The 72089-nt window shown below is 39.7% G+C and overlaps 2 protein-coding genes and 1 pseudogene across 2 annotated transcripts; all 3 read right to left on the bottom strand.

Annotated features, from left to right (window-relative positions):
- Positions 1–14636: 14636 nt before the first annotated feature.
- On the bottom strand, positions 14637–53616 carry Gprasp2 (G protein-coupled receptor associated sorting protein 2). The gene is made up of 2 exons (XM_052171326.1): positions 53549–53616; positions 14637–17788 (listed from the first exon to the last, which is right to left on the bottom strand). Exon 2 carries the CDS (start codon positions 17482–17484, stop codon positions 14980–14982), a length of 2505 nt encoding a protein of 834 aa, XP_052027286.1. The 5' UTR covers positions 17485–17788; positions 53549–53616; the 3' UTR covers positions 14637–14979.
- Gprasp1 (G protein-coupled receptor associated sorting protein 1) lies at positions 48609–53630 on the bottom strand. The gene is made up of 2 exons (XM_052171325.1): positions 53549–53630; positions 48609–53283 (listed from the first exon to the last, which is right to left on the bottom strand). Exon 2 carries the CDS (start codon positions 52980–52982, stop codon positions 48966–48968), a length of 4017 nt encoding a protein of 1338 aa, XP_052027285.1. The 5' UTR covers positions 52983–53283; positions 53549–53630; the 3' UTR covers positions 48609–48965.
- A 13659-nt stretch (positions 53631–67289) lies between these two features.
- LOC127674594 (ras-related protein Rab-18-like) lies at positions 67290–70890 on the bottom strand (annotated as a pseudogene).
- Positions 70891–72089: the final 1199 nt, after the last annotated feature.

Here is a 72089-nt window from a genome sequence, read left to right as displayed (position 1 = left end):
TCCCTTTCTTTGACTAACTGCTAAGTCAGCATAATTTAATGACATTCTACTTATCCTTATGCCTACATGGAAGTGTAGCTTTCATCCCTCACCAAAGAAGCATTATTTTAATAGCAGCTAAAATTAGTAAAGAAATCTACAGCTGATCAAAAGGCAGAAAACAACTGACCTCAGGGTACTTAATCTCAATTTATAATCTACAATATAACCTCTAACCCAAGGCTCAGGTAACATCTCAGAAGAAGGAGTGGAAATTTTTTAAATGTCAGAGGAACAGATAGCAAAAGGACAGATCTTGCTTTGTAATACAATTTGCTACCCTGTGTCTTTTGATAGAGAGAATATGAACAACTAATAGTCAGGTTATTATTGAAAGGTGTATAGTGATTTCTGTCTCTTTGTTGTATTTTGTAGCTTTGAGTATTTTCATATGTACGTCTATGTTTTGGTTTTGTGCATGTGAATGCAGTGTCCCCAAAATCCAGAGAGTGTATAGGATCCCCTGGATCTGGAATTAAAGGTAGTTGTGAGCTGCCTGATATAGGTAATGGAAACTAAACTCTAGTCCTTTGCAAGAGTACTACATGGTCTTAACTGCTGAGCTATCTCTCCAGCTCAGTCCTCTTTTGTTTAACCACTATCCTAATCTTTCCTAGCTTCTCTGAAATATTCATTTGAGTATCCTCTATAGGGGTGGCATGATGGTCATAAAATCTATTAGCCTTCATTTTTACATTTTTCTTTCTCCTTCTATTACAGTAGATAGTTTTGCTAGGCATGTAAGGCTGACTCAGCAATCTGATCTTTCAGAAATTGAAATATATCTTTCCAAGCCCTTCTGACTTTAAAGGTTTCCCTTGAAGTCAGCCCTTATTCTCATGGCCCTGATTTTATATGTGACTTCGGCCTTCTCTCTTACCACTTTCAAAACATTTGATTTATTCTGAACATTTAGTTTTGTAGCATGGGGATTCTCTTTCTCGTTCTGTCTATTTGGTGTTCTGTGCATCTTTTGTATCTACATGTGCAGCTTTCTCCTTGATTTAGGGAATTATCTTCTATGATTTTATTGAAAATATTTCTTGTTCCTTTGACTTGAAATTTTTCTCCTTCTTCTATGCCTATAATTAATAAATTTTGCCTTTTCATGGTATCCTAAAAATCTTGTGGGTTCCATTCATTTAACACTTTGACTTTGACTGTTCCAGTCCCTGAAGTTCTGTCCTTCATATGAGCCATTCTATTGGGTACTTCTCTAGTGAACTTTCATATTTTATTCATTACTTGATAACTTCATACATGAATACAGTGTATTTAGATCATCCCCACTGCCTCCAAGACCATCACACTGGACCTACTATATTTTTCATTTCCATCATCAGTGCAGTTTAGTTTTACCTTCAGCATTTCTATCTCTTTATTGAGTTTTATATCCAAATCTGAATTAATTGTCTCATCTCAGCTATCTATGTGTTTATGTTCTCTTGGAATATATTTAATTTCCTGGTTGAGTTGTTTTAACATATTTGTCATTGCCTTTTAAAACTGTGTATGTGGAATTTTACTTAGATTATTTTCACTGCAGACATTATTGTAGGATAAGTTATTTTTGGAGAAGAAAAGTTGTCTTAGGGTTTTGCACTGGGACCTGTCCATCTAAGATTAGAGCATTGGCTAAGAGTTTTGTTGTTAGTGGTTAAATTCAGGTCACCATATACTTTAGTAGAAGTGTTTGTGGCGTTCAGAAGTGACTAGGTTGTAGCAGGGTTAAAGTGATGCTTTTCCCCTTTAGACTGTTATTTAGGGAACCAAGTTATATCTCCAAATTCCCACTGTGACTTGAGTACTGTTTGCAACTATAGTCACTGTCCAGTAGTAAATGCACCACGAACATTGAGAATCAGTTAACTACAAAGGAGTCATTTATTAAGTATTGCTTGGGAAAGCAAAGGGGCATCAATAGTACACCAACGGTGTGTAGTAATATGTATGTGGTACACATATGTAATGTATATATTACACCAATAGTCTGTAGTAGTATGTTAGCTATTGTGGGTATGTGTGGAGAAAATTCAAGCAAAAAAAGAAAGAAATCATAGTGGAATTGATGATTTTTATTAGATTGCTTGGTAAGATATAAAGGAAAGGGACATAGTTAGGAAAATGATAGAAAAAAAAGGAAAACACATAGGAGGAATGTATGGGAGTTTTGTTTAAAGGTACACTGAAAAGAAAAAAAGCAAAGATTTCTATTCATGTAATGTAAAGCCATCTAATCTCTTAGAGGACTGAGTCCCAGAGACTGTAAACAAGGATAGCTTGTATTCTTTGAGGAATATAATGATAATAAGATTATCTGGAAGCATGGATGGTAAGGGATCAGCCATACATTGCTATATTGACCTTGGGTATTATCTAAATAAAGAAGCACTGGGTGGAGACTGGTTTAGGAGTCAGATTCTTGGCAGAACCTATGACCTCATAGAATTACCTGGGGTGGAGGGATATTCATGACTCAGAGTGAGGCTACCAAATGTCAAATGACAGTGGGGAGTTGGGACCTGAATATTGGCATGGCTCTTAGTATCAAATGGTGTACCACTGCTGGGCTGAGGCAGAGGGAGTGTTCCCTAAACTCAAATGGCAAACTGGAGACAAAGTCAAAGTACGCGCTTTCTCCCTACATCAAATGGCCACCAGGAGTCTAGAAGTGGTGACCAAGTGATGATAAGACCATTTTTATAAATGATGTGAAAGTGAAAGGGAGACTGCGAAAGGGAAGAAAACTAGCAGGAGGGCAAAATAGGTAGAGGGGAGAAAATGTGGAAAATGACTATTCTACTAAGTCATTTACAGAGTCAATGCAATCCCAGTAATAATCTCCACCCCATTCCTTCCAGAAATAGAAAAACTGTCCTAAAATTTATATTGAGCCACAAAAGACCCTAGGTAGCCAAAACAATCCTGAACAAAGAGCAGTGGAACAAATGGAAGGATTACCATTCTAGACTTCAAGATATATTATAGAGCTACAGTAATAAACACAATATGATACAGACACAAAAATGGACTTTTAGGGCAATAGAACAAAAGAGAAGACCCAGACATGAGTACTATGACTATCTGATATTTGACAAAGAGGCGATAAACTATACTGGAGAAAAGATATCATCAACAAATAGTGCTGGGAAAACTGGATGGCCACATGCAGAACAATAAAATCAAACCCAAATCTATCACCCTGCATAAAAATTACCTCCAAGTCAATCAGAGCCATCAATCTGAAACCTGAAACACTAAAACTGCTAGCAGAAAATGCAGGCAGTACCTTACAAGATGTAAGCTAGGGATACATTAGGAAAAGATTTTCTGAATAGGGCTCCATTTGCCCAGGAATTAAAGCCAGCAATTGACAAGTGGGAAACTCATAAAACTCATGGGCACCACCCATGCCCCTGAGCACGTTGGACAATGCACCCTTGAAAAAAGCCTTGCTTCCTTATCTAAAGCCATTTTCTGCCAGCAGTCAAGACTGACAGTGTACTTGATATCAGTTCCTTTGCGTCCTGACTGCATCATCATGTGAAGGCAAACCGTGTCAAAAGGATAGGAAGTCAGGCCAGCAACAGCAGTGACAGACTGTGCAATCATCCAGCTGATGAAGATTTGAGTATTCTTGGGATCTGGGAGCATTCCCTTTGCAGTGTCATAGATACCAAAGTAGGCAGCTCCGTAGATGGTAATGCCCTGTACTGACACATTAAAGCCTCGGTACAGGCCTGATGAGATCACGAAATACACATAATTATGTCCTAGGTGTTCTCCCCGAGAATAGGCATGTTGTATAATATACCATATCCTGAACATTCTGGACAGATTCTCTGGGCTTGTCTGTTTTATCAATGGCAACTATCAGTTGAAAAGTGGGAAGCAATAATATTCATCTGACCAGTTTTCTCTTAAAGCCATTTCCATTTCCATAATGACAATAATGATGGGACTCAACTATATTTTTTATTTCAGTCACTCCTGATAATAAAAAATTGAAGAAATAAAATTATCCAAAACCAAAAAAAAAAAAAAAAAAACCTCATAAAACTAAAAAGCCTTGGTACAGCTAAGGAAACAATCAACAGCATGAAGAAGATACCCACAGAATGGGAAATAATTTTTTCCAGGTATACATCTGGCCAAAATTAATATCCAAAATATACAAAAAACTCAAGAAGTCAAGGGATTAAATGACCCAATTAAAAAAATGGACTAGGGATACAAACAGAGAGGTCTTAATGGAATAAATTTAAAAATGGCTAGGAAATGCCTCAAAAATTCTTCACCATCTTAAGAAATTGGGGAAATTCAAGGTAAAAACAACTTTGATATTTCACTTTACTGCATTATCAGAATGGGTAAGATAAACAAAACAAATGGCAACGGATGCTGGCAAGTTTTCAATAAAAGAGGAATACACGTTTACTGCTGGTAAGAATGTGTGTGCAGACGCTCTGGAAATCAGTATAGAGAATTCTCAAAAAAAAAAAAACACAACTAAAAATAAATCTTACATTTGACCCATCTGTATCATTCTTTGGCATGTGTCTAAAGGACTCAAAACCCTACTCCACAGCCATGCTCACTGCCACCATATTTACCATAGCCTAAATGTGTTTCAGTAGATTAATGGATAAAGAAGATGTTCAAACAATGGAACACTATGCAGCTATAGAGAAAAATGAAATTTGTAGATAGATAGACCTTAACTCAGGTCCAGAAAGGCAAATATTAACATATTCTCTAGCATCTGCAATTCCCAGCTCCACATCTCCACCTATGACAATATAACATGGAGAAACCAAATAGGGTAGCTTTCACCCTTTATCAATGCTTTATAGCAAATGGAGACTGCCATAAAAACCACAACTGGACACAATGCAGATATCAACCAATCCTGGGGACCCCCACACCAATGTATAATACTTATATCACCACTCCTTCATCTATGGTTCAGGAAACATCATAGAAGAGAGGGATGAACACATTTTCAAGCCAGAAGACCAGTAAGTCTCTCACAGTAATGAACGCATGAACAAGATCTGAAGAATGGTAATATCAGCTAAGACAAAAGAGAGAAAATCTCTTGGGGTCACATCCTGGGACAGGGGACTATATGCATCTGATGGCTGTTAAGAGAGGGTAAGTTAGCATCTCCCAGGGAGAAGCCCACTAAATGTTTTTCCAATAAAATTAGTCAGCCCTGAAATCATATACAAACAATGAACAAAAACAGACCCAAAAAGGTTTATATATTCGTGCTTGAATGCACATGGATGCATATACACAATAACAAGGACAATAGTAATTATAATCAGTGAAGAAGAGACTATCGATTTGAGAGTGTGGGTATATGGAAAGAGTTGGAGGGAGGGAATTTATGAGGGGTTGAAGGGAACAAAGAGAAGGGCAAATCAATTTAATTATATTTCAATTAAAATAAATGAAAATAACAAAAGAACTTGTTATCTGAAGCTAAAATGTGCATGTGTGGGCACCCTGCCTCCACCACACAAATAAAGCTGAAGACAACTCTCTACCTGAGAAAAAGTAGACTATAAACCTACAGTTACCAAAGTTACATTATGATGACATCAAAACAGATGCATGGAGTGAATTGAAAAGAAAACCTTGAATGAAATCTATGTATCTGAAGTCAACTGAATTTTTATAGAGTTGCTATGAACATACAATACAAAAAGAACACAGCAGGTCGGTGGTGGAGCACACCAGTAATCCCAGCACTCTGGGAGGCTGAGGCGGGCAGATTTCTGAGTTCAAGGCCAGCCTGGTCTATAGAGTGAGTTCCAGGACAGCCAGGGCTACACAGAGAAACCCTGTCTCGGAAAAAAAAACAAATCCAACAAACAAACAAAACAAAACAAAACAAAACAAAAGAACACACTGGCTGTCAAGATGGGTCAGCAGGCAAAGGCACTTTTTGCCAAGACTGATGATTCCCAGGACCCATAAGGTGACAAGAACTGACTCCTGAAAGTTGTCCTCTGACCTCCACATGCACCTCCCTCAAAGATACACATACACACACACACACACAAATGAAACTAAAAATGCATTTAATTTTTTTTAAATGATAGTCTTTTCAATTTGGGTGCTGGAAAAATCAGATATTGGCATGCAGAAAAATTAATATAGAACCTCATTTCTTGCCATATATAAAACAAAATAGATTAAAAGCCCAATCAGTCACTAACCAAGACAATGGGCCCCAAGCATGCCTACAGGCAATCTAATGGAGGTCTTTTTTTCAATTGAGGTTCCTTTCCAGAGCCAGATATGTCTAGGTTTCTATAAAGTTGATAATAATCAACTAGCCCACTATGAGTCTAGTCAGAATGGCTATTATCAAAATGTCAAAAGATAGTAAGTGTTGCTGTTTATATGAAAAGGGTATCTTTGTATACTGTTAGTTGGAAGGTAAATTAAAGAAAACAATATAGAGATTCTTCAAAAAAATTTAAAAGAAAATATCATGGGACCCAACAAGCCTACTATTGGTATACATTTAAGTCTATAAGTTAATTATTTATTTAGCAGTATGTTTTACAACAGCCTACACAATAATTCAAAGTAACAGTCCATCAATGGATAAATGCATAAGGAGACTATCAAATATATACAGAAAGGAATATTATTCAGTGATAAAAAAATACAATTCCAATACAATACCTTAAAAGAACCTGGTGTCCACTATGTTAAGAGAAATAAGTGAGGCACAGAAATACTATATGATTTCATTCAACCAACCAGAGCTCCCAGGGTCTAAACCACCAAGCAAAGAGTACACATGGAGGGACCCATAGCTCCAGCCGCTTATGTAGCAGAGGATGACCTTGTTGGACATCAGTGAGAAGAGAGGCCCTTGGTTCTGTGAAGGCTCGATGCCCCAGTGTAGGGGAATGCCTGGACAGGGAAGTGGGAGTGGGTGGATGGGTGGGGGAGCACCCTCATAGAAGCAGGGGAAAGGTCATGGGATAGGGGGTACCCAGAGGGGAAACCAGGAAAGAGCTTAATATTTGAAATGTAAATACATAAAATATCCAATAAAAAAGAAATATAAACACCAAGATAGCCATAAACTTTTTGATCTATAGTGGTGTCCTCCTGCCTTCAGGATATTCTAGGACAACAAGTTTTGTAGAAATAACCTACCACTAATGTCTGATTTGACTTATGGACTCCTCCACGAAATGGAACCCATAGTTGACACTTCTTGTGTGTTCAAGAACCAGAGATTAAATAGCCTAGGGACACAGGGCAAACTAAATAATATCAGTTTAAAACAAGAAAAAAATATAGTGATTAAATGACTTTTCATTATATTCTGCTCTACACATAGATCAGCCATCATCAGAGAATATGCAGATTGAGAAATCTTGGAACACACAGCTCTAAATTGATGTCTTCATCAAATCCCACCCTCAGGGCTCAGGGTATCTCACACAGAAGAGGAGGCAGGATGAGGAGCCAGTAGGGATAGAAAACACCAGGAGAACAAAGCTCTCTAAATCAACTAAGTAAGGCTCATATCAGTTTTCAGAGACTGAGGCAGCATGCACAGGGCATGCATGGGTCTACATAGGTCCTCTGCTTATATATTATGGCTTCCAGTTTAGTGTTTTATGGGATTCCTGACTTGTGCCTTCTCTTGAACTCTTTTCTTTCTGTTGGTTTGTTCTGTCCAACTTCACTATGATAGTACCTGTTTTATCTTACTATATTTTATTTACTTATACATATACATATACATATACATATACATGTGTGTGTGTGTGTGTGTGTGTGTGTGTGTGTGTGTGTGTGGTTTTTTTCAAGACAGGGTTTCTCTGTGTAGCCCTGGCTGTCCTGGAACTCACTCTGTAGACCAGGCTGTCCTCGAACTCAGAAATCCACCTGCCTCTGCCTCCCAAGTGCTGGGATTAAAGGCATGCGCCACCACTGCCTGGCTTGTTATATATTTTAAAAAATGAATAAATTAATGAGTGAATGAATGAATGAGTGAATGAATGAAATTCTAGCCACTGAAGTAAAATGTAACAACTGAACTGTCCTTATACTTGCTGGGAGAGGGAAAATCAGTTTTCTCCAATGGAATGACATTGATATACCAACCACTCCAAGGCAGGCCACATATTCAGGAGTAGTTGACCAACACATTAGGGACTCTACAGTTTGTGTGTGTGTGTGTGTGTGTGTGTGTGTGTGTGCGTGTGTTTATTTAATTACAGTTTTGTGGGTTTGGGGGTAGGTCAGGCAATATTTAAACTGGTCCTGATATTACATGGAATAGCTTATAATATATATCTCAAATGGGTGAAACAAGAAGACTCTGAATGACAAAATATCTTTTCTAATCATATCTTTCCCAAATACCTATGGAGTGACCAAGTCATGATTACTACTTTTCCTTGTTAATACATCTGTTATGCGGCTGTAACTGAAATTTCCATAGGACTGAATGGGTTAAATATTTGCTCAGAGGTAGCTTTGGGACCTAGACACAACCTGTCGGCTAAAATTTTAAGTTCCACAAATATTAATAGAACACTGACAGCAAGATTTCCAGACTGCTAATTTTACAACTTACCTAAATTACAAGTGAATGGCACAAATTCACATCCTGCATTGCTATGCATACTACACAAGTAGGCTTCTCTTCCATTGTAACTTAATCTAAGATGCATAGGCTCAGATGCTGGCTTTACATATATTAATCTTGAAGTTTCTTCTAAAATGGCAGACACTGGCATGATTGATCTTACATCAATTTCTCAAAATGAATTACTTAGAGTTAGAATCAGAGCCCACCTCCACACAGGCACCAAGATGATCACCATCACTAAAGGAGATGCCAGTTGTAATTCTCATGGTCCTCTATACTTCTGACTGTCAAATTATAAATGTAGGGGATCCAAAATTGGGTTTCACAATTTACTTGAATAGGACAAGGTGCAGAAGGGTCATAACCACATATGGGGTATATGCCTACTCTATATGGAGTCAGGGTATCTCTCCCTTTCCTACATAACAGTATCATTATAAACCAGGGACCTCAACTTAGCCTAGAAAATAAGAATTTTAAAATTATGTCTAGTGTGCATATGTTGGGGTTGTGATATGCATATATACATGTATACATTTGCAAGTATGCTTGGCAAGAGGCCAACATGAGAAGTAATCTTCTATTGCTCTCTAACTTATTTTTGAAGCCAAGGTATTTCAGTAAACCTGCAACTCACCAATAGGGTAAGTTGTTTGGCCAGAAAGCCTTGGGGTTTCCTCTGTCTTGGACTCCAGGTTTTGGCCTTTCAGCCCTGAGTTAACAAGTGTGTGCCACCATGCCCTGATTTTTGTGTAAGTGCTAGGAATTCCACCTCAGATTCCGATACATAAGATCAGAATATAAGCAATCTCCCTAACACTCTTAAATTAAATATATTGGAAGGGATTCATTATATGAGCATTATTGACTATCACTGTGGTGGAAGTCAATACTGAGTCCCACATTCTTCCTTGGACCTTGAGTTAACCAAAAATTCCAAACTTCTTTTTTTTTTCTAATAATAAACTGGAACTTATTTCCTTTATTTTTTTTTAATTTTTTTATCGAATAAAAAAAATCCAAACTTCTAATCACAGGATCTTTCCTTCTAGCTGACTTTCCACATGCTACAGCATCACAAAGACATCTTAATACTCTGATACATCAAGAATTTTAAGGCTTCTTAAGCTTTGTATCAAGAACCAGGGATGGAGATCAGATGTGGCTTTACTATGCCACACCATGCTTAAAGACTTTTATAAAAAAAAGAACACACTGTCATAGACAAAAGAAAATAGGTCATAAGAGTAAGGCCTTAATACTGAACCAATAACTAATATTACAAGAGTTCTAATATTACAAGAAGGTAGAGAAGAACAACAAATTTTTGAAGATATGGAAATATTAATTCTGATTTTGTCATGACACCTTGTATACATATATTGAAGTACCACAGTGTGCTCTGTAATGTGGACAACTACTATCTATCAAAAATAAAAAAGAATTAGAGAGGAGGAAGGATCTTTGTGTTTCAGCATTTAGCCTTAGTTCCTTGCTCTGTCACACATGAAGTTCTAAGAATAAGTTTCGTGTAGTTTCTCCAGTGTCTGAGCTTGCATGCTGATGAGATGATGTGACTAAGCTTCCTAGGTAGCATGAAGATAAAGCTGCTCAGCAGAAACAAACCAACAAACAAACACGATGTGCTTAGAGAGCTGAAACTTTGAACCACATCCCCCAACTTCTAGGAACTATGATTAGGAACTGTGATTAGTGATTGAGTTAATCACTAGTGGTCCATTAATCAAGTTTACATAACTGAGCTGCTACAACAATGTTAATGAATAGAAATTGAAAAGTTTTCCAACTGGCAACTAGTGAGAGCGTTCATGTACTAATGGGAGGCCACAGTCACTCCTCAGGAACAGCAGATCCTGTATATTGTACCCTTCTAGACACTGCCCCAAGTACCACCTCTACTACTTTGTCACTCAGACTTTGTATCTTTTATTATAAACTAGAAACAATAAAGTATTTCCATAGTTTCTTCAACTATTTGTAACAAATTCCTGAACATGAAAATGGTTGTGGAAGCTTGTGATTAGTAGCCAAGTCAGAGAGAAGTGTTAGTAATTCAAACATTCACTACTTGTGATTGTCATCTGACAATGGAGACAGTCTTGTGACACTGAGCCCTTAAGTTGTGGAACCTTTACAAGCTTTGGGTATTGTTGTATTGAAATTAAATTGTAGGCCAGGTAAATGGTGTTTTCAGAGAACTGAAAAAAAGAACCCTTGATTAAAAAACAAAGCACACACATGTATAGTCATATGAATTGTTTCCATTTAACTAATACTCAGAGGAATGTGTACCAATGGCTGCTATCTAGGACGGAAACAAAGGATAAATCCTAAGAAATCGACAGTAAACAAACTACAAGGAAGATAGAAAATGGTGTGCAGAATAAAACTTATGAGGTTCTATATGAATTAATTTCTATAGGACCCCAAAAGACAAGTATCTGCAGGGCAGCAGAAAAGGGGAGTCTCACAAGGGTGAGCAGCTGTCTGGGAAAGGGGTCCAGGAATCATTTGGAGATTAAGAAGACAGGAGAATCCCAAATGAAAAAATCTATGCAAAAAGAAAAACATCCTAATTTTCGCCCTTTCAGTCTATGTCTCCTATTGTTGTCCCTAAATTTGTCTGGGTGACATTAAATTCTATCAGTGGCCAAATGGAACCCTGGAAGAAAAAGGCAGATGTCAAGTCCACTCTTTTCTTCTCCACAATGTTGAGCTGGTCTGGGACATTTCCAGTGGCTGGCTGGCTGCTGCCAATAAGGAAACCAAACAGAAAGTAGAGAGCAAGAGGCTATATCATGGGAAGCAGAGTGGCAGTGACCACTGTTTTCCCTCTGGGTTCCTAAAGCCAATTCTACCTGTAAGGTCATCTCTTCATCACCCGCACACCCCACAGGCACATAGACACACGGACCAGGGTGGGTGGATGGGTGGGTGGGGGAGAGAGGGAGAGGGAGAGGGAGAGGGAGAGGGAGAGGGAGAGGGAGAGGGAGAGGGAAAGGGAGAGGGAGAGGGAGAGGGAGAGGGAGATGCATTTCAAGCACTATCACCTAGTGTGAACCACCACTATCCAAAGCATGCCATTTCTCAATTCCTACATACTTCAATAGCAACTGCTGTTTATCCACAAGAATCTATCCTATAGGATGACTAGCACCAGCTTCTTGAGCTTGTGACATGGCAAACACACTTTGACCTGGGTGAAGGATTATTTCTTTCACTAATCAATGTTGTACTTTTGGGCACATTTTTTTCTTTTTAAATTGTTTTATTGGATATTTTCTTTATTTCCTGGATACATTTTTAAAAGTGGCTTTCAAGCTAACAAAGCTTGGACACTACTAGCTCAATTACCTTAGCCTCTTGCCTTTTGTTATACCTATCCCAACTGTCAGGTCTTTCCTTTCCTTCTCCATGACAGTGAATATGCTTCTCTGCCTGTCCAAGCACAAGCCTCATCATGCAACTCCCCACCAGACCAGCATTACTACCAGAACATCCAGAGAAGCTCTGAAACAAGGGGGACAGAATATTCTGCCTCTGGGCTGAACTCTATACCAGAAGAACCTGAATGTCCTTGCCCTGAAGACAGAAAGCCAGAAGGCTAGATGGATTAGTAGCCTGGAACCTGGGGCATGTTCTCTAAGAGTACTCAGCCTATTTTTAAAAGAGGAAGGAAGGAAGGAAAGAAAAGAAGAGAAGGGAAGGGAAGGGGAGGGGAGGGGAGGGGAGGGGAGGGGAGGGGAGGGAGAGGAGAGGAGAGGAGAGGAGAGGAGAGGAGAGGAGAGGAGAGGAGAGGAGAGGAGAGGAGAGGAGAGGAGAGGAGAGGAGAGGAGAGGAGAGAAGAGAAGAGAAGAGAAGAGAAGAGAAGAGAAGAGAAGAGAAGAGGTTCCCTGAGGAGTTGGGTCATAAATTGATTCTTTAGCACTAATTTGTATAATGGTCAAACATATAAAAGCACACACAGAAAACCTTGAAATAGATCAACAAAACAAACACTTAATTTCTAGTTCCTACCATGAGAACTGTCCCTGTGTTGGGTTTGTGGTTTTTAAAGGGAGACTAAGTTGCCACTTTGCCCTATTTCTATAATCCATATACTAAAATAAGGTGGGAAAGTTTTGTGCTGCTCATTACATTCTACAATGTTTGGGCAAAATCAGCACAGACTACTGGATCCTATTTTAGTCTACCATAAGATTCCACACTCTATTGATTGAGCTACTTTTCAAGTTGCTTAGGCTGATATTAACTTGTAGATATTTCTCTCACTAGATATTGGAGATTTGTCCAGTAGTATGGACAACATTAAATGTTTCAAGGTGCTGCACATAAAATGGCAATCAGTTTTTATATAATTCTGTAATATTATTCTATCACTTAATTCATTATATATATATATATGAAGTTTGGTATGTCTTATTTATATCTTTATCTTGAATGTATAGGATATGCACATATCTCTGACTGCTTCTTGATCTAAGCAAGTGTGTATTGTGTTGGTAAAATTCTTTCAACATGCTCATATTTAACTAATATGAGTCACAATTTTATCTGTTTGAAGAAATATAATATTCTCAGATCAAGGAAATAAGATTTCCCCTGTCTAAAATAATTAAAAAGTATATATTTCCCACAACTTGTAATCTATCTCTCAACCAACTTCATTCCCGCCTTGTGAAATACTCCCTTATGAAGGTCTGCTGTAGTTTGTGGCTTTTGTTGTGGCAAAATACACAGAACATAAAACTTACCATTGTAATCAATTTAAACTGTACAATTCAGTGACATAAGTAAATTCTCAAGGTTGTTGCAACCACCACCACTGTCTAGCTGCAGAACTTTGTTGCCACCTAAAAAGGAAATGTTATGATTGTTTGAGTGTAATTGCATGAGAAATTTCATTTTTTGTACCATCAACAGCCTAATACAAAGTTAGCAATCTTGATTCTGAAGTCTCATTAATTTATAACTTTTCTAAATCACTTTACCTCTAAACTTTTTAACACTTTATGTTAATCATATATACATATCCCCACATGCCTACCTACAACTAGAGTCACTGAATGGAAATCATATTACCTTTTGTATATTTTGCTAAATTTTGTGTTTCTTTAATATCTGTCTGTAAGAATTTAGTATTGTATGTTTTAATCTAGATAAGCATTGTACAGAACTGCTTCAGCCACAGTGAGTTGCACACATTTTATTTATACACAAATTTTAAAGTTACGTCCTAATTTTTCAAATATGATGCCAAATTCTTTCATGTTTACATACATACATATACATATATATGTATATATGTATACATATATATGAAACGTTAAGAAGGGTTAGAGCCACTGTGCCCTAATTAAATGGGCTCACAGTTCCTCATGTTGTAGTGACCTCCAAGCACAAAATTATTTTTTATTGCTACTCCATAAAGGTTCTTTTGCTACTATTATGAATTGTAATGTAAATATTTTGGGGATATAGAGGTTTGCCAAAGGGGTTGTGACACACAGGTTGAGAACTACAGAATTCGAGTCTCTTTCATTTACCCTTTAGGTAGTATTTAAGCAAAATCTACACCTGAATTGCTAACTGCAGTTCAGGTTACCCAGTTACTCCAAACTCACCTTGTACTGATTTTGTAGTTCTATCACTTTCTAAGGTCCTCTCACTCACTTTGCTCATGTCATTCATGCTACTGGAACATATTTTCCTATTCCACAACTTTCATCACATCCCCATGTTTCATTTCCAGGGATGTATTCAGCTCAGTGATTACTTTATCTAGGTCATTTTTTGAGTACCAAAGCCCACATAATCTCCCTTCCTAAAATAGGATTTTCTGGTAAGCATGTGTTTGTTCTACTACTAATCATATATTTTGAATGTGCATAAAGTACCTGCACCTGAGTTTTAAAGTGAAGAAGGGTCATTTATGCCAATTTTAACATCGAACTTTATTGAAAACACAGACTCAAGCAGAGAACCACAGGTTTAACGACAAATAGCAGGATAGCTTACTCATATGACTTGGTTCACTGGGAGCTCAACACTAAAAAATATCACAATCTGGACGGTAAGACAAATATCAACAAATGTGTTTTCAGTTCTGATATTCATTTTTGGCATCCACAAATGATCCAGCTCACAACAAGAGTTTGACAAGTTAACATTAGCATTAAAAATATAAGTTACAACACAGAAACAGACTGTGAACACCAAAGCACTATTTGGGGCTCTTTGGGAACATAAGGCTGATGAGTGGCAGGTGGTTAATCACACTAACTTTACTGTCCCTCGTCGGGATCATTTTGATTGTCAATTTGGATCTGCAGCTGTTTAGCTAGCTCTTCAAATTCATGGAATGCAGAAACAAGCGGCTCAAGACTGAAATCATCATCAAGTAAAGACATTGCTCCACTTTTTACAATGTTACTGATATTCTGAAACATCTTAATAACAATCTGAATGTTATCATTTGTCTCCTCTATGTTAAAGAGACCCACAAATATTGACAGAGCTTTGGCACTGAATAGTTTTTTTGCCACCACAGGATTTTCAGACAAGTTCAACAGCATTTTCAGAACATGAAACTTGGTTCTTGCATCGCCTGTGGTTAATAAGGTGAGAAACCCAGACACATAATTGGCAATCAGTGTGTGATAGTCAGTAGTTATAGTGAGATGTCTAAGCATCCTCATTCCAGTTAGCTGCTCAGGGGAATTCACACTATGTGAAAGTGTTTCCTCACACACTTGACAAATAAATGTCTCAATCATGTTTAGATTTGGATAAGGTGGAGCCATGTGAACCATGTTTTCCAAAAAATTAGTCCTCACTCGGGAGGAAGGATAATTCATCAAGGCTTCAATCAGTGAGACAACACCCGAATCTCGAATGAAATCTCGGGTAAACTGAGAAGCGGTTCTCATGCCCATTGCAATTTTAGCTATCTCATGGATAAATGGATCACGAATTCTGTCCATCAGTAAAAGAAGTTCCTCAAACTCTGCAGAACTGATTCTAAGCTCACACTGGATGCAGGTGCAAGACCAATTCTCTGGCTGTGTACTTTCCCTGTCCTTAAGATGCTCCCGAATTTCCTGGACTGACCGGTAAGAGGGATCATACTGAAATGGGAACTCAGGTTCTGGAAGATCACGCTGAACCACAGATCCCTGATCTTCCCCCTCTGCGCCAAGATCTGCATTCTTGGCTTTTTCCTCAGCATTTCCAGAAGCCCCTTCAGGAATTATAAAGGGTCCTGGGAAAGGGAAGCCAAGCCCATGGCAAGGAGGTTTGAATTCAATGGTAACCTCATCCCAGGTTTTGGGCCTGGATGCTAAATTAAGATCCTCTTCTGGATCTCTGTACCTGCTCTTAGCTGTGTACACGGGAGTGGGATTTGGGTCAAAGCAGGCCTCATCCCTATCCCAAAACCAGGACCCAAATATGGCCTCTTCCTCAGATTCAGGCCTAACCTCATCTCTGGCCACAGCCCCCAAAGTAGGCTTTTCTTCGGTCCAGAACAGGGATCCACCAATGGCTCCCTCTTCAGCCCCTGGTTCAGATTCACAGATTGCTGAAGCTCCAGCCTCCAAATTAGTCTCCTGTTCTGCCCAGAACCAGGACCCAATAATGACTTCCTCCTCCAACCTGGACTCTTGTTTGGCCCTTTCATCATTTTTTACATCATTTTGGTTCCTGTCTTGCAAGGTCTTATTAGGCTCTTCCTTGTCTCGGCGCCTAAATCTATTAGCCTCTTCCCCAGGCAAAAGCCAGGACTCTTTATAGAACTCATTTTCATCTTCAAAATAGTCCTCTCTCTTTGGCCTGATCTTGGGTCTGACATTTGCTTCATCCCTGCCTCTGGGCCTAAACATGTCATTAGTATTTTCTCCAGCCCAAAAGCAGAATGGATTACCCTCCTCATCCTCAGACCCAGACAAAGAATCAATAAAGGGATCTTGTTTGGATCTGGGCTTGGACGTGGCGTTAGCCTGAGGTTTGGCCCTGTGCCTGGACCTAGTATTCACCTCTTCCCTGGGCCATGATCTGATATTAGTCTCTCCAGTCCAGAAAGAAGACATTGTAGAGGTTTCATCTGCTGACCAAAATCCAGACTCATTAGAGGTCTCCTCTCTGGCTCTGGGCCTGGGATAGCACCAAGAACCCATATTAGCCTCTTCTCTTGGTCCAAACCAGGGCTCGATTCCAGTCTGACCCTGGGTGCCAGGAAAGGTTTCACTACCCATATTGGCCAGTTCTCTATTCATAGACAGGCTCTTAGATTTAGTAACAGTTGTAGACTCAGCATTGACTGGTGGCCATGTGACAGAATTAGGTAAGGGTGCTCTCTCAGCACGTGGCATTGCCTCAGCTCCAAACTCACTCTGGGCCCAGGCCTGGGCATCATCCTTAGGCCTTGCTCCTGGGATTGGCTTGGCCTCAGTCTTAGGGCGAGCACCACCTACTGCCCTGGCATCAATTTTAGGCCTGGCACCAGACATTATTTGAAACTCAGATCTCGGCCTTGCTCCAGTCATTCTCTGAGCATCAGTTTTAGGTCTTGTTCCAGACACTGACTGGCTTTCAGTTTTAGCCCTTGCCCGAGAGGAAGATCTCTTTTCAGTTTTAGGCCTAGCACCACTTGTTGCTGGAGCCTGAGGCCTGATTTTGGGTCGGACCACCAGAGGGGCTTCACTTTCTCTCTCAGCCCCACCTACAACCTCTTCCTGAGGCTTCTTATCAGGCTTGGCCTGAGAACCGGTTTCAACTTCTGCCCCAGTCATGGTACAAGTTAGAAGGCTCAATTAAGAATGCCTAGCAAAGCCTCAGTCTCAACAACAGATCTGTCACAATATTGTACCTTCCCACTCTAATCTTTGGATTACTCAAGATATATAGTGAGGAACAAGGCGTAAATGACCAACCAATCCAGTACCAATGAGACTCCTACCCAAGCAGTCTCAGTCAATAACACAGATACAGTGCAGAAGAGCTGAAATCAGCTGGCAGGTCCTAGGCGGTCGCAGACCCGTTGACTGCACTGCTCAGCAGCAACCTCAGCACCACCGATCAGCCACTGCAGGTGATCTAGGAGAGAGAAGAATGGGGAAGTCAGTCCTACCCAATTCTGTCGCCTCTTGTAGAAACTTACACAGAGACACTAGGTACACGATGCTGAGTGGAAGAGCTCAGCCATGAGAAAATCCCTATGTTCCTTTTGCCTGCTGGGAAACAGGTACAGAGTTGAGGAGAAAGTGCACACACTAGAAATGGAGACAGAGGGATCCCTAAATCTCCCAGTAGTCACTCTGGGGTGATCGACACTACCCCTCCTAAAAGTGAACCCTCTCCCATACCCACCTTCAAGGATGTGGTGCAGTTCTCCCCTCTTTTCTGTGTTCAAGTGGTGTTATAAGACCAACAGCTGACTGACTGCAGAGTCCTACAAGTGCATAAAACAAAATGGAGTCTCAGTGCTTGGAAGATGGGCACAGATCCCTGATCCTGAACAAACAACAAAGCTATGCCTCCTTCTGTCTAAAGGTTCGGTTCCCTAGTCCCAGCACTGAGTGAGGTCTTTCTCGTCCTGGGGGTCACAGTCTAACTCACACCTACCTCAACATTCTTAGTATCTCTGAAAGGAAATATAAGACGCTAGACCATTGAACAAATTAAGGGGACCATGATCTGCATCTCCTTAGAGCAATCTGCATTTGTCTCCTCAGTGGCTGGCTCCTGCACTGCCCCAAGTCTCACCAATCTCCAGAGATCTGAGGCAGTCGCCTTGAAGCCTTCTTTCCTTGCTGCAGAACTGACCAGTCTTAAATCAGGGCTGTGGAGAAAGACAGGAAAGTATATGACAATCAGGAAATGATGGCAGCAGCTGTGGGCGAATTAAGGGGACAGTAAAGATACGGGGCACCCTTTCGGGTTAGAGCAATCTGCATTTGCCTCCTCAGTGGCTGGCTCCTGCACTGCCCCAAGTCTCACCAATCTCCAGAGATCTGAGGCAGTCGCCTTGAAGCCTTCTTTCCTTGCTGCAGAACTGACCAGCCTTAAATCAGGGCTGTGGACAAAGACAGGAAAATGTATGACAATCAGGAAACGATGGCAGCAGCTGTGGGCGAATTAAGGGGACAGTAAAGATACGGGGCACCCTCTCGGGTTAGAGCAATCTGCATTTGTCTCCTCAGTGGCTGGCTCCTGCACTGCCCCAAGTCTCACCAATCTCCAGAGATCTGAGGCAGTCGCCTTGAAGCCTTCTTTCCTTGCTGCAGAACTGACCAGTCTTAAATCAGGGCTGTGGAGAAAGACAGGAAAATGTATGACAATCAGGAAATGATGGCAGCAGCTGTGGGCGAATTAAGGGGACAGTAAAGATACGGGGCACCCTCTCGGGTTAGAGCAATCTGCATTTGCCTCCTCAGTGGCTGGCTCCTGCACTGCCCCAAGTCTCACCAATCTCCAGAGATCTGAGGCAGTCGCCTTGAAGCCTTCTTTCCTTGCTTGCAGAACTGACCAGTCTTAAAGCAGGGCTGTGGACAAAGACATGAAAATGTAAGGCACTTAGCATGATGGTAGCAGATGATCTTGTTAAGAGTGCCACCAAGGATTAAAAACCAGATCCTGTGTCTTTCAGCATTTAGAGTCCTACTGCTGGAACATTCTAGATTCATTCAGCCTGGCTGCAGGGCTCCTGAGGTAACACCCACTTCTTGATGTCATCCTTTAGTCCCTTCTGCAATTCTGCAGATTCGCCACTAGGTGGCCATATTTCCTTGCCTTTTGCGCAGCAAAAAATGGGGGAAGGGCACAGCACATTCTAGAAACCAGGTTCTGAAGTGGTCCTTTGGATTTATGACTTCGTCATCATCCCCAACCCATCTTTTCAGACCCCAGATTTTGGAGATAGAGAAAGGCAGTATGGAAGGTGCCTACAGGGTTGTGAGAAATGAGATTAAGAGACACTAATGGATATCCCACCTGTTCTGGCCAGTCACCCCCACCCTTTTTGCATCTCCACTCACTGTCTGGTGCCCACTCCCATTACCACACACCTCCAGAAATCCGCGCTGTTTTTCTCTTCTTTTTTTCTCAAGTCTCTGGTCTATAGATGTTCACTGTGGCCTGTCAGACCTACTGCACAGACAGGTCACTTTTCATCAATCAGAAGCCTGTGAGGAGTGACAGTACCCAGGACGCAGGGTACTAGGGCCCCTCTCAGGAAGCAGATCTGAGACCTAGTAGCCCAGGCGACTCCCCACCCACCAGCTGCGATGGCCTCCTGCACCTGCACCAACATCCATGGGCTCCAGGCTTGCTGTCCTCCTCCCCCGCAAAACCCTCATTGGCATTTCTCCTGTGGCTGCCTACCCCATAACCTGTGCGGGTCCTGGACTGACACCTGAAGAGAGGCTGTCAGGCTGTTGACTCTGCCACCCTCCAAACCCTCAGACTTTGCCTCTTCAGCTGTCCCCTGCTCCTCTGGCTCGGCCTTAGTTCCCGCCGCCTCCTCCCCACCGCCTCGGGTCTCCTGGCACCGTGCACACTCCAGGGAGCAGCTGCGACCCCTTTGCCTCCACTGGACTGTCAGGGCCGGGCAGTTATTTGCAGTGCGCAACAGCCCTGAGCCCTTGACACACCCCCACTTGCCTGGCCAGGCGCAAGGCCCAGGTCCACGGGCTCCCCCGCGTCCCTCTCCTGTTCCTCGGTGTTCTCTGTCCTCTGCAGATCCTTTCACTGGGCTTTCACCGCTTTGCGCGCGAGTGGAATGGCAGAGATGTGTCCTGTCCCCACGCCTCTGCACCAAACGGGCAGGGGCTGCGCAGGATGCGGCAAGCCAGCTCGCCTGGAGGGTGTCGGGAAGGGGGCGGAGGGATACTGCGCACGGGGCTCGACGCCCCCGCCCGGACCCACTGTAGTTCCGACTCGGAGTGGGCGGGGCCAGACAGCCCCACTCCTCTTGGAGGGGTGGGCTGCACCAGTGGGCGTCTGCAGACCCCTGGTCGCCCTAACCAGAGACCACCACCACTTTTTTTTTTTTTTTTTAATGCCACCACAGTGTGAAGGATGGCTGAAATCTAGAGTGTATGACAGCTTTGGGGAGGGGGGAACTGCAAGGAGGAGAAGGTCTGCAGTTGGGGAGCAGGAGGGAGCAGCGGAGGGATACTGAGTGGCCCCTAGCTTTGCACTTCAGAACGAGGCTGGACAGTGCATACCCATCCCAGCACCCCCTCTGTACTCCCTCCCACCTCCCTCCATTTCTGACGCCAATGGAAGGGGAGGGGGGCTGTTAGTACTGCAGTCTGAGAGGGGACAGGTGACCTAGCAACAGCCAGCCAGCCAGTAGGTTCCTGTTGATTCTCCCATGTTTTCTTTCACTGGTTCATGCAGCCATGAAGAGGAGAGCATTTTTATGTATCTAAGGGATAGGACATGGGGGCTTCCATTATATCTCTCACCACTGCTCCCTTTCCAAAAGGGAGATAGAGGCTCAGAGGAAGGGAGGAAGAGAGAGAGCTTGGTTCTCATTCTAAGGAGCAATACCCTTTGGGTTACATATTGACGCATTGTCTGTCGCCACATAATTGTCCTTTTCCTGTCAGTATTTACAGAGTGACATAGAGTTCTGCAGTTCTGTCTTACAGCCAAGTGTTGGGAGCCATTTTGGGCCTGTTCAGTTTCCTTGACCATGGTTCTCTGAACTCATCTCTTGCCAGTCATGCCCAAGCTCTCCTATTTTTGACAGTGTGGAAATGCAGGAGGATCAACTAGCTTGGATGTCAGCCATAACTAACTACCTAGGTTCACTGTGTCTCTCAGGGAAAAGACCATCTGTGCATCTTTTCTCCTCACAACCTACCCCTGGCTGATTTTGAGTCTTTCTTTTACCCCACCCACAAAATTCTTTCTGCTCGTCATCCTCTTTTCTTTGCTTGCTTTGTGAGAAGAACAGGAATGGCATTAAGCACACAGTAAAACTGCTTGTGTTGCCCATTTAGAAATTCATTTAAACACCTAGCCATTGCTCAGCAAAATAACAACCCTAAGTCATATACCCAGGATATGTGAACATATATTATTCGGCCAAGGATTGAGGTTTCAGGTGGAACTCAGGTTGTTAATAGTGGGAACTAGCACACAATTATGCTGGATGAGTGTGCCCAAGATAACTGCAAGGATTATAGATGAGGCATAAATCCTGTGTTTGAAGGAAGCAGCAAGGGGGAGGGGGGGCAGGAACTGGAAAGTCCCTTGTTAGCTTTGAAGATGCAAGGACTACAGTAACTTTAGAATGTAATCTGTCTCCGGAACACAGGAAGAAATCCAATGAAGATTCTCCCATAGTTATCTTAGAAGGAAAGGAACTCTCTCATTAAGACCTTTAGTGTCAGTTTTAAAAATAATTTCTAAGTTCCATAGTTGTAAAATAATAAATATGTTTATCTTATGCTACTACATTTGTAATAGCATAATTGTAATTTTCTGTATTTCCATATTTGTAAACAGATATTTACTGTAACCATACATTGTTTTATACATTAAGAAAAAAAGTAGCCCCCAAACAATCCAGACTGTTGTCAATGCTCATAGTTGGTCTCCACAATATGGGTGAAGGATTTATGTATGCTCCAATTTGACTTCTCGTGTTTCATGGTGCTGGAAAGCATGCTACCAAAGGAGAAAGGTATACAGCAACACACCTACAAAACCTTCAGTCTACAATGCTATCCTGTCTGCAAAATGTGCTAGATAGTGCAAAAAGTGGCACTTTACTGGCTCTTTTGTGTATCAACTTGACACTGGCTGGAGTCATTACAGAGAAAGGACCCTCCCTTGAGGAAACAGCTGTGGGGCATTTTCTCAATTAGTGTGGGGAGGGCCCCTTCTCAATTAGTGTGGCGCCATCCCTAGTCTCATAGTCTTGGGTTCTATAAGAAAGCAAGCTGAGCAAGCCAGGGGAAGCAAGGCAGTAAGAAACATCCCTCCATGGCCTCTGCATCAGCTCCTGCTTCCTGACCTGCTTGAGTTCCAGTCCTGTCTTCCTTTAGTGATGAACTGCAATGTGGAAGTGTAAGCTCAAAAAACCCTTTCCTCCCCAACTTGCTTCTTGGTCATCATGTTTGCACAGGAATAGAAACCCTGAGTAAGACAGTGGCACAAAGCTCATAGTAGTAACCAGTCAGTATCTGATTGGATTTAAGGTCTCTTTAATGAGATGGAATCTATCTGTGACACTTAACAGGTGGCTAAGAACCTGAGCCTAGATATATCAGGGACCTAGCATAAAACTAAATACTACTGCTAAAGGAATATAGAAATAAAATGACTCCTAATGGCATTCTGCTATACTCATAGACCAGTGTCTTGCTCAGTCATCATCGGAGAAGCTGCCTCCTGCAGCAGATATGCATGAATACAGAGACCCATGGCCAGACAATATACAGAGTGAGGCTTTGAAACACTCAGTCTGAAATGGGATGTACCCATCAAATTCTTCCACTTAGGGCTCAGGAAACCTCTCAGTAGACAAGACAAAAAGATCATAAATGCAAGAGGGTGTGAACACCAAGGAAAGGCTTGTAAACATAGTAAGACCTTCTAAATACAGCAGAACTGATAAAGATTAAGTCAAAGAGACTGTGGCAGGATGCACAGGACTGCCAAGGGTCTGAGACTGATGGGGTTCCAGTGCTGAGAGAGGAAGTGAACACAGGCCACCATCCCTAACACAGAGGCTATCTCCAATTGATAAATTCTCTCAAATGAAAAATTGGTTTCTACAATGGAGTGTCACTGAGCATACACAAACCAAACTTAAGGGCAGGCTCCTTGCTGAGAATTGAAAGTCCAACATCAAACTACTCCAATGGTTTTGGAGGTTCCTTGCCTCATAAGCCTTTCTTGAATTTTTTTCCTTGCAGGTCCTTTGCATATATATTATGGTTTCTGGTTTTATGTTTTTAATGGTATTTCTATGTGTTCTGAATCTATAAATGTTTCTTGTGCTTTATCTTTATCGTATTCTGATTTGTTTTTTATTTTTCTAATTTTTCTAGTTTTTATTACTGTTATTTTTAGATGCCTGTTTGTATCTTAAAGAGAGAGAAAAGGAGTGGATTTCAGTGAGTGGGGAAACTGGGAGTATCTGGGAGGAGTTGGGGGAGGGAAAATATTAATCAGAATATATTCTGCTTTTTAAAAACATTAATTTAATTTTCAATTAAAAAAGAAAGACTGTCTGAGGATGATTTTTATAATATATTTGGAGATGTCTGAGTACTATTTGTTAGAGAAACACCACTTTAATTCTGATGTTTTAATTGTGTCACCTGGGACTAGAGAGGTACCTCAGTGGTTAAAAGCACATTGCTCTTCTAGAGGACCCATGGCCAGTTCTCAGCACCCACCTTTGTGACCCAGCTTCAGCTCCTGGGAATCTGATGCCCTCTTCAGTCCTCCAAGGACATGTGCACATATAAACAAAAGTAAATCTTTAAAACAATAAGTAAATTGTCTTCCTTGCTGTACCTTTTTTTTTTCAGCACAGTATAATCACATTGATGAATAAATAACACTTGAGAGATGAACCAAAGTTCGGATGGAGTGTGTGTGTGTGTGTGTGTGTGTGTTTCCTTAATGATGTCAGTGCCAATTCCTTTTCCAATTCTGGGCTTGGGGGCACTGGCATCTTGTCATGATATTTATCTACTGAGGAATGCTTTTCCCAAAACTGACAAGTTTCATTACCAGAATGAAAAATCTATTGGATAATGTTTTGTGAATTTATTTGGAGACATGGACTATGTGTAACGAACATTTACGGACCAGAGAACAGCTTTATTCTGTTCTCTTTCTGTGCATGCCAGTGCTTTGTTTCCCTTCCTCTTCCCTTTTGGCTATCCTATTCCTGCATCTGCTGGCCAGTGATAACTCCTTCCTCCCCTTTCAGCCTGTCTCCCTTACTTTAAGACTCACCTGATCCCAGCCTTCAGTTCCTTCCTCAGTAACACAAAGGGAGAGGGAGAGAAGAGAGATACATAACAGTAAGCATGTTTGAAAAATCCACTGGAAAGTGTATATTTCATGCTTCCCTAAATACATAAAACATATATAAATGTGTATGTATACATAAACACACTCAAATGACTCTTAGTCTATCTAACAAAAACTCCATGACCAAGTGTGAAAAGCCTCCTTTGAAGTTGTTGGTCAGGGGACTTTATGAGATTCTCCTCAAACACCACAGGCTGTTGACATTGCATTTCATTGCTTCCCAGAATTTGAAGGTAATACCATTACTGAACACACCAGACACTTTTGACACAGGATTTAGAGGAATTGAGCTGGATATGACCTAGAAGCCTTCTTTCTGAGGATTACTCTCCCAGTGCAAGGAGATATGCAATCTGCCAAAGGAAGGACAAATTCAATAGCCTTACACATCTATGACACCTATAAACACCAATAACTAGCATGGGAAGATATCCCTAAACGTGTAATAGTGACATTGTACCCTGGATGAAACCAAAAGCTGTCTAATTGAACTTAAGGCCTGTTCAGTAGCAGAGAATTCATGCCTAGCACTATAAACCTAACAAATTACACTTGGCTGGTGATGTCACGGACCCTACAGGGGAGCATACTACTACCACTTTTTAAAAAAATATAATTTCTAAATACATTCTAATAATTACCTTTATACATACAGATAAGTACAACTCTCACCTATCAGCAAAGAATTCCTTTTGCAGCAGACAGACAGACAGGCAGGAAGACAGACAGAAAAACACACAGACAGACAAACAGACAGACATGCCTACAGAAAAGCATAACTGGTCAAAATGTGAAGAACAACTGGCTGTGGGGGTGCCCAGGCCCCATTGATATATCCACAACACAACTACTATATGTGAGGATGTACAATCAGGGAATATCACAGGAAAGTGTCTGGAAAGACTAAAAGCCAGAAGACCAGGAAGTTTGCAATGAGATCATGTCTTTTATAGTTTGCTTCTCTAAAATCTTAACAATAAATGATAGCCTAAGCAACACCCGGTCAATGATAGTGCCACCTGACTTGCTAATGTGGATGGAGAAAATGAAACAAAGTGCCATCCTGGATGAAGAGCTATAGGCAATTAATGAATGTTGACAAAGAGAATGATTGCTCCTCAGAGATGAGCCCCCTAATTAATTATTTAATGCTAAGTGGTCATCATTAAAAACATATACACATGAGCAATACTAAATTATCTCATCAGACTGTATTTATGCATGTATATCTAACAATAATATTTAAAGAAAATAGAACAAAGAAAGAGAAAAAGAAGAGAACATAGGATTGGAGAGATGATGTTCAGAAGCACTAGCTCCCTTTCCAGAAGACTCAGTTCAAGTCCCAGCACACACATGGCAACTAACAGCCTTCTTTAAATCCTGCTCCAGGGAACCAGCTCTTTTCTGGCTTCTACAGGCATCAGGCATATATGCGGTGCACAGATATCCATACAAGCAAAGCAGCCACACATATACAATAATAGGATGTATATTTTCTATAACTGAAGGTCAATAAATACAAAACATAGCTAAACTTATTGGACACTGTGAAGGTTGTTTTAAGAGGCAAGTTCTTAGCTTTAAATGACTACATTAAAAAAACTGGAGAGATCTCATATTGACAACTAAAAGCCATAAAACAACAAACCTGAAAGCTGTAGAACAAAAAGAAGTAACTACAGCCAAGAGGAATTGACAGCAAGAAATAAACTGGGGGATGAACTCAATAAAATAGAAACAAAGAGAACAATACAAAGAATCAATGAAATGAAAGGAGTTGGTTCTTTGGAAAACTCAATAAGATAGACAACACTTGTTTTTCAAACTAAAAGGCACAGAGAGAAGATCCACATTAACAAAATTAGGAACAAAGGGGGGGAAATAACAGACACCAAGGAAATCCAGAGACTCATAGGACATACTTTATAAACCTGTACTCCACCAAACTGGAAAAATCTAAAAGAAATTAATAATGTCCTTGATACATACATTCACCAGTGTTATCAAGACCATATAAGCAATTTAAGTAGACCTAGAACCCCTAGTGAAAAAGAAGCAGGCATTACAAGTCTCTCAACCAAACCAAACCAAACCAAACCAAACACAACAAAACAAATGAAAAACAAATGGCTGGATGCAGTTATAGCAGAATTCTGCCAGAATTTCAAAGAAGAGGTAACAGGAATACTCAAATTATTCCACAAAAGAGAAACCGAGGAAACATTGTTCAACTTTTTTTTATGAAGCCATAGTTACATGATACTCCAAAACAGGTAAAGACCAAACAGAGAGAATAGCTGACTATTTTACCTTATGAACATAGATGCAAAAATTCTCAATAAAATATTTACAAACTGAATCTAAGAACACATCAAAAAGATCATTCCTTGAGATTAAGTATCCCTGTCCTAAAGATACGGGAATAGCTCAACATAAATAAACAGATAAATGTAATACACTATATAAACAAACTGAAAGACGAAACCACATGACCATTAAAGATAAAGATAAAGATAAAGAAAGGGCCTTTGACAAAATCCAAAAATCCCTCATGATAAAAGTTCTGGAGAGGTTAGAAATACAAAGACATACCTTAACATAGTAAAGACAGGTTACAGCAAACCCACAGCTAAAATCAACTTAAATGGAGAAAAAGTCAAAACAATTCCAGTAAAATCAATAACAAGTCAAAATTTCCCATTGTTCCTATATCTATTCAATATAGTACTTGAAGTCTTAGCTAGAATAAGACAATGGAAGGAGATAAAATGCATAAAATTTGGAAAGGAAGAAGTCAAAGTATCACTATTTATAGATGATATGATAGTATACATAAGTGACCCTTAAAATTCCACCTGGGAACTCTTACAGCTGGTAAACACTTTCATCAAAGTGTCTGGACACAAAAGTAACTGAAATAATCAATAGCCCTCCTTTATATAAGTGATAAATGTGCTGATAAAGAAATTATGAAAACAACAACTTAGAAACGAACAAAAAAAATAGACAGAAATAACATAACATAAAAAATACCTTGCTGTGAGTCTTACCAAGCAAGTAAAAGATTTGTATGACAAGAACTTCAAGTCTTTGAAGAAAGAAATTGAAAAAGACCTCAGAAGATGGAAAGATCTCCCATGCTCATGAATTGGTAGGATTAATGTAGTAAAAGTGGCCATCTTGCCAAAAGCAATCTACAGATTCCATACAATTCCCATCAGAATTCCAACATAAGTCTTTATAGACCTTGAAAGAGCAATTCTCAACTTCATACAGAAAAACAAGCAAACAAAAAACCCAGGATAGCTAAAACAACCCTGAACAGTAAAAAGAACTTCTGGAGGTCCTACCACCCTAGATTTCAAGCTGTACTACAGAGCAATAGTAATACCATGGTATTGGTATAAAACACACAAGTTAATCAATGGGTAATTGCAATACCTTACTCTTAATAGAAAAGCCATGCCAACCAAAATAAAGAGAAATGTACACAAGTTAAATCACATCATATAGCAAATGGAAGAGGAGGGCTGAGAAGAGAGTCACATGGTTCTCCCTGGGAAGGGAAAATAGAATAGATTTTGTTGGGAGCAAGTGGGGATGAAAGATTGCGGGGTGTGTGTGAGAAAGGAGAAAGAGAGGGAGAGGGAGAGATGGAGAGAGAGAGAGAGATGGAGAGAGAGAGAGAGAGAGAGAGAGAGAGAGAGAGAGAGAGAGAGAGAGAGAGAGAGAGTATGGCGAGAGACACCTGGAATTGAGCGACAATTGGAGGGTGGTGTGAAAAGCTAGTGCAATGGAAACAAGAATAATAAAATAAAGAAAAAAAAAGACCATAGCAGAACATTCCATCTACACATTGCAGAATACACATTTTTCTCAGGATCCCATGGAATTTTTCCTAATATAGGTCAGATAATAGGAAAAACTAAGTCTTAGCAACTATAGAAATATTAAAAGAAATTCTTATACTGTATTTGATGGTAGTGGAATGTAACTAGAACTCAATTGCAAGTGAAAAATGTAGCACATACACACACTCATAGCAGTGAACAATCAAAAAAATCAAGAAAAAAATTGTAAATTCCAAGAATAAATTGAAAGTACAACACACCCAAACTATGGGATACAACAAAAGCAATGTTTATGGTTACAATGCCAACATTATAAAATCCAGAGATATCGCTATAAATAACTTGATGATGTACTTTAGATTCTTGAGATGGGGGTAAGAACTAGAAGAAGCCAAACAAAATTAGTAGACCAAAAGATGTAATAACCAAGAAGGAAGCAGAAATGAATGAAATGTAAAATTTTGAAAGTAAAAGGAGTAACTTTTGCCAACTGCATCCATGTCAGAAACACTAAGTGTTGAAACTAGTATGCCATCAGATGCTGGTTTACCATGTGTTTCTCATGCTCAGACTTCTTACTCTTTGCAGACATGCTACTGCTGCCCAACAGAAATCACTTCAAATAATCTGTCACTTGAAAGACAAAATGTATAGGTATGAAGTTAAAAAGGGCCCTGATCTATATTGCTCTCTACATTTATCAATGATTAAAGCATCTCCAAATGCCCCTTTAAATTTAAAAGCAATTCCAAAAATGCCAATTTTCCCATACTGAGAGTGCCTGGTTTTCTACTTAATATAATTTGTAACAAACCTATAAACAGAACAATGAAGTAAACATATGTACACATACCAGCTAAGCCGAAAGACTGGACTAAGAATCTATAAAAAGGTTTCTGACCCTAATAATACTAAACATAGCAAATATTGGACTTGCTTTTGTTTTTTCTTTTCTTTTTTTTATTAGATATATTCTTTATTTACATTTCAATTGATTTCCCCTTTCCTGGTTCCCCCTCCAACGTCCCATAAACCATCTCCCCTCCCCCTGTTCCCCAATCAAACCCCTCCCGCTTCCCTGTCCTGGTATTCACCTACACTGCTGCATCGAGTCATTCCAGGACCAGGGGCCTCTCCTCCCTTTGATGTCCAACAAGGCCAATCCTCTGCTGCCTATGCATCTGGAGCCATGGGTAATACCATGTGTACTATCTGGTTGATGTCTTTATCCCTGGGAGCTCTGGGAGTACTGGGTGGCTCATATAGTTCCTCCTATGGTGCTGTAAACCCCTTCAGCTCCTTGGGTCCTTTCTCTAGTTCCCCCATTGGGGACCCTGTACTCAGTTCAATGGCTGGCTGAGAATGTCCTCCTCTGTATTTGTCATGCACTAGCAGAGACTCCCAGGTGACAGCTACCTCCAGCTCCAGTCAGCAAGGTCTTGTGGGCATCAATAATAGTGTCTGGGTTTTGTAACTGTATATGGGATGGATCCCTGGGTGGTCTGGATGGTGTTTCCCTCAGTCTCTGCTCCACACTTTGTCTCTGTATCTCCTTCTGTGAGTATTTTGTTCCCCCTTCTTAAAAGGTCCAGAGAATCCATACTTTGTTCTTCCTTCTTCTTGGGCATCATTTGATATGTGAATTGTGTCTTGGGTATTCCAAGCTTCTGGGCTAATATCCACTTATTAGTGAGTACATACCATGTGTGTTCTTTTGTGATTGGGTTACCTCACTAAGGATGATATTTTCCAGTTCCACCCACTTGCCTAAGAATTTCATAAATTCATTGTTTTTAATAGCTGAGTAATATTCCATTGTGTAAATATACCACATTTTCTGTATCCATTCTTCCATTGAGGGACATCTGGGTTCTTTCGAGCTTCTGGCTATTATAAATAGGGCTGCTATGAACATAGTGGAGCATGTGTCCTTATTACATGCTGGGGAATCCTCTGGGTATATGCCCAGGAGTGGTATAACAGGGTCCTCCGATAGTATCACGCCCAGTTTTCTGAGGAAGCACTAGATTTCCAGAGTGGTTGTACTAGCTTGCAACCCCACCAGCAGTGGAGGAGTGTTCCTCTTTCTCCACATCCTCACCAACACCTACTGTCTCCTGAGTTTTTGATCTTAGCCATTCTGACTGGTGTGAGGTGAAATCTCAGGGTTGTTTTGATTTGCATTTCCCTGATTACTAATGATGTTGAACATTTATTTAGGTGCTTCTCAGTCATTCAATATTCCTCAGGTGAAAAATCTTTGTTTAGCACTGTACTCCATTTTTTAATAGGGTTATTTGGCTCTCTGGAGTCTAACTTCTTAAGTTGTTTGTATATATTGGATATTAGCCCTCTGTTGGATATAAGGTTGGTAAAGATCTTTTCTCAATTTTTTTGGTAGCTGTTTTGTCCTATTGACAGTGTCCTTTTCATTGTAGAAACTTTGCAATTTCATGAGGTCCCATTTGTCAATTCTTGATCTTAGAGCATAAGCTACCAGTGTTGTTTAGGAAAATTTCCCCTGTGCCCGTTTGTTTTTGTTTGTTTGTTTTTGTTTTTTAAGATTTATCTATTCTTTATATGTAAGTACACTGTGACTGTCTTCAGACACTCCAGAAGAGGGCATCAGATCTCATTACGGATGGTTGTGAGTCTCCGTGTGGTTGCTGGGATTTGAACTCAGTCTCCAGCCCTTGGACTTGCTTTGTGAAGAGACAATTTGGTCCTCTGCCTTTATTTTATAAAGAGAGAATAGAACATATCTTTACCTGAAAAGCTCTTGGTCAAGAATTCTGATAAGGTTTAGGGTTATCACTAAAACAACTCATAAAACTGACAAAAATCTGTAATTTCAATGGATACAAATTTGTGCTTATATTAGTCATAAATAAAATGATTGCCATAGATAGGATTCCTCTTTACAGTTGAATATACCCACAGGTGCAAAAATAAAGAAGAATTCAGTAATTAAAGATGGAGTTAAGCCAGGCGGTGGTGGAGCACGCCTGTAATCCCAGCACTTGGGAGGCAGAGGCAGGCAGATTTCTGAGTTCGAGGCCAGCCTAGTCTACAGAGTGAGTTCCAGGACAGCCAGGGCTACACAGAGAAACCCTGTCTCAAGAAACCAAATCCCCCCCAAAAAAAAGATGGAGTTAAAAGAATGTAGGCTAAAGAGATATCAACAGAAAAAGAGGCAGAAATCCTGAACTCCTGTTTGTTTCATGTATTCTTCCAGAGTATTTGTATATATTTTTTAAAAAAGCTCTCTTCAAGAGAGAATTGAATGTTGAAATCATGAGTTCAGTAAATAAACTATTAAACAATATCAAACAATTTTACATCTGTAGGTGAAAATATACCTAGAAATATACTACGGTAGTTTGAAAAATTAAATATGAATTTATATTCCTTAATGTTACAGATTATTTGGAGAAAAAATAATAGTAAAATTTTAAGAACTGACAATGTGCAAAACATTTCCCCCTACCCCCCTTCTGTGTGTGTGTGTGTGTGTGTGTGAATTTGTGCACAAGACATGATGTGTAGAGCACAGAGGATGGCTTGCACGAGTGGGTTATCTTCTTTTACTGTGAGGGTTCCAGGAATCCAACTCAGGTCTTCAGGCTTGAGATAAAGTACATTTATCCTTGGAACTATCTCTCCGAGCCCCATATGAAACATGTAAGCAAAACAAAAACTGAGATTCTGGAAACAGGAAAAGTGAGTTAAGATAGAGTTGTGTCAATATGAGACCTTACTAAACTGAATATTTGTCATCACTTTTAGAAATAAGTGTACATGCTTCTGAGAGTCCATATAGATCAAACAGTTATAAGGTATGATTCATAGACTTCACATTTATATAAAGGTAGTCATCAAACAAATCAGGCAGGTGTCTCTATATGTAAAGCTCAATGATGCCCTGATTGGTGGGTGTAGAAAAATACAGATGTGACAGAAATGAACTGAGAATATTAATAATTTTTACCAAGAAAATAAACTAAGATAATGCTTTCATGGTTACATCTTTTGATTGGCCAATAGAGTAAAATCAACCAGAGGTACATATTATACCAATAGTCACGGTTCATGTGATTTTTACCTATATAACCTCTAATGCACTGTACTTATGAGAATTTGCTTATTATGATTTTCATTTTATTGTATACTTCCTTGGTAATTTACACCAAGATAATATTAGAATTTGTCATAGAGAATAAATAAATTTAGTGTGGATTGTTTCATAATAGGCTAATAAGAATAAAAATTATTCTGTCCATTTATTAGTATATGATATTTTAATATTATGTGGAATTGCCTTATTTCTTATTTCAGATTATAATTTTTGGGCCTCCCTCATGCATCAAGAGGATATTAAATATATCACATATAGCATTAGTATAACAGTATTGCAAACAGGGTTTTCTGTGGTACCATTTTACTACAAACTATCATGATATCATAAAAATAAAATATACTTAAATTTTGGAAGAACTGATTTTAATATGAATAAAATTACAAATTTTCTAACATATTTAATTAAGAACAAAAATAGAAAACCCCTAAAAGCCATATAACATTATAAAACCCGAAGGTTAATATTCTTCTTACATAAATATCTCTTTTATTTACATAAATTACATATTACAGCTGGTCCTTTACATCTTGAACACAAAAAAAATCAAATCCTGATCTTGCTCAATGCTTTCTGCAAAAATCCTGTTTCAGTTATCTCTTCTGTTCGCAGGACTCATAAATGGTGAATTCAAGTTTGTTTTTCTATAATTGCTGAAAGACATTGGCATAGCAAGCAAAAAAAATAATCATGTGAGACACGGAAATACTAGTTCCAAATATTTTATTTGATTTTCCTGGAAGATGGTTGTTCTTGTTCCACTCTGCCTATAGTAGTAGGTTACTATTGGTACTTGTGTGTTTATGTTTGTGATTACACTTGCACAGCATTTCTCATACACAGATTTCTGTGATTTTAAGAAGCATGCATAAGATATATTGATCTATGCCAGAACTCTGATAAAAATCCTACACTAAAGTCACAGTAATTCATATTGTAGACATTTTGGTGAAGATAAAGAACACAAGATACCTAAGAATATTTGCTTCAAGTAATTTTTCAAACGCAAAATCAGAGTTGCATTAGTATATTTTACTTCTACTGTATAACCTGTGTCTACTTTTGCTCACATTTACAGAGTGCCAGGAGCCCCCTGGCCTGGAGAGAGTTGAGACTAGGTGCAGAGTAGGACTCTGGTGTGGCTTTAAAGTCTGAGGGTCTCCAGACACTCTAGCTCTTTAACTATACTGAATGCTGATAATACCTTCTAAAAAGTCCTAAAACCTTTCTTGCTCTTCTGAGGATTAAAAGCTGCTGGCTTAGGTGATTAACACCTATAGCCTAATATAGGGAGATTAAGCAATGTGGCCTTTGTTCTATCTCTGCAGGAAAGGCCTGGCTTTAACTTTCAGCCTGGTAGTAGAAGTGTCAGGAAAAAAAGGACATATTGAGAAGTGATTACAGCATTTATTACTAAGCTGTAAAATGTTTCCTATGAAAGATCTCTAAGAAAAAGGGATCAAAATGGAATGAACAAAAGAGTGATAAGAGAAAATTCTACTTCATACTCCTCTCTTTGTATCTTTCAGAATACATGATCACATAGTACAAGTTTATCCCAAGATTACACATGAATTTCTAATCATAAGTTGAAATAGAAGTTTACAACAGAGAATGTTTACATGCATAGCCATTAGATCAGGAGTAATTATCTGACCACCCATCACCTGCCATGGCTCTACAGGTTTACTGAGAGTTAAAAACCAAAATGAAGTTATTCGTGAAGTTTTGTAGATAAACTCAGTCCGTATGTTATCTTCTGTCCTAGCACCTATAATAAATCATTAATTCCCTTTTTATGACCTTCGGAAAATGGTTTTACAATCTCTTAGAATGTGCTCTGAGTAGGAGAACATCTGGTTCCTGTCTAGAAGCAATAACCTAGTGACACCTGGGAGACTGACAGAGGTCTCATTGCAGTTTTGATTATCAGAAAAGACCTAATAGCAGTTCCCACTATAAGAGAGCTTAATAAATACTGATATAATTTTAGGAATTCTTATAGGATAATCATTAAGAATTAAGAAGTCATCTATTTGTCTATATAGGATCACTACAAGACAGTGCATGTTCATAGTTCTACAGAGATCCACCATCAAAATGGTGGGCTAATACCTAGTGATTGTTATATATGTTCAATAATAACAGGAAAAGCATATTAATAGCAGGAATCTTTCCTAAAATGATTTTCTTCTGGGTCTTGTCTATCAGAGTTCCATTGTAGATGTTAGTCTAAGGCAGTCTTTTTAGGAAGATCAGCTGCTAGTTATTAGCTTGTCCTATAATGGCTCCTGACAACAGAGCAAACACTGGCTATTTGCACATAAATACACTGAACTGAGCATAGTAAATGGCTTCAACTGTTATGTTGAATTGTTTTTCTACAAATGTATGCTTCATACATTTTTGTAATTATAATAATCACATCATTATTTTGTAAAAATTGTGCTTATTTCCTCTCTGGTATATTAACTACATAATTATTTAGAGCTATAAGCAAAGTACTTTTAAAAAGCCTCCTCTTTTGACAAGACTTTCAAATAAATTAAATTCATTTTTATTCCCCCTTTGCAATAGTGTGTGATAGAAGTTACAATAGGTCTAGAACCTTTACTGAATCAGTTAAATGTGTCTGGCATGATAAAAAATAAAAGAAAGAAAGAAAACCAAAACATGGAAACAAATTATGGAAAGTAATACCTTGCTTTATATTTAGACAGGTTTGCATTTACCAGCAACTCTGGTTACTTTCTATCATTTGATAATCAATGCATAAATCTTTCAGTTGGAATTTTCAAAATGGTTAAATAATTATTTTCATAAACTTTGGGTCTTCTGATATAACAGCCACCAGTAAAAGCAAATACGAATAGCAATGAGTTTGTGCCATAATAAAAATTTCAATCATCCTGAATTTTTTTAAACAGAAAAGTTCATTTTGAATCTTTTTATGTAAGATTCTTTTGCATTTATTATTTTTCGCTCATACTGAATTAAGAGTATCACTTTGGGTAAATTTTGAATTTTTTTATTTTTTATTGAAAATAGATTTATTTTTTCATCCAACGTATCCTGATATCAGCTTCTTTTCCCTCTCCTCTTCCCAGCAACTCTCCCCCTCCCTCCCTTCTGAATTCACTCCCTTTCTGTCTCTCATTAGAAAACATCACGCTTCTAAGAGATAACAACAAAACAGAACAAAATCAAATATAAAAGCTAAAACAAAAATCATCTATTGAAGATTGATAAGGCAAACCAGAGCCCAAGAAAAGGCCTAAGAATCAGAGATCCACTCACTCATGCACCCATGAGTCCCATAAAAACACTAAGCTGGAAGTCCTAATATATACACAGAGGGCAGGTGCAGACCAGCGTCAGCCCTGTGCATGTGCTTCAGTCTCTGTGAGTTCATATGAAGTTTGCTCAGTTACTTTAGAGAGCCTTGTACTCCTGGTGTTCTACATCCTCTCTGGCTCCCACATTCTTTCCACCTTCTTCCTCTTCTGGAGTTCCTTGAGCTCTAAGGTGAGGGGTTTGGTGGAAACATTACAAAAGAATTCAGAGATCTGCTTGCCTCTGTTAAGCACAGACAATAAGGTGGCTGGGTATGGCCCTGTCCTGAAATTACCATTTCCATCACACCTGGGCCTAAACTTGCTCTGTCCTTGGCTGCTCCTAAACTCAGGAATCTGTCTGCCTTTGTAAGCATAAGCAAACACACTTAGCTGGGTAGGATCTCCTGTGGTCACTACTCCCTAAACCAAACCACTCTATCTCCCTCCTTACTATCTTTCTGACAAGTTGACTCACAGCTCAGCTGCTTTTGTTGTTTTAGATTCTTGAAGTCCCTATTAATTCACATTGCTAAACTGAGAAATTATATATTTTTGAACTCATGTTTTAGAGTTCTTTTCCACAGTATTAAGGGTAGTCCTGAAGGTCCCAGAATTTAAAGGAACATGAAAATATGTAAATTATTATAAATTAAGCCCTATGCCAACAGCAGACATCAATACACCTGGAAGCCCACATCTGCTGGTCATGTTACAGGAGGAGGAATGTTAGCATTCTGTCCCCACTAAGGCCATGATGGACACAGAAATTTATCTATTTAATATCTAACTATATCTATCTATCTATCTATCTATCTATCTATCTATCTATCAGTGATGACATATATATACATATTTTATGTTATATGTAAAAGAGTAATATATATTAAATATATGTATTATGTATAAAATGTAAAAGTATATATTTATATATAGAAAAACTATATAAAATACACATATTTTATGCTTATATATTTAATTTATACATATAAATGTAATATGTATTACATACATATACTTTTTATATATTATAAAAAATAATATGTATATAAATATGAATGAAATAATGCAAAATATTTATATTTATATACATATTAAACATATTTTATATCAGAATATAAAATATATAAAATAATAATATATTAAATATAAAAATATATCATAAATATGTATTTATACGTAAATATATTATGTAATAATGTATAGAATATGTATTTGTTTATAACATATTTATTCATTATATAATATATCTTTATATATAGCATCATATATTATGTTATATAATATGTTATATATGATATAGTATCGCATACAAATATTATATAAATGTAAATAATAAATTAAAAATAAATACATAATATATTTATAGAAATATATTTATATTAATATACACTTATATTTGTATATTATATTTTACTATGTATATGAATTCCATACATATAAACAAATGTCTAAGTATATATAAACAATATATAAATATATATAAATATATACAATATACATTATGCATATTAGATATATAATATTAAAATATGAATTGTATGAAATATATATTTAAATACAATATATTTATATATGTATTAACATATGTTTTATATAATATACATATTTTATACATTTATTTTATTTTATTTTATTTTATTTTATTATTTTTTATTTTTATCATAATTCATTCACTTATTTATTTATTTATTTATTTATTTATTTTTATTCTATATATTTTTTATTTACATTTCAAATGATTTCTTCTTTTTAGACTCCCCCACTCCCTGAAAGTCACATAAGCCCCCTTTCCTCCCCCTGTTCTCCCACCCACCCCTTCCCACTTCCCTGTTCTGGTTTTGCTTTATACTGCTACACTGAGTCTTTCCAGAACCAGGGGCCACTCCTCCGTTCTTCTTGTACCTCATTTGATGTGTGGATTATGTTTTGGGTATTCCAGTTTTCTAGGTTAATATCCACTTATTAGTGAGTGCATACCATATTTTATATATTTATTTTATATGTATGGTATATATGATATTTTATATAGAAAATATTTATCATATAAATATATTAATATATATAAACTATATAATTATATTATAGTAAAATGTATTCAAATGTATTAGGTGTTTTATTTTAAATTTATCTATTTAATATCTATTTAATATATGTATATATCACTGATCACACACACACATATGTATCACTGATGAATGAACAGATAATATGTAGAGAATGTTGTTCATCCTATTTTAACAATTATTTTATTTATTTACATTTCAAATGTAGTCACCCTTCCTGGTCTTCTCTTGAACACCCCCCTCCCCCCTCCCCCCTGTGTTCCTCTACCCTCCCACTCCAGCCTCCCTGACCTGGCATTCCCCTATACTGGAGCATCGAGCCTTCACAGGACCAAGGGCCTCTCCTCTCATTGATGTCCGACAAGGCCATCCTCTGCTACATATGCGTCTGGAGCCATGGGTCCCTCCATGTGTACTCTTTGGTGAATGGTTTAGTCCCTGGGAGCTCTGGGGGTACTGGTTGGTTCAAATTGTTGTTCCTCCTATGGGGCTGCAAACTCCTTCAGCTCCTTGGGTCCTTTCTCTAGCTCCTCCATTGGGGACCTTGTGCTCAGTTCAATGGTTGGCTGAAAGTGTCCACTTCTGTATTTGTTAGGCACTGGCAGAGCCTCCCAGGAGACAGCTATACCAGGCTCCTGTCAGCAAGTACTTGTTGGCATTCACAATAGTGTCTGGGTTTGGTGACTGTATATGGGATGGATCACCAGGTGGGGCAGTCTTTGGATGGCTTTTCCTTCAGTCTCTGCTCCATTTTTGTCCCTGCATTTCCATCAGTAGGGATGAGTTAAAAATAATGGTTAAAAATATTCAGAGTTGAAAAATCTGAGGATCATTAAGTTTCTGTTTTAAAAATATCTGATAATTTCTCTTTTAACATGTTCATTATTTAAAATAATTTTCAAATGTAAACATATTTTGATCATATTCTGCCTCTATACCAAGTCCTTCCAGATCTTTTCCCTCCATACTCACTTAACTTAAATAAGTTTTTTTCTCAAAGGAGCAAAAATGAGATACAAAAACATACCCCCTGAAAGCAAGAAAACAAAATAAATCCACCTTTTTTCAATCCACCAAACTGTAACAAAATAAAAGCACATACACATATATACACATACAGAACAAAACAACAACAACAAAACAAAACCCAAAACAAAAAGCCAAAACCTGTGATACATGTTATATGTTGGTCAATAAATCCTTAACATGAGGCCTGTCCTGATTTTCCCTCTTCAAGAAGGTGTGACAGTTCAGGCAGTACATTGTAGAGCAAAGGTTTGTGGCTGGCATGGTGTTTGTTTCCTTTTTAATAGTGTTCAGGTTAGGTTCCTGTACCAAAGAAGCTTGAAGACAGGTGTGAAAGCTCTATGGTAGGAATCAGCTCCACATCTCCATGGTCAACGAGTTGTATAAGTGTTGTCTTCAGCAATGGGGGCTTGCTGTCAGTTGTGGAAAGCAACCTATTTTCATCACCTGTAAAAGAATATTTTCCTTTGATAAGCAAAGTTCTTTTTGCTTCTAGCCCCAATCACTGATGCTCTTACAGCCACTTTGGATTGGTAAACAATGGAAATAAAACAATCAAAACACGTGTCCACTTGTCTATTACTGTATATGATGAGTTTGTCCTGTCCTGTTATGAAAAAATAGGTTTTGTCGATATATATCATATTATGCTTATGCATTATGTTGTTCATAGCCATTTAAAGTATATTTAATTTTTATTTTTACCGAGTAAAAATAACGTACACATCAACAACTAGGTTGTTGGAGTGATTTAAAAGTTTTTGCCATTATTTGAGCAGTGGTAGCATATGCCTTTAACCCAAACATTGTGAGTTCGAGGCCAGCCTGGTCTATAGAGCAAGTGCCAGGACAGCCAAAGCTACACAGAGAGACTCTGTCTTGCAAAATCAAAAACTAAAAAAAATGCAATAGTACTTAATAAATAATAAATTAACAATATTTTCTGTTCAAAAAAGTAGAATTTAACTACCTCCCAGACACCCCCAAATGAAATAAAGACCAAGATTTCTGAAAAACAAAAACCAAAGCAAAATAAAGAAACCTTTGCCAATATGAATCAAAAAAAAGATCCAAGCTAACAAAATTAAAAATGAAAAAGTATATATTACAACAGATGCCAGTTAATGATTCAGAAAATCATTACGAAGTATGTTAAAAACTTGTGTTCCAGCAAATCAAAATCTGAAAGACATAGCTAGATTTGCATATGCAAATGACCTACTAAAAGTAAACCAAAATGAGACAGGCAATTTATGTAGCTCTATAACAAGCAACAAGAGTAAAACAGTTTAAAAAAATTCACCTAAAAGAGTGCAAACCTAGATTTTATGGCTAGGTATGAATTCTACCAAACTTTTAAAGAGGAATTAACTACTCACAATAGTTAAGTCATGGAACTAGCCTGGGTCTTCATCAACAGAAAAACTGATAAAATGTGTCACATATATGCAATATAATTTTTTCAACTATGAGGATTACTAAAATTATATCATTGCAGGGAAATGGATGAAAATATAGATATATGTATGTATATGTGTGTATGTATAATATATATGAATAAATGTGTGTGTGTGTGTGTGTAAAATTCTGTAGTAGTGAAAATATCTACCAAGGGAACAAAGGGCACTAGAGCTGGGAAGCAGATGCCTGTGAACTACCATGTTAGTTCTTAGAGTTGACCCAGGTCCTCTGTTAGAGCAGCGAATGAATGCACTTTGCTGCTGAGCCATCTCTCCAGTCTCTCTCTCTCCCCTCTCAGTTCTTAAAATTATGTTTCAGGAGTGTTTTGTAGCTTTCAACATTTAAAGTACTTTATCTCCTTGATTAAATTAATTCTGTGTAGTTAATTATTTTAGATGTTATTACAGGTAAAGGTGATAATTTTATTTCACATAGTTCATGACTGATTTAAGAAAATACAATTGATTTTGAGAATTACTGAACCTATCCCACAACTTTCCATAGTTCAGTTATTGTAACAGTACTATTATTGATAATTTATGATTTTTCTCTATATTGGGTAATTTGACAGCTAATAAAGATCATTTTGCCTATTTTACACGATTTGGTTGCTTTTATTTTTCTTGTATAAAAGCTCTGGATAGAGCTTTCAGTAAAATGTATACTAGGCGTGAAAATGCTTGTTTTTGTCTTAGTGGCAAAGGTTGGTATGTTTTACCATGTGTTACTGCTTGAAATTTCATAAATAATAATTATGTTGAGACAGCTTTCCTGAATAGATATTTTACTGAAATTTTTATAATGAAAGAGTGTTCAGTTTTTTTGAATAAATTTTCCAGGTCAGTTGACATAATCATATGTACTTTCTCCTTTTTACAAATACAGTATATTACTTTATGTTTAACCAATCTTAACTTTCTGCAATAAATATCACTTTGTAATTTTGAATAATCCTTCAATATGTCACTGGAATAATTTTGCTAAATATTTTATCGAGTATACTTACATCAATCTTCAAAAAGTATAAGTTTATAGTATCTTTCCTACTGAAATCTTCCAAAATACACCATTTTAAATGGAGGATAAATTGTAATAAACTATGAAATATTGTGTGTTTTGATGTATTTACACAGCTATTACTTTGGATCTTAACTCTCTCCCAAGACAGAAGTGTTAAATGTGTGTTCCAAAACATGACATTGTTGAGAGGAGGTGTAAATGTTAAGTGGTATGGCTTACATGGTGTTCTTTAGATCCTTTGGAGTGTGACCTAAGAGACTTATCAGAAACACATAATTTTACTTTCCTTAACAGTTGAATAATATTCCATTCTGTAAATAGACTACATTTTCTTCTGGTAAGTCTCTTTCCAGCTTTTTGAGGAACTTTCACACTGGTTTCCATAGATTTACAAGTTTGCACTTCCACCAGTAATGGATGAGTGTTTGCCTTACCCTACATCCCTGCCAGCAAGACCTTTCATTTGTCTTACATATCTTTGCTATTCTCATGCATGTAAGATAAAATTGCAAAGTGGTTTTAATTTGCATTTCTCTAATGGCTAATGATAGTGACCATTTTTAAAAGTATTGATGAATATCAGATGCTGGAACCTAGATGCAACATTTTCAATTCAATCAACCACATTCAGTCCCTGGTCTGAAGAAGCTCATGACCATATTATAATGCAAAGAAGCATTTAGTCAACATTTGATTAAAGTCCCTATGGTCTCAAAACTGTTGACTCATCCAAAGTCTTTCTGAGATTAAAAGTAATCTCTTAATTATTATTGCCTCTAAAACCATTTACACATTTCCAACATACATCGACACAGGATATACATTTCCATTTCAAAGGGGAGGAATGAGACATAAAGAGGGAATACTAGACCACAGTAGGACAGAAACTCAGCAAGGAAAAGACTAGATCTCTGTAGCCTCCTTTCTGGTATCAAAGGTTTTGCTGCCTGCAACATCCATCCCTTAGGTTGCTTCCCTCCCCTGAATGCAGCGTTGGCAGATGCTCTATCATAGCTCTAACTCCAGTGCCTTGGAGTCCCAACTTCAACTGAGGCTATTTGTCAGCTTCATGTAACATCTCACTGTCTCTTGGCCTCTCAAGGCCTTCTTCTCCCAGTGACTCTAGCACTACCACAAGTTGCCTGGTATCAGGGAAGTTTTTGGAACCTTTGCAGAAGTTAGCCAGATTCTTTGCCACAATTTCACATGAATAAGCTCTAGTGCAGTTGCAAATAGAGACCTTGTTTCCCTACGAAGCCTCTTGAGCCAGGTCTCCTCAGCCTGCAGATCCATGTACAGCATTTGGGAATATTGGTAGCATTATTTGAGTTCCAATAGCCTTGTGTTGCCCTACTGCTGTAGTTTTGTGGCTTGTGTTATGTATAGCCTATCTATCTATCTATCTATCTATCTATCTATCTATCTATCTATCTATCTATCTATCTATCTATCTATCTATCTCCACTGTATATGCAGCCTTCTTATGTAGGTACCCCACCGTCCTGAGGTCCCCAACATCCCAAGGTCTCCATCTGCACATCATAGTTTGCTTTAAATATTCAATTGCTTTTCTAGTCCAGAGTCCCAAAGTCTTTGCAGCCAAAAGAAAACAAACAAAACAAACAAACAAACAAACAAAAAACAAATCAAAAAACAACAAATTCAGTCAAATTATTCACAGCAACACCCTACTCTCTGGTACCAAGTTCTGTATACGTTACTTTTTGCTGCTGTTATAAAATACCACCGACCAAAGCAACTTTACAGTTCTAGAGAGAGTTCATAATGTTGGGGAGGTACGGCAGCAGTTAGCCAGAGCAGGAAGCTGAGAAATCATACCTTCAACTACAAACAGTAAACAGACATTGAATTGGAAGCCAGGACGAGGCTATAAACTCTCAAAGGCCAGTCCCACCACCCACCTCCAGCAAATTCCATGTCCCAAACACTTTGTGACATCCCCAAACAGTGATTGCAACTAGGGATCAAGTGTACAAATACAAGAGCCTATGGAGGATATTGTTTTAGTCAAACCTCTACATACTATTAAACCATTGAACCATCTTTCCAGTCCCTCTATTTCTTTTTTTTTTTTCAGTTTTCGTTATGTGTTTCTACAAATTAATCCATCTCTCAAAGCCTATCTACTCTTTTTAGAGCAAGTCTTCAGAGTAGTGTTAAAACCCTTTCTGTGTCTCATTCCTGGCGATGTTCCTTCTTTTTTTATTTAGTTACTTGGACCTTTGTTCTGTTTGCCAATTTTGTTGATGTTTTCCAAAAGTCAACTTTCTTTTGGTTTCTATTAGTTTTCTTCTATAATCTACTTAAACTGTGATATAATTTATTCTTTTTTATATTGGCAGTTTAATTTATTCTTTTTTTAGTTTCTTTAGGTATGAAGTTGAGTTGAACATTGTTCTTTTTTGGCATATGTATCCACAGGTAATAAACTACTTTTGCTACATTCCATAACTTTGGGTTTCTTTTGATTACTTTCATTCTGTCACTTATTCTTGAATTAACTATGAGATTTCTCTTTCTCTTTGTGGCTGTTTTGTGGGTGTGTTGCTTAATTTCAGTATGGCAGTGAAAAGTTCAGCTTCTGTCTACTATTTTCTCATTTTATCATAGTACGATCAGAGAAGACACTTCATGATTTTAATCTTGAATTTATTGACTTTACTCCTAGCATATGCTGAAAATGTTGTGACATTGTTGAGGTTTATGTGCCATTATATGTCATATCCAATTGTTTTATACTGCTCTCCAATTCCTTTATTTTTCTAGCTGATTTTTATTCCTTTACTCACAATTGAAATCCTGCTCCTGAATTGTATCACTGTTGTTATATAACTAGTTCTTCACCTCTGAAAAGAAAATTGCACTACGTAAGAGTCCTTAAGAATAGGATATAATTAATGTTCATGGTATATAATGTTTGATGTTAGTGGAGACATCCATGTTCTGTGGTGTTAACATCCTTTCACTTTTAGTCTGGTTTTTTTCTTGATTGAAGAATTTCTCTTATATATGGCCCATTATTAGTCCCCGTTTTTAATCCAGCCAGCCAATCTATGTGCTTTGATCCTAAATTTAATCTATTTCATTAATAAGAGGAAAGGATATTGTTTTCATTTTACTGTTTTCTTAATGATCTACCAGTTGGTTTCCTTTTTCTTACCCCTGTTCTTTATATTTTCCTAACAGGCTTTGTTGTTTCTTCTTGTTTTCTTTTGTGTTTTGATGTGCCCTTTTTAGTTAGCATGTAAAGTCCCTTAACAGTGCACCATTTAAATTGAAACTTAACTTTAGTAGCGTATAGAAGCAGTACTTGCCTACAGCTTTCTTCCCATTCTTTTTGCATCAGGAGTCAACACTTTACATGCTACATAGTCATTAAATAGATACTCTCATTAAATTCCAGTTCCAAAAATCACAATAATAAAGATTCCTATACTGGAGAATATTTTTAAGTTTGTACTAGAGAACATTTCATTTTTATGTGCCTTGGTGTTGCTGTATATGTTCCTTTAAGCATTTAGTCTTCAAGGATTCCCATTTCTTGTGAGAAGATTAGGTGGAAATAAAATGTTATAGATTTATCTAGTAAAATCTATTTTCTCCTTCATATTTCCAAAGACAGTATTGATAGGTACATTTCTTGACTGACAATATTTTTCTTTTAATATTTGGAATGTCATCTTTATTTCCTTAGAACCAACATAGTTTCTGGTGAGAAGTCCACTCATAATCTTATCAAAGCTCTAATGTATATGACAAGTCATTTCTTCTCTGTGGACTTTTGGTTTCTGTCTTTGTCTTTGAGTTAAGACAAATGTCTCCCATCTCTTCCATTTGATTTATATAGTTGATATTTTGGTTTATTGCACTTACATGTCAATTGCTTTCCTAGGATTTAGGAACTTTTCACTCACTGTTTTATCAAACAAGTGATTTGTCCCTCACTTCTCCTTTCTCCTAAAAGATACTGGCAGTACATATATCCATTTCCTTGATACAACTTCCCACTAAGTCCCTCTCTCCTCTCCTCCCCTTCTCTTCTTTCTCTTCTCTGATTTCATAATTTCAAATGACCTGTCTTCAAGTTTGAAGATGATCTCTTCTGCCTGCTTAAGCCTCCACTGAATTCCTTTTGAGAACTTCAGTATAGTATAAATTCATGTATAGTATTTATTGGCTTTACAATTTATGCTTGGTTCTTTTCTATAGTTTTTTTTTTTCCTGCTGATATTCATGTTGTTTTCATTCATGACTTTCCTGATTAAATTTACACTGTCTTCTTCCTTAGTTCATTGAATATGTTTATGGCAGTTATTTAAATTTATTTGCCTAATAAATCACAGATAGTTTATGGTTGCTTTCTGTAGCCCCACCCCTATTCCCCTTGATTTGGGCTGTTTGCATTTCGTCATATACTTCGAAGTCTCTAACAGGGATTTGGAGATTCACTCTGAAAAACAAAAGGCAATCAACTCTTTGTCTTTATGTCCTAACAATGTGCAAATGAAGAATTTTAACCATCAACCTGATTAGCTATTCCAAGAGCAATTGAACGTTCTCTGATCCATTGCTCCCTCTAGTGTCTATCTGCAGTACTGCATCTCTAGGATGCAGTGGTGGTTTTCTGCAGCTCCCAAGTTTTTTCTCCTGCCTTTCTACTCATAAGGTGAGGGAGCTTCGAGTCAGGTGAGGGGGGAAAAGTTTCCTGGACAGCTGCCAAAAAGGACATTAGGAACACTACCTGCTCCTTTGTCCCCACTACATTCTGGAAGTACAGACTTTTATGATGCTTCTTCTTAGTTGCCACTGTGGTTACTTAGTTACCCATGATAGGCTGTGTAGTGGTATGCATGGCATGACAAAACCCTTTGGCATGCTCAAACTCCTTTGCTGGAATCATTTTCTTGCCTTTACAATGGCCTGGGTACTCTGTTCTCAGTTCTTCTCTAGAGTTTACCAGAATTTTTAGTGCAGTCTTTATGAGGGAGGTTTACTAGTAAGCCATTTTGCTGACACCACTCCACTGCTGAAACTTGGCAGCATCTCTTGAAATGATCTCTTATTAGTTTATACTATTACTGCCATAGATATCATTACATATCACATGTTCCCACACATGGATTATGATCATTTTAAACATTTTTAAAATGTATACATTTTACAGATGGTTGTGAATCACCATGTGGTTGTTGGGAACTGAACTCTGGAAGAGCAGCCAGTGTTTTTGACTGATGAGCCAACTCACCAACCCTGGAATTTTGTGTTTGGTTTGTTCTTTTCAAACAGGGTTTCTCAGTGTAGCCTGGGCAGTCCTAGACCTGCTTCTGTAGATCAGGCTGGCCTTGAACTCTCACAGATCCACTTGCTTCTGCCTCCCAAGTGCTGGGATTAAAGGCATGTGCCACCACTGCCCAATGATCCTTCTAATACATAAGTTTTAGATAATCTAAAACAAAACAAAAAACAGAACTATAAAATTCCAATAATAGGTTTTTCTACAATTCACTCATATACGTTACTTTATTAACTTCTATTTGTTTGTGAATTTCAAATCACGTACTCCAATCCCACTCATCTCTCCCTTCCCTCATGCCCACTATCCACCCTTGCAACCTCTCCCCTCAACAACAAATTAAAAATCTCATTGTGGAAGTTGTAGTGTGTCAGTGTGTGTCACAGGGTGTCCCACAGTATATCCCTTTGTCCACACTTCTTTGCTTGCAAATGTTCATTGCAATGACTCCTTGGTCTGGTTGGAGGCCTCTAGCTTCTGCTGCTTTATTAATACTGGAACCTCACTGGGACTTCTCTCAGATATCTTGTTGTTGCCCTGTGTCACAGAGATTCTGTAGTTTCGGATCTGTAGGGCTGACCCCTTCATGCACTCCAGCAGGTCATTGATGAGGTAGATGTTGGGGTGGGCCAACTCAAAGCCCTGTATGTAGGCATGAGCTGTATCTGAGCTGGCCAGCCAGCCAGCTCTCCCTCTCTCAAGCCCCTAGGGCCAGCTCACCCACAGCTCCCACATTCAGGACCAGCTCTACTGTGCTGCCCAGGTGAGCTGCAGTAGGTGAGAGGCATGGAACTCTCCAGCTCTGATGCCTACTGTGCTGCCCGAAACTGAGTATAGTTACCTATAATCCTAGCCTTAAAAGCTCAAAGTGTCTCAGGCACATACTAAATTTGAGGCGAGCCTGAGCTACAAAACACCCTGTCTCAAGAAACAAAGAAAAAGTGTGGGTGCATTATTAGACATTGGTAGTTTTACAGATAATTCTGTGAGCACTTCATGTTCAGAGTGGCTAGCTTAACTGGCCAGAAAACCCTCGGGATCTTCCCATCATCCCAGCACCAGGCAGACAGGAGCATTTCTGGATTTGTATGCATGTGATAGGGTCCTAACACAGGACAGGATGCTTACAAGGCAAGCACCTTACCAAATGAACCACCCCTCCAGCCATACTAGTGCATGACAGTATTTTATCAAGTGATCCCAAAACTATTTCAAATTAACCATCCATGTGACTGAACTTTTTGTTCTTTCTGATACTTTGTGATTTTTTTTTAACTTCTGCATTGCCCTGATTATATTTTGAAAATAGTATTCTGAGCAGCAAAATCCAACTTGCTCTTCAAAATTTACCTCATTCTTAATACATCTCTTCAATTTATAGTTCTCTCACCTAATCCAGGAAGTTAGATATAAGTATTGAAATACTGTCCCCTACCCCATGTTTGATTCCTTATCATGTTGTAAGTTGTATTAGAATACACCTTAAAGTAAGTCTTCTTTGAAGAATGCTCTAAGTTGCAGTCCGTTCCAACCTTTGAGATTTAATGCTGAGAAAAAAGTTTTGTAATAAGCATGTTATATCTGTGTGTGTATTCATGTGTCATTTTTGCATCTGTATTTTACAGTGAAGGGGCAATTTCTGCTCACTTTCACATAGAACTTTATTGAAGCACACGACTTAAATATACATGAGAACAACATTTAGAAGGGTATCTTATTTACAACGGCTCAGTTCACTTTACACTCAAATACTGAACATCACAATCAACAAAACAAGCGTCATCAACAAGTGTCATATGTTTTCAGTTGTATCTTCATTTGGCATCAGAACAATGATACAGATTACACAGGGTTGGGCATAATTACCATCAGCATTAAAGAGGTACACTGAAACAAGGAATCAGCTGGGAAAGCAAAGCATTATTTGAGGGTCAGATGACTGAGGAACACAAGGACAACCAGAGGCAAATAGCTAATCAAATTACTTGTTTTGTTCTGCTTCAGAGTACGTTTTGATTTTCAGGTTTGTGTTTTAGTTCCTTGGCAGTTTTTTCAGCCTCACGGAATGCAGAAATATAGGGTTCAAGATTCATCGCTGTATCCTCATCATCATCATCATCAGCAAACAGTGCCTCTTTTTGAATAAGTTTACTGATAGTCTCAAATATTGCAAAAACAATTTGAATGTTTTCATCTGACTCCTCCCTATTTAAAAGGTCCATAAATTCTGACACTGAATCAGTAACAAGTAGGCGTTTTGTCACGACAATGTTTTCAGACAGATTCAGTAGCAGTTTCAGAACATGAAACCTTGTTTTGGTATTGCCTGAATTCAGTAAGTAGAAAAACCCAGCCAAGTAATTGATAACCACTTTGTGATAGTCAAAAGTAGCAGTGAGGTGTGTAAGCATTGTCAATCCAGACAACTGCTCAGAGCAATCCAAGTCATAATCAAAGGTATCCTCACAAATCTGACACACATATGTCTCAATCATGTTTAGGTCTGGATAAGGTGGAGCCATGCGAATCATACTTTCCAAAAACCTTGTCCTAACTCGGGTGGATGGATAGTTAAGCAAGGCTTCAATCAGTGAGATAACGCCCGAGTTTCGAATGAAATCTCGGGTAAACTGAGAAGCACTTCTCATGCCCATTGCAATTTTAGATATCTCATGGATAAAAGGGTCACGATTTCTGTCCATCATTAAAAGAAGTTCCTCAAACTCCTCAGAACCAATTCTAAGCTCACACTGGATGCAGTTGCAAGACCAATTCTCAGGCTGTGCACTTTCCCTGGCCTTAAGATGCTCCCGAATTTCCCGGACGGACCGGTAAGAGGGATCATACTGAAATGGGAACTCAGGTTCAGGCTCCCCTTCTGGAGGAACTTCCACAAGCTTAGGCTTTCCCCCAAACATTTCTGCAAACAGAGATGCTGCTTCTTTGGGGAATCTGAAGGGGTTTATGGATGGGAAGCCAGCTTTTCCCCATGGACCAGGCTTAAACTTAACAGTGACCTCATCCCAGCTCTGAGGCCTGCGGGATGGATCAGGTTCCTGCTCAGTTGAAGACTCAGGTTCACAAATGGCCTTGCATACAGGTACAGGATTTGATTCAAAGCTAGCTTCATCTCCTTCCCAGAACCAGGATCCCACTATGGTTTCAGCTTCTGTACTAACTTTACAATTGTCACCACTGCCAGTCTTGTTAATCACCTGATCTTTTGCCCTTGACCCAAACTTAGCAATTGACTCTTTCCCATTTTCTGGACTGGATTCACTGACAATCACAGTTTTAGATCCTTCTGCAGCCTTATCACTAGACCAGAGCCAGGACCCAACAGCCATTTCACCCTCATCTTTTGGCTTGGACACACACTTTACTCCTGATTGCATACTGTCTTTTTTTGCAGCCCAGATCAAAGACTCAAAAATTGCCTCCTCTTCAGTTTCTGACCCAGTTTCAACAGTCTGTGACCCAGCACCTATTTTGACCTTATCAGTCCAGAACCATGACCTAGTAACTTTCTCTTCCTTAATCCCAGGAGCAGACTCAAAATTACCCCTTCTCACTGCCTCGAGACTGGCCTCTTCATTGCCCCAGAACCAGGATCCAACTGTATCTTCATCTTCAGATGTTATCTTGTTCTCTTCATCAATTGTAGCAGCTGGCTGAAACTTGTCTTCATCCCCAGCCCAAAACCAAGAACCAATAATGTCTTCCTCTTCCGCTTCTGGCCTGGATTCTTCTCTGTTGGGAGCCTTTACAATGGTTTCTTCATTTTCTTTCCAGAACCAAGAATTGAATGCACTGTCCTCTAAAGTTGGCAGTTTGATCTTTTCTCCAGTCTCATCATCTATATTTCCCTCTTCTGCAGCCCAAAGCCAGGACCCTGTGATGGTCTTGGTCCTTGGATAATTACTGGACCACAGCCATGGATCAACAGTGTCCTCTTTTTCTCCCAGAGTAGATTTCAAGCATTCTCTATTGGTAGGATACAAACAGGGTTCTTTTGCCCAGACGCAAGACTTTTTGTTAGCATCCTCAGCTTCTGCCATAGGCTTGTATCTGACACCAGATGCATACTTCACATCGGGTTGTTCTCTGGCCCCAAACCAAGGTGATCTAATGGGTTCTTCCTCATCCTCAAGGCTAGACTTACTGTTAACTTCAGCCTCCACACTATTATCTACTTTAGCCCAGAACCAGGGCCCAATTATGGGCTCCTCCTCAGCTCCTGCCATGATGTCAGAGCAAGGTTCAGTCCCTAAATGTGGCTGCTTTTCAGACCAAAACCAAGGCACAAAGATTGTTGTTTTTGTAGATACTGGCCCAGCCTGTTCTTCAGCCTCAGGATTGATTTCTCCAGCCCAGAACCAGGAATCAGTAACTTCTTTTTCTCCAGGCTTTGGCATCTTCTCATAACTGGCTCCACCAGATCTAATGCTGTTCTCACCAGTGCCCCAGAACCAAGATCCAAAAATAGACTCATCATCAGCCTGTAAGCTGATCTCTTCATCTTCTGCCAAGAACCAGGACCCAATAGTGACCTCATCATCCTTAGCTACTGGCATACTAGCCTTTGGCCCACTTTCCATAATAGTCTTCTTTCCAGACCCTAAACAGAATCTACTAACTTGTTCCTCCTTAGCCTTTGGTCTGGATTTATGACCAGTCTCAGAGTCCACACTGGTTTCTTCTTCACTCCAGAACCAGTCTCCAACAATGGGCTCCTCTTCTATGACAGTGGTCTTCATGCTTAGCCTATCCCCCATAGTGGACTCATGGGTGTCCCAGAACCAAGCCCCAACGAGAACTTCCTCCTCTGGCCTGGCTTCTTGTTTGGTACTTGGTCTGGCTTTAGTTTTAACTTCTTCCCTTAGTGCTGCTCTGGTCCTGGGCTCTTTCTTTGTCTTAGACTTTGAAAAAGCATTAGCTTTCTCTTCAGGCAAGAACCAGGACTCTTTCTTATTTGCATCTACCGATCCAGACATGACATCACTATAAGCTTCTCGCTTGGCCTGGTGCCTGGCCCTCATATTGACCCCTTTCCTGGCTCTGGGTTTGGACCTAGATTTAGCCTCTTCTCCAGACCAATACAAAGATTTTGTATGATTTTCACTTTCAGACCCAGAACTGGATTCAACACGGACTTCTTTCTTAGACCTAAACCAGGACCTAGTGTTGGGCTCTTCTTTGGGTCTAGACCAGACTTTGGTCTTGTCTTTGGCCCAGAACCAAGGAGTCTTACCAGACTCATCCTCAGAATCAGAACTGGAAGTGTTATAGGACTCTTGTTTGGTTTTGTGCCTAGGCATGGCATTTGCCTCTTGTTTGACCATGTGCCTGAACCTGGAATTGGCCTTCATGCTTTTCCTAGGACGAAATCTTGTACTGGCTTCATCTCTGTTCCAAAAGGAGGAACTTCCTGAGGATTTATCTCCCCACTTAAAATCGGAATTCTCATATGCCTCTCCTTTGGGGACGGGCCTGGGACGGTACCAGGGCCCCATATTCGTTCCCTCCTCTGAGCCAAATGGAGGCTGGAATCCTGCTGGAGAATTAGCCTTTTTGGGAATACTCTCAGTATCCATATTAGCAAGTTCTCTATCTACAGACAGGCACTTGGCTTGAGCAAACATCCCAGAATCATTACTGACCAGTGGAACATCTGGAGCACTCATCTGACACTGCTTTCCCATCTTTGACATGGACTCTCCACGAAACTTACTGGGGACCCAGACTTGGGCATCATGCTTGGATCGTGAAATAGGGATTGCCTTGGGTTTACATTTAGCATATGCCCCACCTGGTGAACTGCTTTCACCTTTAGGTCTTGCTCCAGGGGTACCCTTAGGCTTCACTTTGGGCCTTGCTCCAGGCATTACTTGTGTCCTAACCTTGGGTCTGACCACCAATGGGACTTCAGGCTCTGCTTCAGCAACACTGGCATTCTCATCCCCAGGCTTATTTTCAGCCTTTGCCTGGGCACCAGGCTCAACCTCTGCCCTAGTCATAGTAGAAGTTAAATAAAGCTCCACTGTATACCACTTAACAACAGTGAACCTTCACTAGAGATCTGTTACAGGAGAGCTCTTCACGACGATCTTTGATAAGTTAGGGTATGAGATTGAAAAGAATTAGCCTGAAATGACAGTTCAGCACTCAAGAAGGCTCCTACCCAAGCAGTCTCAGTCAATAACACAGATACAGTGCAGAAGAGCTGAAATCAGCTGGCAGGTCCTAGGTGGTCGCAGACCCGTTGACTGCACTGCTCAGCAGCAACCTCAGCACCACCGATCAGCCACTGCAGGTGATCTAGGAGAGAGAAGAATGGGGAAGTCAGTCCTACCCAATTCTGTCGCCTCCTGTAGAAACTTACACAGAGACACTAGGTACAGGATGCTGAGTGGAAGAGCTCAGCCATGAGAAAATCCCTATTGCCTGCTGGGAAACAGGTACAGAGTTGAGGAGAAAGTGCACACGCTAGAAATGGAGAGAGAGGGATCCCTAAATCTCCCAGTAGTCACTCTGGGGTGATCGACACTACCCCTCCTAAAAGTGAACCCTCTCCCATACCCACCTTCAAGGATGTGGTGCAGTTCTCCCCTCTTTTCTGTGTTCAAGTGGTGTTATAAGACCAACAGCTGACTGACTGCAGAGTCCTACAAGTGCATAAAACAAAATGGAGTCTCAGTGCTTGGAAGATGGGCACAGATCCCTGATCCTGAACAAACAACAAAGCTATGCCTCCTTCTGTCTAAAGGTTCGGTTCCCTAGTCCCAGCACTGAGTGAGGTCTTTCTCGTCCTGGGGGTCGCAGTCTAACTCACACCTACCTCAACATTCTTAGTATCTCTGAAAGGAAATATAGGACGCTAGACCATTGAACAAATTAAGGGGACCATGATCTGCATCTCCGTAGAGCAATCTGCATTTGTCTCCTCAGTGGCTGGCTCCCGCACTGCCCCAAGTCTCACCAATCTCCAGAGATCTGAGGCAGTCGCCTTGAAGCCTTCTTTCCTTGCTTGCAGAACTGACCAGTCTTAAAGCAGGGCTGTGGAGAAAGACAGGAAAGTATATGACAATCAGGAAATGAAGGCAGCAGCTGTGGGCAAATTAAGGGGACAGTAAAGATACGGGGCACCCTCTTGGGTTAGAGCAATCTGCATTTGCCTCCTCAGTGGCTGGCTCCTGCACTGCCCCAAGTCTCACCAATCTCCAGAGATCTGAGGCAGTCGCCTTGAAGCCTTCTTTCCTTGCTGCAGAACTGACGAGTCTTAAAGCAGGGCTGTGGAGAAAGACAGGAAAGTATATGACAATCAGGAAACGATGGCAGCAGCTGTGGGCGAATTAAGGGGACAGTAAAGATACGGGGCACCCTCTTGCGTTAGAGCAATCTGAATTTGTCTCCTCAGTGGCTGGCTCCTGCACTGCCCCAAGTCTCACCAATCTCCAGAGATCTGAGGCAGTCGCCTTGAAGCCTTCTTTCCTTGCTGCAGAACTGACCAGCCTTAAATCAGGGCTGTGGACAAAGACATGAAAATGTATGACAATCAGGAAATGATGGCAGCAGCTGTGGGCAAATTAAGGGGACAGTAAAGATACGGGGCACCCTTTCGGGTTAGAGCAATCTGCATTTGCCTCCTCAGTGGCTGGCTCCTGCACTGCCCCAAGTCTCACCAATCTCCAGAGATCTGAGGCAGTCGCCTTGAAGCCTTCTTTCCTTGCTGCAGAACTGACCAGTCTTAAAGCAGGGCTGTGGACAAAGACAGGAAAGTATATGACAATCAGGAAACGATGGCAGCAGCTGTGGGCAAATTAAGGGGACAGTAAGGATACCGGGCACCCTGTTGGGTTAGTGCAATCTGCATTTGCCTCCTCAGTGGCTGGCTCCTGCACTGCCCCAAGTCTCACCAATCTCCAGAGATCTGAGGCAGTCGCCTTGAAACCTTCTTTCCTTGCTTGCAGAACTGACCAGCCTTAAAGCAGGGCTGTGGACAAAGACATGAAAATGTAAGGCACTTAGCATGATGGTAGCAGATGATCTTGTTAAGAGTGCCACCAAGGATTAAAAACCAGATCCTGTGTCTTTCAGCATTTAGAGTCCTACTGCTGGAACATTCTAGATTCATTCAGCCTGGCTGCAGGGCTCCTGAGGTAACACCCACTTCTTGATGTCATCCTTTAGTCCCTTCTGCAATTCTGCAGATTCGCCACTAGGTGGCCATATTTCCTTGCCTTTTGCGCAGCAAAAAATGGGGGAAGGGCGCAGCACATTCTAGAAACCAGGTTCTGAAGTGGTCCTTTGGATTTATGACTTCGTCATCATCCCCAACCCATCTTTTCAGACCCCAGATTTTGGAGATAGAGAAAGGCAGTATGGAAGGTGCCTACAGGGTTGTGAGAAATGAGATTAAGAGACACTAATGGATATCCCACCTGTTCTGGCCAGTCACCCCCACCCTTTTTGCATCTCCAATCACTGTCTGGTGCCCACTCCCATTACCACACACCTCCAGAAATCCGCGCCATTTTCCTGTTCCTCTTTTCTCAAGCCTCTGGTCTATAGATGTTCACCGTGGCCTGTCAGAATATGCCAGACCTACTGTGCAGACAGGTCACTTTCCATCAAGCAGAAGCCTGTGGGAGTGACAGCACCCAGGACGCAGGGTACTAGGGCCCCTCTCAGGAAGCAGATCAGAGACCTAGTAGCCCAGGCGACTCCCCACCCACCAGCTGAGCTGGCCCCAGTGTTGGACACTTGCAGTACACCCACACCTGTAGGCTCCAGCCCCACCCCCCATTCCCGCATAGCCGGCCATTTCTCCTGCAGTCGCCTTCCTTAGACCTATGTACTCCCCGATGCACCGCCCCCACGCTCTGTCGCATCGCCATTTCAACAGCAGCTGCCTACCCCATAACCCTTACAGGGCCCAGGCACTATGGAGGGCGGGGTATAGGCGCCCAGGAAGCCAACTGCCAGGCGGTCGGCTGTGCCAGCCGCCAGACCATCACACCCAGCAGATCCATTCAACCCTTGTGCCTGGGGCTCCGCAGGGATTCCCGTCTCCTCCTCCCCACCGTCTGGGGTCTCTGAGAACCGCGCACACTCCAGGGAGGCCGCGACCCGCTGGCCTCCACTGGACTGTCAGGGCTGGGCAGTGGTCCGCAGTGCGCGACCGCCCGGAGCCCTCGACTCACCCCCACTTGCCTGGCCAGGCGCAAGGCCCAGGTCCCCGGGCTCCCCCGCGTCCCTCTCCTGTTCCTCGGTGTTCTCTGTCCTCTGCAGATCCTTTCACTGGGCTTTCACCGCTTTGCGCGCGAGTGGAATGGCAGAGATGTGTCCTGTCCCCACGCCTCTGCACCAAACGGGCAGGGGCTGCGCAGACTGCGGCAAGCCAGCTCGCCTGGAGGGTGTCGGGAAGGGGGCGGAGGGATACTGCGCACGGGGCTCGACGCCCCCGCCCGGACCCACTGTAGTTCCGACTCGGAGTGGGCGGGGCCAGACAGCCCCACTCCTCTTGGAGGGGTGGGCTGCACCAGTGGGCGTCTGCAGACCCCTGGTCGCCCTAACCAGAGACCACCACCACTTTTTTTTTTTTTTTAATGCCACCACAGTGTGAAGGATGGCTGAAATCTAGAGTGTATGACGGCTTTGGGGAGGGGGGAACTGCAAGGAGGAGCTGCAGTTAGAGAGCAGGAGGGAGCAGCGGAGGGATACTGAGTACATCTGTATTTCAGAACGAGGCTGGACAGTGCTTGCCCCTCCCTGTACTCCCTCCCTGCTTTCCCCCTCCTCTCCCTTCTCATCTGACGCCAATGGAAGGGGAGGGGGGCTGTTAGTACTGCAGTCTGAGAGGGGACAGGTGACCTAGCAACAGCCAGCCAGCCAGTAGGTTCCTGTTGATTCTCCCATGTTTTCTTTCACTGGTTCATGCAGCCATGAAGGGAGGGCACTTCTGTCTCTATGGAATCCAAAGTGGGGCCTCCATTACATCACCCACCACTGCCCTTCTTCCAAAAGGGAGACCAAACTACACCTTCTGGCCTAGTAAATCAACCCCAGGTTTGGGCCAACAGTGATTTCTTTGTGCCACTGTGTATGTGTGTGTGTGTGTGTGTGTGTGTTAGTGGTGGTGGTGGGGTTGGGGGTGTGTGTGCCTGTGCCCCCCATGTGTGTTTGTGCCTGTGCGTATGGTGGTGGTGGTGGTGGTTTTGTGTGTGTGTGTGTGTGTGTGTGTGTGTGATTCTAAGTGGCAATACCTTTCTGGGGGAAAAAGGAGTGGCATCAAGCACAAACTAAGGCTATTGGGCTTGCCCATTTAGAGATTTATTTAAGCACCTACCAAGTGCTTTACAGATTAACAACCCATGATACATAATGATGTTATTTGGCCAAGGAAAACTGAGGTTTGAGGTAGAAATAAGGTTGTTTGTAGTGGAATTCTGCAAAAAATTATCTTGGATCAGTCTAGCCATTGTAACTGCAAAGGTACTTAGGTATGACAGGCTGAGGCATAAGAGTTTGCATCTCAGGAAAGCAGCATTAGTAAAACAAAAGAAAACAAAACCATAGTGTGGACTTTGCTGGCCTCAAAGAATGCAGGACCCATTGAATGCAAGTCATTTGAAGAAATTATGCAAGATAAAGATTTTTTTCCTTAGTAATCGCTGAAGGAAAGGATCTGTTTGATTTAGGGTAGTAAGACATTTTTGCATCCAGTACTGTGATATCAAGTTAGTCTCATTTTAAGCCATTAAATTTATAGCAATTGTGATAGCAGGAAAAAAAATATATATACCATCCTTACGCATAATGTCCATTCCTAAGTGTCTTTACTATACATCAATGGCCAGGACAGGTCATTTTGTGTCTCAGTTTTCACCAACATTAACACCAATCTTCTGTTTCACAGTATAACTATACCAGTATAAAATTTGCTCACATTTGTGGAGGTTTAATGTCCTATTTTGTTGTGGTGGTGCTGCTAAGTGTTCAGCTTAGGCCCTTTAGTATGCTCAACAAGCAATCTACCAGCCAGCTAAATCCACAATACTGTTTAAAGATGGTATTGGGAAACTGGTCTCATTAAATTCCCCAGCTGACCTTAGGTTTACCATGCAACCATGATAGGTGGCCACCGAGATGAGTTTGGTTTTGCTATGTGTGTGCTACATTCACTTGGTTGTGAACTAAATCCTCCAAAATTGTGAGCCAAAAGAAAACTTTTCTCTTTATAAGTTGATTACCTTGACTACTTTCTTATAGCATAAAAAGCTCATATACGTTACATAGGAAATTGAATCCCCCTAGTCAGGACCAAATTTTTTGAAGTAACTGGTGAAACAGGCCCAAAGAATATTTACTTCTAGTATAGAAAGAGAGATGCTTTGTTTCTATTGCTTGAGACAGGGTACATTTACAGAATTTGAAAAAGCCACATCTAAGAATGTTTTCAGGTTATGTCAAACTATCTGCTGCAGCAACCAGGTGTGGTGGGACATTCATAGAATCCCAGTGCTTGAGGCAGAGGTAGTAGGATCACCACACATTGGGTGCTTAAGGTTAGCCTGACCTACATACTAAATGCCAGGCCAGCCACAGCTACATAGATAGCATGATTCTCTGTCTCAAAGTAACAGAAAGAGAAGGGGAATAAGAAGGAAAATGGTGTGAAGAATCACTTCGCACCAAGGGAAAATTGAACCAGGAACAATGTCCTCAGCCAATGAACAATGCTTTATCCTTGGGAAGTACAGCTGTTCTAATAGAAGCACCGGGCTTAGGAATCTTCTTCGTCCTGTTTCCATCAAAAGTCCTCAGCTATACATCTGTCATAAAAAGGCATATTTCTATGTAATCTCAGAAATGACTATTTCCAAATAAACTCTCAGGCACTTTGCTGTGTTATTGACATAAGGATAAAGTGTACCCTAAACAAAGGAAAACATCCTCTTCTCCAACATGGCTTAAAGTTTTGACTACTATTTAGTTCTGACATCATCTAGACTCTGCATAGGGAATGTTGTTTGGAAAATACAAGGGAACAGATGGAGGTACTTAAGTGCCTGGCAGTAAAGCTAAGAATGGCATCAGCAGCTGCAAGAATCATGGCCAAAAAAAAAAAATCACTGAAATTCCAAACATGGGAAATACTCCTTGAAAAGCTTACAGTTATAGGAACGGAGGAGGTGAGCTAGCTAGCTCTGTATGGATATGAAATTATAAATGTACACAAAGAAAATAATATAAATTAATGGAATGCCAAATTACTTCTCAAAATACAAAGTATGAGAAGTCTAAAGTACTTTTTTTTTGTGTTTCTTATTAGCTAACCATGACCTGCTTCTTCATGAAGACATCATAATGGCTTTATTCAACAAATGAAATGGGAGAGGAAAGGAGAATACAAGTAATTCTCTTTCTTACGATCCTTGGTCAAGAAATGCTCATATCATTTCTAGTCACAGTGCACAGATGAGATCTGAATTCCCCTTTCTGTTTCCATGTCCTGTGTATCCTATTACCCTGTTTTTAATTCCCCATAAACCTTTTCCTTCTCTCATGTCCACCTTCTAGTTTCTTGTCCTACACTCCTACCCTCCTCGGACATAGACACATACAAAGAAAGAAAATTCAATTTAGAATCCACACAATAGATCCACACTAACTCTCTTGAAATAATCCAATTTAAAAAAAACAAAACAAAAAAACAACATGTAGGCCAGCAAACTATCAGCAAGTCAAGGCATTTGCTCTTGAAGTTAAGGGCTTGGGTTCCATACTTGAAACCCACATGGTGGAGGAAGAAAAGTAACTGTGAACGTTGCACTCTAACTTTCACTGAATAAGATTGGCCCCCATAAGCTCATATATTTCAGTGCTTAGGGAGTGGTACTGTTTGAAAGAATTAGGAGGTGTGGCCTTGTTGGGGTATGAGGTTTTAGAAGCCCAACCCAGGCACAGTGGTTCTCTTTCTTCCTACTGCCTGAAGATTTGGATATAAAACTCTTGGCTACTCTCCAGTACCATGTCTGACTGTGTGCTACCATGCTCTCCACCATGATAATTAATGAAGTAAATCCCTGAAACTATAAGTAAGCTATAATTACATGCTTTCTTTTATAAAATTTGCTATGGTCATATGTCTCTCTTCACAGCAATAGAACACTAAGACATTCACATACCTGTCACAGGAATGTCCCCTGTGCCTCTCAAAGACAATATGCTATTTCAATCCAATTTCAAGACATTTGGAAATGGTAAAACTATGGAGACTGAAAAAAGTTAGTGCTTAGGGCTGGGAGTATACTTCAATCACTAGAATGCTTTCCTAGCATAAAAGAAATCTCAGTTCTATTTTCAACACTTCAAGAAAAGAGATTATTTTTTCCAGGCATGGTGTTACATTTCTGTACTATCAGCGGAAGTAGGAGGGTTGCTCCAAATTCTAGGCCAGATAAGTATACATAGTTAGGCTTTGTCTCAAAAATAAAATAAAATCACAAAACAAAAAAAATTAAGTGGTTCCTGGGGATGAGTTAGAGAAAAATGAATGGATGTATTTTATGTAGGACAGTGAAGTATTCTGTATGACATTATGATGGCAGATACATGTCATGCTATTATATATCTGTCCAAACCCACAAAGTGTAGTGAGTCCTAATGTGAAGTTTGGGTGAAGATGCTGTGTCAACATAGATTTATCAGTTGTAACAAGTGTACCATCATTGTTGGCAGCTGTGGAATATGCACACAGGTACAAGATATATGGATATTTCTTTTCTTTCCACTAACTTCTGCTGTGAAGGTAAAACTTGACTTAAAAATAATTTTGAAATAGACTTCTCTCTCCCAAAACAGTCTCATCAGCATTTAAATATGCTAAACTGTCTCCCATTTTGAAAATAAAATTCCCCTATCCCCATATCTCTCCATACCTACTGTTCTAGTCTTCTTATCTCTTTTGCTGCAAACATCCTAGCAGTAAGTCTCAGAGGCTAAAAATATTGTAGGCCTAGGTAAGATTATAGATAGGTTAGAAGCTTACAGGCCTAGGTCTAAATTAGCAGACTGGGGCAGTAAGCCTCAGCGAAGACAATTTTACCGGGAGAATAAAAATATGTTTACATCTGGCACTTAACATATTTGGAAGAAAAACTCAATGTGACTGGAGAAGAAGGAAACCTGCCAAGATCATGAAAGGCAAAGGACATCTGACCGAAAAAATGCAGAGTATGGGAGACATCTGACAGAAAACCAAAGAGTAGAAATTTGCCTGGGATCATCTCCGGAAGTATCAGTTATTCATGTTCAACTGGACGCCCAGAGAGACTGGGGAGACTGGATCAAGGCAGTGAGAACCTGAAGCTCAGAGCAAGGAACAGTGCAGAAGCCACTCAGACAGCAAATCACAATAAGCAAGCCCAAAAGACAGACTCCTCCTTCATTATAAAAATGGGAAAATCCATTGCAGATCCTTTGAGAACAAGGATAGGGGTTGAGGGGATAGAAACGTTACTTGACAAAGCTATCTCAGTACTCATTGCAATTTGAACTGCTAGAGTAAACCCCTCCCTACTTTCAATTGCAATCTTTATATTTTTCCTCTCAAAAAAAAAGGTTGTGAATATCTGTGTGACAGAAAAAATTAGCTCCAATAATACAAAGGCTTGAGAGACAAGAGGCAGAGGAATTAAGCAAACAGGAAATGCTTAATTGTAAACCTGTGGGCCCTGATAAAATTGAAGATCAAGACAGCTCACTAATAATGGGTAAGAAGCCAGGCTCCCTGGTGAGGAGCTGTGCATAGAATTCGAGCATGTAAGTGTCTAGTTTATATGTGGATTCATAAAGATCTAATTGTATCTTGATAAACAGAAAGGGGGGGATAAGATCAGCTAAAAGATACTGGATTGTAGAAAAAAACCTGTGTACTTTCAAGATGTTTTAACATCAGAATGGAAGTCAGGTAATGTATTATATCAAGGAAGAGGTTTTGTCTCTATTTTCACAGGTGATGAAAGACTCTATTAAAATTACTCTGATCCAAGTAAGAGGAGCTTCCACATGAAAGGCATAACTCAAGGAAAGAAGAGACAAAGAAAACTTATCCCCCTTGCATGGAAACAACTCAACAAATCAGCTGAAGAAGTACAAATCATTCAACAGATTGGCAAACTAAGAACCTTGATGCTGAAATGGACTGTTGAAGACAGATGTTCAGGACTACAGTTATGAAGGATCATTGCTTCAATGGATCTTCATAAGGATATTTGGGCTGTTAAGTTTGTGGAACACTGATAGTTGTTTCTGGTTTTTGTTTTGTTTTGTTTTGTTTTGTTTTAAAGATTTATTTATTTATTATATGTAAGTACACTATAGCTGTCTTCAGACACCAGAAGAGGGTATCAGATCTCTTTGCGCATGCTTGTGAGCTACCTTGTGGGTGCTGGGATTTTAACTCAGGACCTTTGGAAAAGCAGTTCATGCTCTTAATTGCTGAGCCATCTCTCCAGCCCCCTTGTTTCTGTTTTAAAGGTAAACTGTGTACAACTTTTAGTGTAGTCAAAAAGGGGGAAATGTTGCAGGATGTTTAGTTTCATTTAATTGGGGTTGGCTTACAGTTTCAGAGGTTCAGTTCAGTATCATCACGGCTGGAGGTATGATGGCATGCAGGTATACATGGTGCTGTAAAGGGAGCTGAGAGTTCTACATGAAGATCAGCAGGCAGCAGGAAGCACATGACATACTGGGTGTGGCTTGAGCATCTGAGACCTCAAAGCCTCCCAGTGACCATGACCTCCAGCTGCAAGTTCAGCTTCTTTCCAAGGCTGCACCTACTCACACAGTAGCAAGGATCATCCATGGGAAAAAAAAAGTATGTCACATTACAACTATCCACTTGTCAAAACCTAATGGTGTTCAACAAGACTATAAAATACAAACTCCTTTTCACAGTGAATCTCTATCTCACATGGTTTGGTTCTTGTTTTATACACTACAATCAGCTTTGTTAACTGTTTCTTTGCCACTTTCTTGCTAAGTAATCAGTTCTACTATTCACTAGTCATTGATGTCTCTATTTTTGCCACACCACTTATGATACTGTTTTTTAAAATGACCCAAGAAGTTCATTTGTTTTTTCCTCAGGCAGAGAATACTCTGCAGCATGCCTCACCTCTTCATTGCATTTCATTTTTTTACTTTCTTAAAGAGAAAATATTTCCCATCGAAAATATTATTCCTACATTCTAACACCCACTATCCTCATACACTATAGTATTTTTCTCTGTATCAGTTATCATCATTCAGTATTATATATTTATATTTTTGTTGTTTCCTCTACCCCTAAAAGTTCTATGAAGAGGGTATTTTTTTTCTCTATAATAGAATTCTAGGAAGTAGGAACAATGTCTGATATGTAATAAACTCAATTTGTTGACTACTCAAAGCTTCTGACATCCTAGGCTATTTTTGGTTGTTTATGTAAATCATATTACTTTCACCATAGCTTAGTTTGAAGAGATGTTAGCCTTTTAAAAAATTTCTATATATGACCCAACAGAGTAAAAAGCACTCTTTAAACGTTTTCAGCAAAATCATTTCTCTGGACATAGTATTTCCAGATGGTAATAGGATTGTATAGGTGGGTTTTAATAAATTATTATATGGTGATTTGAATAGGAATGGCCCCCATAGACTCAACTCTTTGAAGGTGTGGTCATTAAGGAGTCATGATACTTGACAGGGAATAAGAGGTGTTGCCTTAGTTGGAGGAAATGTGGCCTTCTTAAAGGAAGTATGCTACTGGTATGAGCTTTGAGGTTTCAGAAGCTCAAACCAGGCCCAGTGTTACTCAGTCTTCATGTTGCCTGCAAATCTGGATATATTGAATCACAGTTTCTTCTCCAGCCTGCATGCTGCCATGTTCCCTGCCATGACAATACTTGACTAAACCTCTGGACCTGTAAGCAAGCCACGAATAAGTGCTTTCTTTATGAATTGCCATGGTCATGCTGTCATTTCACAACAATCAAGCATTGAATTGACTAAGTCAGAAGTTGATACCAGGGACTAGGGTACTGCTGTGGCAGGCCTGGTCATGCTGCTTGTTGGTGGAATATGGACTTTGGTACTTTGCACTAGAAAAGCAACTGAACACTTTTAAGTGGGGCTTGATGGGCCATCATAGTAGAAGCATGGAACACAGTGGTAGTGAAGATGCTATGGAATGTGGGAGCCTGACTCAAGAGGTTTCAGAGGAAAAGAATAGTAGTGAGTGGACTAAATATCATTCTTGTGATATTTTTGGCAAAGAATATTGTGCTTTACCCTTAGCCTTTGAGCAGGAATTTTAGACCTCCATGCTATCCATTACTTCCCACCTAGGGTGGAGCTCTAGGACCAAGGTGAAGTTTATTGTTCTCCAAGGACCTGCAGTTTCCTGAAAGGGCGCAGCCACCTGCTGAGCAACCAAACTAGTTTAGGGGACAAGTTTCCAGACTTTGGGGGAAGGGGTTTCCCCCCTACCTTTAAATTTAGAGTTGCCTATTAAACATCGAGAAATACATTGTCTTGGCTTATTATTTCTCTTGCCTGATTGTTCTATTTGAGCCCCAGCTTTCCTTCTAGGTGACTTCGCTTCCCATAGCCACAGGCAGTTACAGAATACAGCTGCTTTCTTCCCCTGACTAAAAATATATACCTGAAGCTAAACTGAAGAGTTTTGAATTAATAACATTGGCAGAAGAGATGTTATGTGATTATTAATGGCCACTCTTATCCAGATCAATAATGAAAAGGAGCAAGGCAAAATATAAAAAAAAAATACAATTTGAGGAGAAGGGGGCACCAGTTTAAAGAAAAGCCTGATACTAAATGGATTCGATTTGAAGTTGGACTGAATGCATATTTGCATTATGACAGGGCTTCAAGCATATGAGGGTCAGGGAGTGTAAAGTGGTGGATTAATAGGAATGGCCATAGGCTTATATATTTGAATGTGTGGCTATTAGGGAGTAGTCTTACTTGACAAAGATTAGGAGGTATGCCTTCTTGGAGTGGATGTGCATTGTTGGAGGAAGTGTGTCACTAGGGGTGGGCTTTGAGGTTTCAGAAGCCCAGGCTAAGCCTAGTGACACTCACTCTTCCTGTTGCCTGCAGATCTTCCAGAACATGCTGCCAAGCTCCCTGCCAAGATGAAAATGAACAAAGGCTCTGAAAATGTAAGCAAGCCCTAATTAAATATTTCCTTTCATAAGGGTTTCTGTGGTCATGTGGTCTCTTCACAGCAATGAGCACTGAGACATATTAGATACTTGTTAGATTAAATGATCATTGGAATAGCATTTTTCCTTACATCAGAATCCAGGAGCAAATGGATATCTTTCTCAAATGATAATTTAGTATTATTCTCCTTCATCTTCCATACATAGAAATAGTTTTTTTAAAAAAAATAATGAGTAGCTGTCTAGAGAAGGCATAAGACACAGATAGTCATAAACATTACAGAAGCCACAGTTAAGGCACCTAGACAAAAAATGTCAGTACCTGTGAAAAAAGATGCTGGTTTTAGAAGTAAAAATATTATGAGTTGGGCATATAACCAGAAAGTGCTCCTACATGTAATAAGGACAAATGCTCCACTATGTTCATAGCTGCCTTATTTATAATAGCCAGACGCTAGAAAGAACCCAGACGTCCCTCAACAGAGGAATGGATACAGAAACTGTGGCATATATACACAACGGAGTACTATTCAGCTATTAAAAACAAGGAATTCATGAAATTCTTAGGCAAATGGATGGAACTAGAAAGTGTCATCCTGAGTGAGGTAACCCAATCACAGAAGAACACACATGGTATGAACTCACTAATAAGTGGAAGTTAGCCCAAAAGCTCAAAATAAACAAGTTACAATTCACCCAGCACAGGAAGCTCAAGAAGAAGGAGGACTTAAGTGAGGGTGCTTTGGTTCCTCTGAGAAAGGGAACAAAATACTCACAGGAGCAACAAGGGAGGTAATATGTGGAGCAGAGGCTGAAGTAAAGGCCACCCAGAGACTGCCCTACCTGGGGATTCATCCTATAAACAGTCACCAAACCCTGACACTACAACAAGAAGTGTATACCAAAAGGAGCATGCCATGGCTGTCTCCAGAGGGGCCCTGCCAGAGCCTTACAAATACAGAGGCAGATGCTAGCAACCAACTATTGGACTGAGCTTGGGGTCCCCAACGGAGGATCTGGAGGGTGGTCCGGAGGAGCTGAAGGGGTTTACAGCCCCATGGGAAGAATAATGACTTCAAACACCCAGACACCCCAAGACTCCCAGGGACTGAATCATCAACCAAGTGGTACACATGGTTCCAGCCAAAAATGTGGCAGAGGAATGCCTTGTTGGGCATCAGTGGGAGGAGTGGTCTTTGGTCAGGTAAAGGCTCAATAGAGGCCACAACAAAGGGAAACAGATGGGGGGGGGGAGGTGGGAGTGTGTCTGGTAGAGGGGCATATACATGGAGGCAGAGGGAGGGAGGAGGGGTAGGGAATCATTGGGGAGGGGGGCTTTTGGGAGGGGGAAAATTGGGAAAGGTTTTACCATTGGCAATGTAAATGAAGAAGATACTCAATAAAAAAAGAGAAAAAAAAAGAAAAAAATATTATGAGTTACAAAACACCATTCATGTTATCCTAAAACCCAAATGAGGGAAAGTCTTATTGCCATTCTGTTATATGACAAGTAACTAAACCTTTGTGTCATGGATCATGAATCCAAGGTGTGCATCACAGGACTAAAGTTCAGCTTAACTGAGCTAATAACTGGAGTAAAATATCAAACTGCTTTAGCATAGCAATACTTTAGTAGTATTAATACTAATTTGGAGGCATCACTAAAACAGATAGTAATTAAATATGAATTGGCCTAGACTAGTTCTTCATACTACAAAGAATCTGTAGCATCTTAGCAAAACTGAAAATTGTGCTTGTTATTTCTTAAAGGAATACCTTGCCCTGGTTCTAGTTCTAATAGCAAGTAACACAGTAGTTGATCAGGGAATTTAAATAAAAATAAAACCAAAGGAGACCTTTAGCAAAACATACTAGACAGAAGGACATTTAAAAAGTGGCATGGTAAATGTAAATCATAAACCAAAATTCTCAGGAAAGTATACCTATTTTATGTTACATAAAAGAAAAACTACAGATGGCATGCTTAACATAATATTTCATCTGGTCAAGGTACTGAGTGGGTTTTCTTGAAAATATTCATTGCCATGATGAAAACAATCATGTGCAAACTGCAAGGTCTCTAAATAGCAGTTAAGAGAGATGGCACGGATTAAATAAGCAAGAGATGGAATTCTTAGAGTTTATAACAGAACAGTAGTCACCATAAGCTCCTCTTTCATGGGTCTCTTCCTTGTGTGACAGCTTGATTTCTTTGTTTTGATATTCACTTCTTCACAGCTCAGGTGTCTAACAGATCTTGTAGACAATGTTTCTTAAAGGCACACTGAAGAGTCACAAGTTTTCAGCCTTGGCTGTATGCATAACATGACATGCTTTTGTGCAGATTTCAGGCCTTCATTTCTATCAGCTTCAAGATGTTCTTTATCAATTTTATTTCCAATCAGCATGTTAACTATATCCTTTCTTGTATGGTATGTTTCCTTTTCATTTAACCAACTATCCAGCTTAACAAAGTTGCCTCTTCTGGTGATGTCATAAACTAATATAACACATTGTGTACCACTATAACAGCTGAGAGTTAATTTGAAACCTCTCCTGGCCAGCAGTCTCCCATATTGTATTTTTGGCCTTATTTCATATACTGAAATTCTTTTTCACTTTAAACTCAATACCTATTGTTGCTATCTATAGGTTCTGAACCAAAAGTATCATGTGTGAATTTCAACAGCAGGCCGGACTTGTCCAGCTCACTCTTGCCAACAGTGAGGATCTTCAGGGTGATCAGTGTCTATCCTGCATTCTCTCCAGCCTGACTCCAGCAAGCCTCCTGTCCTCAGCTCTTCAAGGGGAAGGTGTCCCATGCCCGTGCCAGTTTCTTTTAAAACTTAAATTGGTTTTGAGGAATCTGCCTACTTTTCTCTATTTTAAAACTCTGTATGTATGTCAACTAAAATGGAAGGGACCAAAAAAAAAAAAAAAAAGAATGAGATAGTTTCATTATAAGTTCAGTTCATGGTCAGTTCACATTTGATGCAAATGCTTGGATTTCGTTTAGGGTTTCTTGTTTGACTTTTGTTATGTCTGTCTTTTTTTTCTTTTCTTTTCTTCCTTCCTTTCTCCTTTTTCCTTTCTTTTGACGGTATCTATCTATGTAACCTTGACTGTCTTCAAATTTATGGTCCTTATGGTCCTCTCACCTCAATCTTACAACTGCTGGGAATGCAGTGTATATGAACACACATGGCTTCTTTGTTTTATTTTGCTGATAAAAAGTCTACTCATCATATATAGCATTGTACTTTGAGGTATATACAATTGTAGAATAGTCAAATTGAGTTAAAGTTCAAAAACGTGTCTTTTTCTGATTCAAACTAGGCTCACAATTCATTCTTTTAGCATTTCAAGTGACAAATATAGTGTTATTAGCTATTGTTACCATGAAAAACAACTGATCCCTTCAACTTATTTCTCCTATCTAACCAAATATTTATAATAACTTCAGACCAAGCACCTATAGCCATTATTCCACACCATCTGTGAGTTCAGCTTTAAGAAAATCTACATGTAAGTGTGAACATACATTATCCATTTTCCTTTGCCTGTTTATTTCTTCCAAGTTCATCAATAACATCCTCCAGTCTCTTCCATGCTGTCTCAATGAAAGGGTTCTCTTCTCACAAAATGGTGAATAGCATAATCTCGGTTCACTCATTAGTTGTCAGACTAAATGTGTTTCTAAATCCACTGGCCATTGCACATAGCACTCCAAAAAGTATCAAAGTGCTGATAAGCATATTGACTTCATTTCCTTTTGATAGTGTTTGTAGCAGTTCGTCTGAGACTAAACTGTCTGTCTTGTATTTGTTTGAGATTAAACTATCTGTTTTGTATTCGTGTGAGATTAAACTGTTTTGTAAGAGAGCTCCTTAAAACAGAGGATCTTAAAGGGGATGAAACATTTGGGTTTTCTAAGGTGGGTGGGTGAATCATTCCACCCTGAAGAGAAGCTCCTAGAGCACAGGCAGAAAACAATTCAAAGGATTTGGGAAGTCCCTGATACTGAGACCCTCTAGCTCTAGCTTCCATTCTCAAACATAGACAAACTGTAAGGACTGCTGAGAGGCAGTCTCAGACCAGAGAAGCCATTTAAAAGAGACAAAAGTTGAGTTGTTTGGAAACAGAAGATCAGACAAACTGCCTGGAAGGATCAAAGATTACCCAGTGTACTGACTGATTTTGTGTGTCAATTTGAAAAAAACTTCAGTTATCAGAGAGAGAAAAAGAAGCCTCCCTTGAGGAAAGGCTTCCATGAGATCCAGATGTGGGGCATTTTCTCAATTAGTGATCAAGTGGGGAGGGCCCCTTGTGGGTGGTTCCACCTTTGGGCTGGTGCTCTTGGGTTCTATAAGAGAGCAGGCTGAGCAAGCCGGGGGAAGCAAGCCAATACGAAACATCCCTCCATGGCCTCTGCATCAGCTCCTGCTTCCTGAGCTGCTTGAGTTCCAGTCCTGTCTTCCTTTAGTGATGAACTGCAATGTGGAAGTGTAAGCTGAATAAACCCTTTCCTCCCCAACTTGCTGCTTCTTCCTCTCCTCCCACTTCTTCTTTTACAAATCTTTTTAAAAAAAGATTTATTTTATTTATATGAGTACACTGTAGCTGTCTTCAGACACACACCAGAAGGGTGTATCAGATCTGATTACAGATGGTTGGGAGCCACCATGTGGTTGCTGGGAATTGAACTCAGGACCTCTTGGAAGAGTAGCCAGTGCCCTTAATCCCTGAGCCAGCTCGCCAGCCACCCATCCCCCCACAGCTTGCTTCTTGGTCATGATGTTTTGTGCAGGAATAGAAACTCTGACTAACAGACTCAGGATACTTGGAAGAGGCTCAGGTTCCTGAGCTGCCTGGAAAGGACACTCTCCAGCTTGTTGTGCTGCCCACAGACTGTGTATTGTGTTCCAAGTTTCCATGTTTAGTAAGCCATTACCTATGTTGGTGGCTTTGGTGATTTAGCTATCTTTTGGTCATTTCTGCTCTTGTGCATAACCCCTCACGGACATTTCTGAAAATAACACAAATAAAACGAATTGACTTAGCAAGATGGACTTTATTGGTATCCGTACTTTGATCTGTTCTCAGCCATCTCCCCAGGAATCTGTCACACAAGAGTATATACTCATATGTGGGTTGTTGATCTTACTGTACTTTTTAAATGCTCTCTGTATACCATTTTCCACAATTGATGGTCATTTACTTTCTCAACAACCATGTATAAGGGTTCCCTTTTCTTTATATCTTCATCAAGCCTTTATATCCCCTTCTTCTCCTATATGAACAGTCCTTTCTGACTGTTTCCTCTGTGTGTGTGTGTGTGTCTGTCTGTCTCTCTCTCTGTGTCTCTCTCTCTGTGTCTCTCTCTCTCTCTCTCTCTGTGTGTGTGTGTGTGTGTGTGTGTGTGTGTGTATGTGTGTGTGTGTGTGCAGGCATGGCTTGGGCATGCAGGTAGAGGTCAGAGAACAGCCTCTAATGTCAGTTCTTACCTTTCACCTTATTCAAAACAGAAGCTCTTCATGTTAATAACTGTGTACACTAGGCTAGTTAGTTCACAACCTTTTAGGGATTTTCTTGGCTCTGCCTCACAGCTTGCTGTAGGAGTTCTGGGACTTCAGACACATACCACCATGTCTAGAATTACAAGGATTCTGGAGATGTGGACTTGGGTCCTCATGCTTGCACAGAAAGCACTTTATCCAATGAGCCCTCCAACAACTCACAAGGGAGAACATAGTTCGGGTGATTTTTATGGTAGTGAGGAATTTGTTAATGAACAAGTACTTACAGAATTAAAAATAAGAATTACATGGATTTTGTTTTAGAAACTGCAATCTTTAAGCAAGTATAGTAGAATATATAAAATATTAAAGAAGAGAACACAACATGAAATATTATATGCAGCAAATGTTATTTCTTGTGTAAATGTGAAATACTTTTTTTTTCAGGAAAATAACTGAAAGAATTTGATGCTGGTAAGTGTGTCTTACAAAAAGTGTTAAAGTAAATTCTTCAGAACAACAGAAAATTGTGTAAGTTAGAGATGTAGATCTGTATATGAGAAAATGAAGATTGTTGAAGAATGGGTAAATTAAATTTTAATATATTTTCTTTATAATAGTTGATTGATAGATAAGCTTGTACTAAATAACAATTAGAAATGTCTTCCACAATTACTGCTCATGAATATTTTATATGAATTCAAACAATGTTATAGTGGATAGGAGGGACAACTTGAACATGTCAGAAAGCATGTGAAATATAATGAAACATTACAGTACATATTCACTTGAAATGAGATGTAAAATCTTTAGTAACATAATGAATTTTAGAATAACCATAAAAATTCCAGAAAAGTATAATTAAGATGCTAAAATAGTACATGGAATAATGTAAATGCTAAATTAAAAACAGAAAGGCACAAAGGAAGAGAAAAACCATGAAACTAAAATCATGGAAGCATCCATAAAGTAATAACAAATGAGACAAATACAAATCAAATGCCTCAGTATTAATTCTATATATTTAAAAATTCTAATGGTGTGTATTTGTGTGTGGGAGTATCTGCACATGAATGCAAGTGTCCAGGAGGCTAGAAGATTTTTGATCCCCTAGAGCAGGAGTTACAGGGGGACTGTGGGCCACCTGATGTGGGTACTGCAAACCAAACTCAAGTCCTCTATAAGAAGCAGTATGTGATCTTAACTACTGAGCCATTTCTCCAGATCTCATTTTAAATGTGAATTTTATGAATACTCTAATTAAAAGTTAGATTAATGGAGCTGGAGAGATGGCTCAGCAATTAAGAGCACTGACTGTTCTCCTGAAGGTCCTGAGTTCAAATCCCAGCAACCACATGGTGGCTCACAAACATCT

The sequence above is a fragment of the Apodemus sylvaticus genome, chromosome X, assembly GCF_947179515.1.
Source record: "Apodemus sylvaticus chromosome X, mApoSyl1.1, whole genome shotgun sequence".
NCBI lineage: Eukaryota > Metazoa > Chordata > Mammalia > Rodentia > Muridae > Apodemus > Apodemus sylvaticus.
Note: the sequence above shows the minus strand (reverse complement) of the source record. Positions and strands in the feature narration are given on the sequence as shown.

Bases quoted from the DNA above. Each gene is read 5' to 3' on its own strand.
- Gprasp2 (XM_052171326.1), bottom strand. From the start codon at position 17,484: ATGACTGGGGCAGAAGTTGAAACCGGTTCTCAGGCCAAGCCTGATAAG.
- Gprasp1 (XM_052171325.1), bottom strand. From the start codon at position 52,982: ATGACTAGGGCAGAGGTTGAGCCTGGTGCCCAGGCAAAGGCTGAAAAT.